The sequence below is a fragment of the Lutra lutra genome, chromosome 10, assembly GCF_902655055.1.
Source record: "Lutra lutra chromosome 10, mLutLut1.2, whole genome shotgun sequence".
NCBI classification, from domain to species: domain Eukaryota; kingdom Metazoa; phylum Chordata; class Mammalia; order Carnivora; family Mustelidae; genus Lutra; species Lutra lutra.
The window spans coordinates 40,857,929-40,930,017 of record NC_062287.1 but is presented as its reverse complement, the minus strand read 5'-3'; the positions used below and the strand labels follow the sequence as shown (position 1 = coordinate 40,930,017).

The window sequence follows — 72,089 nt, the reverse complement described above, 5'->3', positions numbered from 1 at the left end:
TGAAATAAATGAGCTTATCCAGGAGGATCGAGATGGCCCAATTCAACCTGTTCAAAGACCTTGAAAGCAGAACTGGAGTTCTAAAGAAAAAGGAATTCTGCCTGGGGGTTGCAACTTTGGCTCCTGCCAGGCATTTCAGACTTTCTAAATTAATTCCCTGCAATAAATCTCTTGATTTATTCTCTGTTTCTCTAGAAGATAAGATCATTGACCTAGACCAACTCACTCCTTTTACAGAGGAGGGCATTATAGGCACAGACAGAGATCCTCAAGATCACCCAGAAGTTTAGAAGCAGACGTAAGACCCAAACTGAAGTCTTTCTCCTGTAAATCCTGTAAATCTGTAAATTCATCTCATTCTCTATTATACTGCCTAATTTAGACATTTCTGTTAGGAGCCGTCATGTTCTTCATAATAATTTCAAGTTTCAGAGACCATCCAGCAGCAAAGTCTAGACTTAAGCAAAAATAGATACAACTATCTTTTATTTAATTTAATTAATTAATTTATTTGACAGAGAGAGAGAGCGCACAAGCAGGGGGAGCAGTAGGGAGAAGCAAAGGGAGACGCACACTCCCTGCTGAGCAGGAAACTGAATCCTAGCATCCTGGGATCATGACCCAAGCCAAAGGCAGACCCTTAACCAACTGAGTCACCCAGGCACTCCCACCACTTTCTTTTAAATAATTGTTCTATATTACATAGGGAAAACCAGTGAGATCCTTGATACAATTCTTTAGATTGTATCCATTGCCTTTTACACTGAATCAAAAGTTCCATGAGACATTAAAAACACAAGGTTAGCTTCCTCAACTATAAAGTATGGCCCTCGATTTGGCTGTGATCCTGATGCTGAAATACTTTAATAACTTCTGCACATTTTATTTTCTTTCTACCAGATTTCACCAATGAGGACAAAAATATAAATTTAACAAGGAATGTTCTATCTTTAAAGTATACTGCAAATACAAATTTATGTTCTTATCCTGACTGTGAAGTCTTTTAATATATATTTGGCTAAATCTATCTAGAAAATTGCTGCTTGAAAATTCAGGCTCTACGGAGAGCAATTAAACTTTTTCAGGTAACTGGGATATGGCAAGTTTCACTTAAGATGAATTTATTAGTGAATATTCAAGAGGCCAGTTCATTTGCATAGTCTGAGAAAAGACAAAGGGAATGAAAAAGTGAGAAATAGAAAAAACTACTCTTGATCTCCAATAACATCATAATACACTCCCCCCCAACACATGTATGTATAATTATCCTCTGACACATATTTTAGAAACCCACTCCTACACTGTGTAGGGCACAGGGTATTCATGCATTAAATAGAAAAATAAAATGGCTTCTCTTATATCAGATACCGTCAATTTATTGAGCAAAATATAAGCAAATAAGATCACTGTACTTTAGCACAGTGTAGGGCCCTCAAGCGTGAAGGCATCATTGGATTTAAAAAGACCTGGTTTTGAGTGTCCCCATCACTTACTAAAGGTATGACTTTCAACAGGCTTCGGTTTAGACACTTCTACAATCAGCACAGCCACACCTACTTCAAAACAGTTGCCATGAGAACAGTTGCATGGGCCGCAACTGTAACATCAGTGGTAATGTTCTAGAAAATAGGAAGTGCTTGCCCAGGGCCCTGTGAAGGTCCCCACAATGGGATACCTGACTGTCTGCTTCCAGGAGGAGTTTCACTCTCTCCTTTTCTGCCACACTCACTGAGCTAAGACTCCCGTTCAGTTCCTCAGAAACATCCCGAAAAACCTCTGTCCTCATAGACTGCTACCTTCTTTCTCATTTTTAGAAAACTCTTCTCTCACTTGTAACCTGTTTGTTCCTTCTCATACCTCGCAATGGGGCTTACATGGCTCTTTCTCAGAAAGGCCCTTTCTGACCAACTCCTCAAAATACACTACCCTGTTTTTCTTGAATATTAGTATTTATGTATTTTCCTACTGGAACTCTCAAAACCTTTACATTACGTATGTACTTATTTATTGTATACTGTCTCACAGGATTTTAAATTGAGACCAGAGACTTTTTGAATTCACTAGACTGTATGTTTGACTCAGATGTGTACATAGTAAACCTTTAAAGTTTTGGGGTTTTGTTGTTGTTGTTATTGCTGTTGTTGTTGTTTTGTTTTTTACCAAATCAGTGAGTGAACAAGTAAATGAACTGAATGGATGCTCACATGGTTTTGTCTTTTAATAAACTTAGACCACAGTTGCAGAGTTAGCAAAAGCATTCAGATAGGAAACAAGAAAATCAGTTTCCGGTCATGGTTGTGCCAGATATTGGCATGTAATTTTGTTGATATAAACACCTCCATATTCTCATAGATGAAATATACAGTTTGGATTGGATTATCTCACTAAGGTACATGTGAAAGAAGTTCTTAACCTTGGTTGGGACAGGTACCCTTTTAAGAATATGTATATATGTGTATAAATGTTTGCAAAATATTGATACAATTTCAATTGGATTCTAAAAAGCATTAAAGCTCATCCCAGAGACCATGAGGGATCCACGGACCTCAGGTTAGGAACATCCTTCCTTCAGAGCACAAATATTCCATTAAATTATAACATTCTGTAAGATTAGGCAAGTTTTCAATCCACTTTGAATTCAGCCAGAAAATTAAATTGACTCCAGCATTCAGAAGGTTAAGTGTGGAAGTGGTACCTTTAATTTTCATTAAGAATCATTTTCTCACAATAAGTTCTCATACTGTTCTAGTATGTCTTTAGTTTATTAAGAAAGACTCAAATTAACCACTTATTTTCTTTTTTCATCTCATTGTTTTCTAAAAACAGCAGGTAACACTCATAACACATTATCAGGTGTTCAGTCTCTTGTTTCGATCAACGATGGACACAAATGTATAATAGAAGCACTTCAATTATTGTATCTTGTACAATACTGTATCACATGTATCTTTAGGAGAGAAGGAAATTTGAGTAATAGAATGTAATAATATAACATGTGCATAAAAGATCAAGCATCTATAGAATGAATAGATTTAAGATAACAAAGAATAACATATTAAATCTCATGATGAAACAGGTCGAAAGAAATTTTATCAAATTAAGAAAATCTGAACCTTTCCCAAAACAAAACAGAAGCATACTAAAACAATAAGTAAAACTTCCAAAAATGGGCATTTGGAAAACTTTCAAAAAGATAAAAAGGATTAACCTTATTATGATACCATTCCAGATGGAATAAAATGAGTAAAATCCAGCAGGTTGTTTTAAAGTAATATTACAGAAACAACAAGAAAGAAAAATGGAGTATAAATACTTAGTAATTGATGCTGGTTTGTGGATAACTCTTTTAATAACTGGAGCTTTCTTCCACATACACTCAAACAATTATGACTTAGGAGAAAAATAGCTTTCCAGACATTTATATATTCAATAAATATATAGAGTACTGAGATGGTTTGGGCATTGGTTTGGAAAGGGAGATGAAAACTATGATAACTAAAGATGGACATGATCTCAGTCAATTTCAGGGCTTGGTATTCTCATCTGCCACTTGAGATTCACCTGACCTCATTTAGTCATGCTCATTCTATTGTGCAGAAGTTCATCCTCACAAATTTTATCACTGCTGACTTGCTAGCCAGTCTCCGGTTGGTTTAAGCCAATGCAAGTATAATAGATGGGAGAGCTGAGGTTGGGACAGTAAACATAGAATACTTTTCCTATGAGTATGTTTGTGGGGCTTCAAGTTAGCAATGGCTGCATTCACTATATGATGCCACACTGTTTATTGGGTAGCTCTTTGCCTCCGTTAAAACTACAAACACAGCGGCGCCTGGGTGGCTCAGTGGGTTAAAGCCTCTGCCTTCGACTCAGGTCCTGATCTCAGGGTCTTGGGATCGAGTCCCACATGAGGCTCTCTGTTCAGCAGGGAGCCTGCTTCCCTCCTGCCTCTCTGCCTACCTGTGATCTCTATCTGTCAAATAAATAAATAAATAAAAATCTTAAAAAAAAAAAAAAACAAAAACTACAAACCCAGCAATCCTATCCTCCCTTGCCACTTGAAGTCTAGGGAAGGAAAAGGCTCTCACCGTAACGAGGTCCAGATAATTTACCTACCTAAAACTTATTAACTCACCTTTGAATCTACTTTGTGTCAGACTGGGATTCTAGGACATCACACAGCCTTTCCCTGTGATGAGATGAAATGTGACTGTGCATCTATGTGTGTACAAATAAGCAATATTTCACCTAATTGTCCTGTGCTTACCAACTCTCACATAACTCAGGTTCCATACTTAAAACCAGACTCTGAGATGAACGATCTTAGAAATTTTAACAAAGACAGAGTTGATTTTAGTACACTGAATTAAATGCACTTCTTTCTGCTTGTGAAAATTTTATAAAGGAAAAATGTGACATTTTAGTCCCACTTTTGTGTGATGCAAGTTGTACTAAATGCCATTTGGAGTTAAATACTAAATGCCATTAGGAGTTAAATACTTTAGAGACATTTATGTGCTTTGTGTGTGTGTGTAGAGATAAAGAGATATATACCAAAAATAGGCATATCTAAAAAAAAATCACTTTAAGAACCTTTCATAGAACCTTAAATTTTCTGTAAAATTTAATTTCCTGCATAGTTCTATAGTATATCTGGAAAAATGTAAAAGTGGGTGAAGGAAAATGTGAAGATTTCATTCCTTGTTGGTGGTTTTTTTAAGATCATTTTTTTTAATTTAAATTTTATTTTTTTATAACATATATTTTTATCCCCAGGGGTACAGGTCTGGGAATCTCCAGGTTTACACACTTCACAGCACTCACCATAGCACATACCCTCCCCAATATCCATAACCCCACCCACCCTCTCCCAACCCCCCTCCCCCCATCAACCCTCAGTTTGTTTTGTGAGATTAAGAGTCACTTATGGTTTGTCTCCCTCCCAATCCCATCTTGTTACATTTATTCTTCTCCTACCCCCTCAACCCCCCATGTTGCATCTCCTCTCCCTCATATCAGGGAGATCATATGATAATTGTCTTTCTCTGATTTACTTATTTCGCTAAGCATGATACCCTCTAGTTCCATCCACGTCGTCGCAAATGGCAAGATTTCATTTCTTTTGATGGCTGCATAGTATTCCATTGTGTATATATACCACATCTTCTTTATCCATTCATCTGTTGATGGACATCTAGGTTCTTTCCATAGTTTGGCTATTGTAGACATTGCTGCTATAAACATTCGGGTGCATGTGCCCCTTTGGATCACTATGTTTGTATCTTTAGGGTAAATACCCAGCAGTGCAATTGCAGGGTCATAAGGTAGTTCTATTTTCAACATTTTGAGGAACCTCCATGCTGTTTTCCAGAGTGGTTGCACCAGCTTGCATTCCCACCAACAGTGTAGGAGGGTTCCCCTTCCTCCGCATCCTCGCCAGCATCTGTCATTTCCTGACTTGTTAATTTTAGCCATTCTGACTGGTGTGAGGTGATATCTCATGGTGGTTTTGATTTGTATTTCCCTGATGCCGAGTGATATGGAGCACTTCTTCATGTGTCTGTTGGCCATCTGAATGTCTTCTTTGCAGAAATGTCTGTTCATGTCCTCTGCCCATTTCTTGATTGGATTATTTGTTCTTTGAGTGTTGAGTTTGCTAAGTTCTTTATAGATTTTGGACACTAGCCCTTTATCTGATATGTCATTTGCAAATATCTTCTCCCATTCTGTCAGTTGTCTTTTGGTTTTGTTCACTGTTTCCTTTGCTGTGCAAAAGATTTTGATCTTGATAAAATCCCAAAAGTTCATTTTTGCCCTTGCTTCCCTTGCCTTTGGTGATGTTCCTAGGCAGATGTTGCTGCGGCTGAGGTCGAAGAGGTTGCTGCCTGTGTTCTCCTCAAGGATTTTGATGGATTCCTTTCTCACATTGAGATCCTTCATCCATTTTGAGTCTATTTTCGTGTGTGGTGTAAGGAAATGATCCAATTTCATTATTCTGCATGTGGCTGTCCAATTTTCCCAACACCATTTATTGAAGAGGCTGTCTTTTTTCCATTGGACATTCTTTCCTGCTTTGTCAAAGATGAGTTGACCATAGAGTTGAGGGTCTATTTCTGGGCTCTCTATTCTGTTCCATTGATCTATGTGTCTGTTTTTGTGCCAGTACCATGCTGTCTTGATGATGACAGCTTTGTAATAGAGCTTGAAGTCCGGAATTGTGAGGCCACCAACTTTGGCTTTCTTTTTCAATATTCCTTTGGCTATTTGAGGTCTTTTCTGGTTCCATATGAATTTTAGGATTATTTGTTCCATTTCTTTGAAAAAAATGGATGGTACTTTGATAGGAATTGCATTAAATGTGTAGATTGCTTTAGGTAGCATAGACATTTTCACAATATTTATTCTTCCAATCCAGGAGCATGGAACATTTTTCCATTTCTTTGTGTCTTCCTCAATTTCTTTCATGAGTACTTTATAGTTTTCTGTGTATAGATTCTTAGTCTCTTTGGTTAGGTTTATTCCTAGGTATCTTATAGTTTTGGGTGCAATTGTAAATCCTTGTTGGTGGTTTTTTCTTTTTTTTTTTTTTTTTTTATTCCTCAAATATTCTTTCTGGTATGTTAAAAAAATGGTATCAAAATCCTTCAAAAGAGTTCATGAATTATCATATAGCTTAAAATTTTTATTGTATGTGTTATTTCCAAATTTGAGATAATCTACAACTTGTTCTAAGACCATTCCTGATTGTCCCATGACAATTAAGTATTACAAACTGCTAGCCTTCAGATGTGTACAGGGGTTCTAGCTGATTAGGCAAGACAGATTAGAATGGAGAATACACAAGTCATTGAGACTCCAAGGTCTACAAACCTCATTCTACTACTGGAGCAAGAGATTTTGCTCAAACACAATTTAGTTTTTCCTACCCCATTTTTCAATGCAAATAAAAGACACATTTATCCTGACACACTTAGAAAACTTCTAAAATATTTCTAATTTTGTCCAATTTCACTCTTAGGTCATCAGAGTACATGAGGAGCTAGCTGGAATGCTCCATAAAACATTTTGACATTGGATGGCTCAAAATTTGATCATTCCAGTTTCTGGATTTGGAGAAGAGTAATGAATAAATATGGGACTTTCCAATATTACAGTTATTATATTGACTTTTCACACAAGCTTACATTTTTTTGGTCTCTAAATTTTTATTCATACTCAGGTCTTAGTAGGCAGTGCCAACTTATGGAAGCAGTTCAGACAATGTAAATTAAATTTTAGTCAACCAAATTTTTCTTTTATTGCATCCTAGACAAGATTTTATTTCACAGCAAGTTGATAGCTGCAACATTTCATTTATTTAGTAAATATTTATTTGGAAGGCAATATAGTAGATAATGCAAAGGACTAGTGGGAGAAGTACGACCAAATTGCACTCTGACCTCTTGGAAAAGGGAGAAGCAACCAACTGATCTTACATTGCATTACCTTAAAAATCCCAGGGAATGCTGTTTTCTAAGAAAATGCACGTGATACTTTATGCGTATTTGAAAACAGGTCCTTATCTCTCTGAGCTACTTATTCAGATTGTGATCAGTGGATTTCAGTCTAGAGAACCAAGTTTGTTCTAGACTTCTGGGACAGACCTGGATACTCCTCAGATCATTTTTTAAAAATCAGGACTCAGGAAAAAAGCCATTTGTCATTCAAGGAGCATATAGCACTTTTGATCTTTTTGAGTGACCTTTTGTCACTTGTTTTTCTCCAGTAAGGTCTGAGCCTTTTGGAGCAACCAGAGCTTCCTTTGTGTGTGCCTGGTCACCTCTGTCTATAATATCCAACTTTACCCTATGTCCATTCCTAACTTCTATCTCTCCCTCCCTTTCCCACACCATTTTATCTCCTACCTCATACAGAAATTGGAATTCTGAACTAGATTCTTTGCCCTTTACTAACCCTCTCATACCCACAGCTCTGTGCAAATACTCATTCTTGCTTTCTTCCTTCGAGTCCTATGAATAAGGGACCTCTATTCCTTTTTAAGACCCGTGATAGGGAATTGCTGAACTAATCTCAACCTAATATTCTCAGGCATATGACACATTTTAAATTATTCCCTTCCTTATGGGATTTCTCTTCTTGTTTTCTCAACATTATTGTCATAGTTCTCTGATTGTTCTTTTTAATGAGAAAAGGGGGATTTTTATAGACATGCCCTCCTCCATTCACTTAAATATTGTTTAACCAAAGTGTTCTCTACTAGATTCTTTCCTTGTACTAACATCTCAGCCTTGACAGTGTGTTAATATCCAGGTTTTCAAATACCTCCCTCCTAAATGCAGTATCTCTCAAGTCTCCAATTTCTTGCAGTCCTTTTTGTTTTGAAAATTGTATATTCACCTTACAAACTTGGAAGTCAGCCCCCATATCCAAAGACTTAATGGTTATCTAATCTATATTTCCAATTTCTACATTTCTTTTAAATTCTTCTCTCTTTCTTTATCTTCAGCTCCCCAACATTCATTCATAGGGCAGTTTATATTCGATGATTATATGCAAGGCACAGTATTAGTTTTTTCTGCTGCCTTACCCCAGGTTATCATTATGTCTCATTACTTCTTGCGTTATATGTCATAATCACTATAAAAAAGTCATTCCCTACTTGACCTCTGGTGAATCTTTGTGCCTCCAAGTTCAAGTTTTAGCTTAAGTGCAAGATCCTTCTTGATTTGGCTCCTCTCTATCCTACAGAATCCTCACTAGGATTTCTTCAGATGTGCTCTGTTCTCTCAGGTCTGTCTAGCTGCCCATTCTGCTTCCTCTCTTTATAATTATTCCGTCCCTCTTTTATACCTAATTAAATCCTTTAACACTTTCAAGATTTAGTCACTTCTCCCTCAGTCTTGGAAGAACTTTCCAAATATGTCCTCCAACAACACAGTAGATATTTGGCTTGTATTGCAATATTTAGCATATGATCTTGTATTACTTAGTTTATCTTTCTTACTGGGCTATAAATTCCCTCAAAAGAGAGAACATGTCTTTCATCCCTGTATCTCCAATATCTAAGGGTTCCTCCACACATGATGCTCAGTATGTTCTCAAACACAGAAACGAGAAAACGTTGACTCAAAGTATTTCTTATAGGAAAACTATGTGACTTGAAACCACTTTAATTTCCCTACTTAGAATGTATATTTTGATTTAATAATTTTGAGGGGGGGTTTCTACTGATTTAATCTATCCATGACTACTCTCGCCTTTAGAGAAAATACTGTGGTGGGGAAGGATTTTTCCTTGGCAGAGCACTGAGTACCACCTAACTTGGTAAACATGTGCATCAAAGCCAACATTCAGTTGCAGCATTAGTAATCAAAAAAATAAATACATAAATAAATAAAACAAAACATATATCTGGTGATTTAGCCACAATATTATATAGGATATTCTTAAAACTAACATCACTAAGATTAGTTCACTAATATCACTAAGGTGTATATATATATATATATATATATATATATATATAGTAGCTAAGATATAATTTGGGAAACAAAAAAGTATACTGAAATTGAAAAAATAATTATGTGTTGATCATCACAAAGTTTAGTAAATCCTAATGAGAAATAAGAACTCAACTGTGGAAGCTAGCAGAAATCTCTTTTTTCCCCTAAATAGCATTATTTTTGGTCTTTTCTTCCATAAATGGCTTTGGTGGTGAAGAGGGGTTGATATTATGTTATTTTCTCAAAATAAAGACAATATCAGAAAATAAGTGATTTTAAAGGGGGTTTCACAAGCTGAAGGAATTGAAGGAAAAAGTCTCTAATTAGATCTTATATATTCAATAATGTGCTATCTAGTTTCTATGGGGCCACTAGCTTTAAGATAATGTGATTACTTCCATTCAAGTGTATTTGTTTATAACCTTATTTAGGCTGTCATCTCCTATTAGCCACAATAAAATTAAAAACACTCCAAGAAGTCATGTTTAAATTATTTTAACTAGTGTGTATTTATTGAGGATGTATTATGCACTAGACTGTTTTAGTTTCTGAGAGCTAAAAAATATGTAATAAAAGTCAGTGGTCAAGGTTCTCCTGGAGGCAAGCTAGCCTGGGGAAAGGGAGTGTTTGGCAAAGAACCAGTAAGTAGAGTACAGTGAGATCTGTGTCATTATGGAACTAGCATGGAATTTTATTGGACCCATGATGGGAGAGCAGCTGAGGTAAAGAAAAGAGATACAATTACCAAGGTAATTTTGGCTCTGAATCACACTTAGTTCAATTATAATGAACTGAAGCACCCCATAATTTGTTCATTCTCTATTGTATGCTGCATACACAGCCTTAATCTTAAAGCATCATTATCTTTTCTTTTGGAGGCAAGCTATGAGTGGCAACTGTAAGCCTGAGACCTCCCCATCTCCTTAGCCCCCTGCTTGTGTGGCAGCCCAGCATGTCCTCTGATTGAGGACCATGAGACACTGCCCATTGCCAGAACACACAAACGGGCGGCAGCAGTGGTGTTCTTTTCCTTAGCCCAGCTATTATGTAAGGCACATCAGGAAAGTATGTACAAAATTGGCATCCAGGTGTTAAGAAAAAAAGAAAAAAAAGTACACTGAATGTGCCAGGCCCAACTGAACTCATTGTACTGTCTAGAAACCACTCTTGCTCCTGCTGTCCTTCTGACTGTCTGGAAGAATCACAACAGAGCTGGGGCAAAGTACAAAGGAAGGTTAAAAGAATGCTTTTTAAAAAGAAAGGTTTTTAAAAAGCTGTCTCTCTTAGCTAACTTGGAAATAAAGGGATTATAGAGGGCCTTTTCATTTACTGATTACTATAAAGAGACAATAACATTTCATAACACTATAAAGGTGGTAATAACACACACCTGTAGTATAATTTTTAAAAAGATTGTAATTTTTGCCCACCATTGTTGCTGCATTATACCAATTGTATAATTTCTGGATTGGGTATTTTTTCCTATAGTATTTGCTTGCTTCCCTTTCTTTCCTCTCTCTTTCCTTCTTTTCTTCCTCAAACAGTCCCTCCTTCCTCCCACTCTCACCTCTTTCCTATCCTCCCATTGTTCTGTCTTCTCTCTATTCTCCCCCTCTATCTTCTTCCTGGCTTGGTCTTAAGCCTACAATGATCTGATATGCCTGGAAGTAATAGTTGTAATCATAGTATAAATACTATACATACTATCATTAAAGCTACTTAACCTCTGCATCCTCAATTTCCTCATCTGCAAAATGGGTAAAACACAGCTTGCTTCCCAGCTAGCAATTTCATAAGATCATACTCTTAATACAGTTGTTGACATATAATAGACCTTAGTAATTTAAGCAACTGTCATTATATTGCTCTCAAGCTTGAATTTTGCTTAGAATTTTTCCTTGAGATAAATTATTATAATAAAGGTTATAAAACTGTTTATTTTTAATATTGCCAAGTTGTATTATAAAAAGATGTATGCAAATTTGATATAACATTTTGATCAAACAAGAATAGAAAAAACAGCTATTTCATCCCTTACACTAATAATGCTAAACTACATTATTTAAACATAGCAAATGAAATCAAAATGTCTTATAAGAAAACAAAAGCAGTAAATTTGCATAGTCTTTTGTATAAAAGAATCTTCTAAAAACACAGAAGTAGAGAAACAAAGCTTGTGATTTCACTGATTTTGCTGCAAGTAAAATAACAGCAACACGAAAAGAGAAATCACAAAACAAAAAAATAACAAATTTGGAATAACATTAGCAAATATTTTATTGGAAAAGAAAATTCTTTTCCTACTATAGAGTTCTTACAAATCAACAATTATGGATAGAAAAGGGGACACGAAAAAGACATTCATGAAAGCAAGTACCATTGCTAATAATCATTTTGAAGCATGCTTAACCTTACTTAGCTATAAAATAATTACAACTTAAAATGTTGTATCATATTCTATATCAAATAGCAATTATATGAATTCTATGTATCCTTAACATGCAATAGTATAAAGTCATTAAATTGATGGGGCAGAATAATATTTAAAATATATTTTTTAAAGATTTTTATTTATTTATTTATTTGACAGAGAGAGAGATCACAAGTAGGCAGAGAGGCAGGCAGGGAGAGAGAGGAGGAAGCAGGCTCCCTGCTGAGCAGAGACCCTGATGTGGGACTAGATCCCAGGATCCTGAGATCATGACCTGAGCTGAAGGCAGAGAGGCTCAACCCACTAAGCCACACAGTGCCCCAGAATAATATTTAATGACAAAGACAAAATACATGATAACATTGTTAAATACAAAAAAAATCAGGTAAAGAATGTCCAATATAACATTTAAATATATAATCTGCATAAATGTGTATATATATATACCTTATCATTTATATAGGTATATGCTGTTTATGTATATAAATACATGCATCTATGTATAAATGAGTATATATATATACACACTACATATAAGTGTATATATATCATACATATATTTCTTTATGTATAAATATAGGTATTTACAAACAAACATGCATGTTTTGTGGGGAGTATCAGAAAGGATATTTACCCCTCAAATTAATTGAGAATATTTGGATATTTGCAGTATGAATTAGATTTTCTGTTAGTTTTTGGCTTATATGTATATTCAAGATTGTCATCAATAGACATACATTTTATATTAAGAAAACTAATAAATTATCATTAAAATAAATTTTTCATTGGGGCATCTGGGTGGCTGTCATTACGCATCTGCCTTTGGCTCAGGTCATGATCCCGGAATCCTAGGATCAAGTTCCACATTGGGCTCCTTGTTCAGTGGGAAGCTTGCTTCTCCCTCTCCCACTCCCCCTGCTTGTGTTCTCTCTGTCAAATAAATAAATAAAATCTCAAAAAAAAATTTTATTGAAATTAGCAATGAATTAATGTTTTATTGTGGTTGCATAAATACCATGTGCATATTAAACAAGTTTTTCCCTCATAATTGGTAAAATTAAATAAAAGAAACTATAATGCATTTATTTGATTATTAATATGGTAGAACTTTTTCAAATTTGATTAATAGCATTTCTTTTCTGTAACTTGAGTTTTAAAACTTTTTCACTTACAGGTACTTTTTTTAAAAGATTTTATTTATTTATTTGACACACAACGAGAGAGGGAACACAAACAAGGGGAGTGGGAGAGGGAGAAGCAGGCTTCTCACAGAGCATGGAGCCAGATGTGAGGCTTGATACCAGGATTCTGGGATCACGACCTGAGCCAAAGGCAGATGCCCAATCACTGAACCACCCAGGCACCCCTTACAGATACTGTATATTTAAAAATGTGACATGTATATAATAGTTACTCATCTTTATCCTATTTGTTACTAGCATTTTCCTAGTTTTTTTGAATGTTTTTAACTTTCTAATTTTTAAAAATTATGTATTTTGTTAGTTGCAATATCATCAAATCTGAAATTATTTTTAGCTATTTTAAGACTTGACTTTAACTACTCAAGATAATATTATTTATAAAGCATATGTTTCATAGCACAGTAACTTTGATACTTTTGTGGTGATTTTATTTAGCAAACTATCAATTTGTCTAGGATCAACAAGAAAGCAAAGAGGGCTAGGATTCTATTGAAATGTAGCCTTTCATACAAGGTGGTCCATGGATTGAGTTATGTATGCAGCACATTTGTTTACTGTTCCTGCATTTAGAAGATGTCATTTCATTTTTTTTTCACTTTATTCCAGAATCTCAAATTGTGTCTAGTAAAATCATTATGATATTAAAATGACTACAAGGTCTAAAACTCCATTTGGATTATGTAACAACATGCTGACAAGTTGAAAATTGAGCCAAGTAATTATATACATGCAAATGCCAAGAACTAAGCTTAGTTTTCATCCCTTCATTACTTTGGCCTGTTATTTGACTTTAAAAAAAAAAATCGAGTTGTGTTCTATACACATCTCAATTTGTAGAAGAGAATAATGAGAAGTTGTTTTGTTGCTAGAATGAAAGAAGGGGTGGCAAGTGGTCAAGGTAAAGTGGTAAAATTAAGTGGGGTGTCATAGCAGTTAAAGAAGTTGCACCTTTATCCTAGAAGTAACCTGTGCTATTCAAGAGTTTTAGAAAAAGGTGTTACAAAGTAAGTCTATTCTAAAATGATTCAGATTTTGTGGTCACAGTTGGACTTAAAGAGGTCTCTGAAACCAAACACCCCTGCACAAGTGTCAATAATAGAGAACTCTCTGGGGCGCCTGGGTGGCTCAGTGGGTTAAGCCACTGCCTTCAGCTCAGGTCATGATCTCAGGGTCCTGGGATCGAGTCCCGCATCGGGCTCTCTGCTCAGCAGGGAGCCTGCTCCCTCCTCTCTCTCCGCCTGCCTCTCTCTCTACTTGTGATCTCTCTCTGTCAAATAAATAAATAAAATCTTTAAAAAAAATAATAATAATAATAGAGAACTCTGGTTTATGGAACAAAGAGCTGGTGTATTTCAAATGGTTACACTGTGATAATTCTAATGACAAAGGACTGGAAACTGCTCTTCTAAAATATATAATATTTTACATTTGACCTACAGGGTCACAATTTACAAAGTTTACATATATTTATGTCAGTTGGACCTTACAATACCCTTTGGAGTATGTTAGACAAATGTTAACACTGTTTTATAAATTCCTGCACTAAAACTAGTAATTAGCACAATTCGGTGTAGAGAAGCAATGTAGCCATGTGCAACACCTACAATGGTGGACTCTGGAGTGCAATAGACCCAAATTTCAATTCTGACAATATTAATGGCTGTGTGAGTACTGACTACCTGTAAGTTGAACACAATTCAGTGTCTTCATCAGTACAATGAGAATAACCATATCTATCTTACATGGTTGTTTTGAATATAAATGAGACAAGCTGCATAAAACCTTTTCTTGCCTGGAAACCAGGTACAGAGTAAGCATTCATCACACATCAAACAATTTTATTATGTAAGTTTACCTTGATATTAAATGGCAGAATCAGAATCTTTTGTTATCTACCTACTCTATTATTTTAATTTTACATTATACCATTGTGGTATGTAGGCTGAAAAATATTCCCCAAAGATATCAGCTCCTAACCCTTAAAACCTATAAATACTGTAGAGTTTGGAAATACTGTCTTTGTGGAGGTGTTTAAGGATCTTGTGATGAGGAGATGATAGTGGATTATCTGTATGGGCTTTCAATGTTATCACCAGTGTCCTTTTAAGAGGTAGGTGGGGGATATTTGACAGTCACACAGAAAACAAGGTAATGTGAAAAGAGAGAGTGATCAGGGTAATGCAGCCAGAAGCCAAAAAGAAACTGACAGCCAATAGAAAACTAATATAAATAATATACATTAATTAAAACAGTAATACTTGCTATATATTTTCTTATGTAAAGTATTGATAGCTAAGAGTAGTAGAAGAAAAGTACATTTTTGAGTACTTTTTTGTAGTATAGGCTAGACATTGTGATAAATATTTTTGATGCATCATTTCATTTTGCAATAATCTCAACTGGCATTTTTTTCTTCCTAATGAGATCCTTGGGTACAGAGAACAGCAGAATTCTACCTTAGCTGATACCACTCTATTCTATAGAATCAGAGTTCTCTTTAAGGACACAAATGGACTAGGCACACTTTGGCTCCAGGACATAAAGATTAATCACTTATTCTTATTCTGTTCTGAATTCACCTATACTCATATTTTCTTATTATCAAAATCAATAAAAGATCTGTAGGGAAAAAAATTAAAAAGTTATACTGTATGGAAACTTTGGGAGAGGAGGTAGTTCATCTGCAAGATTACTAGGCTTACATTATCCTGGGTAGAGTTTTTTTTTGCTCTTCTGGGGAGTATTCTGGAGTGTAAGAGTCTGTGAGATTGTCTAAATACTTTTTCTCCTTGCTTATTCATTGGACAGGTAAGACAGAGATTTTAGACACAGCCTTGGGGCATGCCAGAACCCCTAGACAAAGGCAGTCTGACGTCTCAGTTACCACTCAGGAGACCAAATGCCTAACAACTTCATGGACTGTGATATGAGAGAGAATGGAGCCTCTATTGTGTTAAACCCTTAATAATTTAGGATTGTATCTTATAATTGCTCATGTTAGTTATCTTCTTCACATATAGAAATCTATTTATATAATTCCTTTTGTCTAATTTACTCTTTCCTTATGGATCCCTGAGATTGAGTTTCAATTTCTACCCTTGACAAAGTAATCAAGCTGAACCTCCTTTCTTCAATATACCCATCTAATCTGAAATTTTCAACATAACCTTTACTTTGTACTGTATCTGGATGTCTATAAACCTCACTCTTTATGTGAGGAAAAATGGCTCAATTTTGGTATTCAGCTTAATAGATTTTTGTTCTAACCCATAGCCAGACATACTCCAACTGCCCTGAATTTTATTAAATGGTAAGAATCACCACTGTGAGTGATTAAAGCCATTAACATCTAGAGAAGGACAGATCAACTCTGATGGTCATAAAGCTCTTTCATTTCATAGCTCTGTACTTGAGAAAAAATATCCCAACTTCTCAGGAATTTGAATTATCTATGACTGTTGATATTCTCACAACTCATAAATTTCCATATCTGGGATTGTGAGTTCATCACTTGTTTTGAGGGGTTACTTTTGTGGCACTTTCCAAGTAGAAAAAACCTTCTTACTTTTTTATACTATAGCATAGTGCAAGTTAAGGACATCAACTTTGGGGCCATACACACCTGAATTTTAATCCCATCATGTACTTAATTATATGTGAGAAAGCTCCCCAGCTATGACCTTGTTTTTTTCTTCTTTAGGGAGATCACTGCTGGGAAAATTTCTTAAATAAACATAACGTACTACTGATTCTGACCAGCAAGTTCTTCTGAACCCTCACCCTGACCTCAGGTACTCCTGACTGCATTCTAAATATGAACTGAAGAGCTGTGACAGCATAGGAAATCTATAAAAACTCAGATATACCTGTCTCCACAGAAAACTATCTTAGACTCACACTGTAAACTCTGATTTACTTGAAACATTCAGATATAACTTGTAATATTCTTCAAAGAGACACTCAGGTGAATCTGAGATGCTTTCAGTAGACTCTGTATTTTTTGCCTCAGTTACCATATTCTGGTTGAATAACAGTCTCTTCTAAAGAGCTGACATATAACCCACAAGTCAATTTTGAAAGGACTTGATCTCTTGTTTCATTGCAAGCCCACCATGGACTATCACTCACAACTCTGATTTAATGTAGATATTTGGATATGATCTGGATGGCTGAATTAGAAAAGGACAATCATCAACAGATTACAGTTGGGTAGATATCAAATGTCTGCCTTCTGTTCAGAAGTGGGTAATGTGATAGGTGTGATAGATGCAGCCATTTTGAATAAGATGCAGAAAATGATGTTTATGTGGAGAGAGGAAATAGAAGATTATTGTTAAATTGAATTGATGCTCTATAGGAGAAACATGATAATCAATGTTGATAATGGGTAAATAAGAACTAGAGAGCTTCTGAAGCAACATATAAAGAAGACTTCATCAGCTATAGTGGAAGGATGCAGGCAACTGAATGGCAGATTAAAAACTTAATTGCTAGGAGTCATAGAGCTGCAAAAACATTTGAATGCTCAGTCAAGGCAGGTTTATTATGCAAAGATGAGGGCATTGGTAGGAAAAGCTATGATCCTGAAAATTCAGAAAAGTTTATATGGATGGATGCTCCTAGGGATGTTGATGTTACAACCACGTATCTTCACCAAGACCCCCTATGCTTGTGCTGGTAGCCAACACTTCCCTTGGAAGAGTCAATTTTTTGAAATGGAATAGACTGCAGAATTCTCTCCCCTAGGAGGTGGTATGTGGCCTATTTAGGTCCATGCCCCATCACCTTTCCAAGCTGCCAGACCAAAAATTAGTGTTAAATCCTAGGATAACTCAATTCTGCATATACTGGTTCTGATAATTGAGGAAAGAGGCCACATATGTAAAGAATTTCAAGAACTAGTTGCATTACACCTAAAGGAAGCAGAAAAAGAAGAAGAAACCCCAAAGTTAGAAGGAAGGAAGGAAATAGAGCTTAGAAGGAAAATAAGTGAATTGGAGATGAAAAATAATCATAGAAAAGACTAAGAGCTGATGCTCTGAAAATATAAAATTGACAAACTTTTCACCAGATTCATTAATTAAAAAAAAAAAAGAGGGGGCTCAAAATCTGAAATGAAAGAGAAATTACAACCAACACCATAAAAATATAAAGACTACTTTGAAAAATTAAATGCCAATAAACTGGGCAACCTAGAAGAAATTGATAGATTTCTAGAAACATACAATCTCCCAAAACTGAATCAAGAAGAAATAGAAAACCTGAACATATTACTTGCAGTGAAATTAAATTGGCAATCATAAACTCACAACAAAGCCCAGGACTAGACGGCATCACAGGAGAATTCTACTAAACATTTAAAGAACAGTTAATAGCTATCCTTCTCAAACTATTCCTAAAAACATAAGAGAAAGAAATCTTCCAAAGTCATTCTACAAGGTTATCATTAGTTTGATACCTAATCCAAAGATACTATGAAAAAAGAAAACTAAAGAACAATATCTCTGATGAATATAAATGCAAAAATCCTCAAAAAGTATTAGCAAACCATATTCAACAATATGGTTTTTAAAAGCCTAATAATTTACCATGATCAGTGAGATTTATTTTAGGAATGCAAGGATGGTCCAATATCCACAAATCAATCAATGTGATATACTACATTGACAAAATGAAGGATAAAAATCCTGTGATCATATAAATAGATGCAGAGAAAGCATTTGACAAAGTTTAACCTCCATTCATGATAAAACTTCCCAACAAGTATAAAGTAAACATACCTGAACATAATAAAGATCATATATGAAAAACCCACTGTTAACATCATACTCAATGGTGAATACCTCAAAGTTTTTTCTCTAAGATATGGCACAAGACACAGATTTCTACTCATGACACTTTTATTCACCATCATACTGGAAGTTCCAGCCACAGTAATCAGACAAGCAAAAGGAATAAAAGGCACCCAAACTGGTAAGGAAGAAATAAAATGTTCAGTACTTGTGGATGACATTATACTATATACAGAAAATCCCAAAGATCCCACCAAAAAACTATGAGAATTTATAAACTCAATAAAGTTGCAGGATACAAAATAGGTAGAAATCTATTGTATTTCTATGTACTAATAACAAACTACCAAAAAGAAAAAAATTAAGAAAACGATCCCATTTACAATTACTCAAAAGGAAAAAAAAAAAATACATAGGAATAAATTTAACCAAAGGGGTAAAGGACCTGTACTCTGAAAAACATTAAGGCACCAGTGGAAGAAAGTGAAGACATAACAAATAAATGGAAATACCTAGCATGCATGTGGATTAGAAGAGTAATGAAAAATGCCCCTACTATCCAAAGCAATCTACAGATTCAATGCAATCTCTACAAAACTGCCAGTATTAATTTCCACAGAACTAAAATAATTCTAATATTTCTGTGGAACCACAAGATACCCCAAATAACTAAGGCATGCTTGAGAAGGAAGAACAAAGCTGGAGGTAGCACAATCTCCAATTTTAAACTATATTTCAAAGCTATAGTAATCAAAACAGTATGGTACTGGCATAAAAACAGACACCTAGATCAATGGAACACAAGAGAGGGCCCAGAAATGAACCCACACTTATGTGATCAATTAATATATGACAATGCAGGCAATAATATAAAAAATGATAAAAGGGGCGCCTGGGTGGCTCAGTGGGTTAAGCCGCTGCCTTCGGCTCAGGTCATGATCTCAGGGTCCTGGGATCGAGTCCCGCATCGGGCTCTCTGCTTGACAGGGAGCCTGCTTCCCTCTCTCTCTCTCTCCACCTGCCTGCCTCTCTGTCTACTTGTGATCTCTCTCTGTCAAATAAATAATAAATAAAATCTTTTAAAAAAATGATAAAAGGATAGGCTTTTCAATTAATGATAATGAAAAAACTGGACAGCTACCTGCAAAAGAATGAAACTGGACCACTTTCTTATACTATACCCGAAAAAGAACTGAAAATGAATTAAAGGCTTGAATGTAAGACGGGAAACCATACAATTCTTACAACACAGGCAGTATACTCTTGGACATCAGCCTTAGCAATATTTTCCCAGAACTGCCTCCCCAGCTATGTGAAACAAAGGGGAAAATAAACAATTGGGAATACAATTAAATTAAAAAGCTTTGGCATAGTGAAGGAAACTATTGGCAAAATGAAAAGGCAACCTACTGAATGAGAGAAGACATTTCCAAATGATATATCTGAAAAGGGGTTAATATGGTAAATATCTAAAATATATAAAGAACTCTTACAACTCAGCATCAAAATATAATAATTGAATTAAAAATGTTAAGAAAATCTGAATAGACATTTATCCAAAGAAGGTATCCAAATGGCTGACACATGAGAAGATGCTCCAAATCATGAATCATCAGGGAAATGCAAATCAAGACCACAATAAAATATCCCCTCACAATAGTCAAAATGGCTATTATCTCTCTGTATTTATGAGAAAAAACTAATGGTTACCAGAGGGGAGGTTGGTAGAGGGACAGTAAAATAAACTAAGGGGATTAAGAGGTACAAACTTAGAGTGATAAATAAGTCATGGGGATGAGAAGTACAGTCAGGAAATATAATAAATAATACTGAAATATCCTTGTAACAAGATGGCAACTATACTTATCATGGGTAGTGCTGTGTAATGTTTGCTTGTTTTTTAAAGCAGGTTTACAAGTATCAGCTAGACCTAGGAAGAATATTTGTAGGATTGGACTTTCAGGATTCTTGATCAATGGGGTAAAAGTATAAGACCAGGTAATAAAAACTTTAAACATAAAGTGAGTGATACTTTCTTGGGATATAGGATTTAACACACTGGCCATGAGCTGAGATGATAGGGCAAATTCACTGTGTATATAGTTCTTATAAGCCTGGGGGATAAAAACCACAGCCAGTACTCCATGTAGTAGAAATACCTAAGTTTTGTTCTGATATATGGCAGAGGAAGAAATAAAGAAGCTAAGGAAAATGAACATGTTGCAAGATATACATGATGTAAAGCTAGAAGATCTGGTGAGTTGTCTTTCATAAGGCAGCTCAAGATACTTATCACTGACCAAGAATATCATGAAAGCACTGGAGAAAGTAATGCCAGGATCAAAAGAAGTTCTCTGATGATTCTCCTCTGTAAGTCAGGGCCAGCTGTAGAATGATGTCACATAGTCTTCTCATTAACATACATGGAGATGATAAGTTCCTAAAATAGGAGGGGCCACTTGGTCCTGTTTAACCACTAGAACCAGGAATCTTCAATTATCATAACAACTAACAAGGTCAAGAGAGCAGGTAATGGCATTTGACCTCTGGGGAGTTGAGATCGTTAATGTAATACAGTGTCCATAAAGGTAAGATAGAGAACAAAGATGTTATTTAATATCTGTTATATTTTAAAAAATCAAGAACAAAGAGAGAGACTACAAGAAAGCACTCATTTCAGGGGGATAAAAAGTTTATGATCCCTTGTGTAATTCTAAGACCTGAACTGATTTTCAGACCCAGGGAAATCTAGGGAGAAAAACCCTATAGTACCAAAGGGAATATACACTCTGAAGATGCTCCAGTCTTTCCTCATAGATACCTATAGCCAGTCACTCAAGTGACTGTACCTGTGGAAGTGGGAAATGAGAAGATATACTGAGGACTACTGAATATTGAAGCTGAATTGGAACCCACAGCTGGAGACCCACAGGGTCATGATGACCCCATTGTAATTGGAGCCTATGAGAGTCTTACAATAAATTTTAAAATGGAAACTTATTTAAAGTCTAGTTACAGTGAGTGCACTTTGTTCAAGAACCCATCCTGGGAGTGCGTGTGCGTGCGTGTGTGTGTGTGTGTTTCCTGAGTCTCTGAGTGCCCTGTTGAAATACATTGACTTGGCAGGTGGAGTAACTCTAATTTTAGATCTTCAGATACCAGGTTTATGGAGTAAGATCTATTATTATAAGGAATGTCAAAATAAGACTTCTAAATGCCCTTACTCAACATGCACAGACATCAACATAGGCCAGAATGACAGAGACTAATGGTACCATAAGAAGACCTAAAGCAATCATAGTTGGTGGAGCCTAGAATTTATCCATTTTATGTGCCATCCTGGCCCTCACAGAAACCAGATGGATCCTGGAGAATGGACACAGACTACCACTGATGTAATCAGGTAGAAGCTCTGATCACAACTGTTCTACTGCATGTACTGTAATTGTTAGACCGGGTACAGCAGCCCATGGTATGTGGCTATTAATTTAGCAAATGTATTTCCCACTACAATCAAAATGGCATCAGAAACAGTTTGCATTCACATGGAATGGAAAATATTCACTTATACTTTTGTCTCAGGGCTGTATATACTTCCATCTTGTATTAAATAATCTGAAGAGATCTAGATCTTCTCAATCAACTGTGTGTGGGATCAGAGAAATCACACTTATGTGTACACTGAAAATAGCATGCAGATTGAAAAGAGAAGCAAGGTGACTAGTACAATGGAAGACTTTGTAAGACAAAGTGGGAGAGAAAACCCGTGAAGATTCATAGACTGGCCATCAACGACAACTGTTATCAATTCTTATGGGTGCAGTGGTCAGGATACCCTCATCAAAGTAAAAGATAAATGACTACATCTTGCATGCCCCACCCGGAAGAAAACAGCATTGTGCCTGGTAGCTTTCTTTGCATTCAGGAGGCAATGTATTCCAGGAATATTGGCACAGAAGGCTTTCAGCTTAAGCGGAGCCAAGAGAAAGACACTATAGTAGGTATGGCCACAATCCAATCAGCCCTTCTTCTTGGGACATAGGATTCACAGAACCTAGAACTTCAGAAGTGTTGGTGGTAGAGAGAGATGCAGTCTAGAACTCAGAGAAATTTCTGGAGGGCATAGTCACAATGCAGGACCCTGGGACTTCAGATAAGGCCATGCCCTCTGTAGCAAGATGTTTTACAACCTTCCATAAACAGATCTTCTTGTGTTACCAGACCACAGTAGAGAAAGAACACTTGACCATGGGATACCAAGTGAGTAGGCATTTAAAACTATTAAGAGCTCCGTTTTGTCATACTTGTCAAGTTATAAAATCAGATGGTCTGAGCAGTAGTACACAATAAAATAGAGATGGTACAGATTTCAAGCAGGACCAGAAGGCTCAAGTAAGCTCTGTGTGCAGGAGCCAAGATACCTAAATTCACTCTCTGTTAAGTTTTGATGTTGAGAGTTGCTGGATTTGTATCATTTGCTTCCCAGTGTAAATTAAAAATATTGATAACCTCAATATGTTAAGACATTTTTCATAAATCAACAATCATATTGTTTTTATTTCAATAATTTCCCTTTCATCCTTTTGACCCAGACTTCTTCTATTAGTAACCCATTCTTTTATTTGCAAATTATGTATTAAAGAATAAAAATTCATAACAATGAATATAAATTCCCATGACATTCTGTGTAAAATCATCATGGATAGTTTTATAAACTAAAGATCAATTGTTCAACCAAGTTTTAAAGAATTCAAGTAATGTCTACATTAGGATTAAAAAATACTAGAAATTAGGTGAATAATATACAGTGTGCTTGTGTAATTAAGTTTAGGGTGAAAGCAAAATTTTAAAGTAAAGGACTTACAAACCAAATTCCATTTTATTTCATTTTCTGATATAGGACTAGGAAACTCCATTGGCTGAACCTTATGTCTTGATTAAATCACTGGAATCTTTAAGTGTGTTATACAATATCGCTAATGTGGCTCAATTAAATAATAAAACTCAGAAACGCAGCAGCACAATATGTGCCACATGGATGGAAGACACATTATGACAAATGCATTTTCTGAGCATTAAAGTTCAACACCTCTCATCCCTCATGGTCTGCATCTTGTTTTTGCTAAAAAAGTAAAAATAAACCCTGAAATATGAAACTTCTTTCATCTGTGGACTTTCATAACTTCTATAGGCCACTGAGAACTATCTCAGATTTTAGAGCCTATCTCTTCTGGTCCAGACACTCAGTGTATTTCAATAGTATTCTCTGCTGTCTTGTCAGGTTTATAGAGAAAATGTTAGAAGCAGACAGTAACATGGTTCTATGATAAACCTTTGATGAAAATGAAGGTTCTGATTTAGCTAAGTCAGTAAAGGCAACATAAAAGGCTTGATTCTGAGGATGTAGCTTGGCTCTACAGAATCTAATTAGTAGGAAACCTTCAGGACGTTTGAACAAAAGTATAGGACCATTTTTCCTGGTGTACATTAATGGGATATATTAGATATACTCAGTAGTCCAATTCTATGCCAAGTGGTTGCCATAATGGTATGTTATTAGTAGTCAGCCTTGGTTCATCTTTCTGTCAACAACTGGAAAAAAAAAAGAAAGAAAGGAAGGAAGGAAGGAAGGAAGGAAGGAAAAAAGGAAAGAAAGAAAGAAAGAAAGAAAGAAAGAAAGAAAGAAAGAAAGAAAGAAAGAAAGAAAGGAAGGAAGAAAGAAAGAAAGAAAGGAAGAAAGACCGGGATCACTGGGAAAAATTTACCAAAGTATCAAAATTGCAGTGTTTTTCATTGGCACAATAGTCCTCTATGGTCTGCTGGATAATCAATTCACATTCAAATTTGGTGAGGCTGTGCTAAGGCTTGTAGCCACTGATGTTGCATGGACAATACCTCTTTTTTTTTTTTAATTTTTTTATTTCTTTTCAGCATAACAGTATTCATTGTTTTTGCACCACACCCAGTGCTCCATGCAATCCATGCCCTCTCTAATACCCACCACCTGGTTCCCCTAACCTCCCACCCCCCCACCCCTTCAAAACCCTCAGATTGTTTTTCAGAGTCCATAGTCTCTCATGGTTCACCTCCCCTTCCAATTTCCCTCAACTCCCTTCTCCTCTCCATCTCCCCTTGTCCTCCATGCTATTTGTTATGCTCCACAAATAAGTGAAACCATATGATAATTGACTCTCTCTGCTTGACTTATTTCACTCAGCATAATCTCTTCTAGTCCCGTCCATGTTGATACAAAGTTGGGTATTCATCCTTTCTTTTTTTTTTTTTTAAAGATTTTATTTATTTATTTGACAGAGAGAGATCACAAGTAGTTGGAGAGGCAGGCAGAGAGAGAGAGAGAGAGAGAGAGAGAGAAGCAGGCTCCCTGCTGAGCAGAGAGCCCGATGCGGGACTCGATCCCAGGACCCCGAGATCATGACCTGAGCCGAAGGCAGCGCCTAACCCACTGAGCCACCCAGGTGCCCCTCAAATAATTGATAGGATCAGATTATTTTCTCTGCCACAATACTACTAAACTACAAATCCATAACAAAAACATAGCTAGAAATACCTGATACTGTTATAATATATAATTCATGAAATAATTATCTAATATAATATATTAGATAATATAATTACATAATATAATTATATAATATATAATTCATGAAAAACTCTAACTCAAGGTTCGAATATGCAACCAAATGGAAATCATAAAAAAAGTTTGAAAATAATGAGAGTTTTAGTCAGACAACAGTATTATATACAAAAATTTTAAAAAAACCCAAAACATGGCTAGACACATGATGCATAATTCTCCTAGATATAATGTTGAGTGAAATAAGCTTGGTTAAAAAATACTTATTACTTCATTTATATGAATTTCAAAATTAGTCAAAACTAATCTATAAAGATAGAAATTAGTACTGGGATCACCTTTGACGGGTATCAATTCTGAAGGGGACAGAGAAAATCCACTGGCTCACTACATTTGTTTTTTCTTTTAATTTCAGAAAAAGCATTTGCTTTTTATCTTGATCTAGGTAGTAATTAAATGGATATGTACATAAACAAAAATTCATCATGTACACCTTATGTGTATATGTGTACACCTTATGTGTAAAGCACTTTCTTTACTTTATAATATATATAACTTAAACTTTTAAGAAAATATTTATATCAACAAATTTGAAAATGTACAAATTCCTAGAGATACAACTTACCAATCTGATTCCAAAAGAAATTTGGAACCTGAGTTATCTTGTAGCCACTGAATATTGGGATGTCAAACACACCTACCCTCTGCCATGTGTGAACACACACGGGGGCGTGTGTGCACACGCACACACACACACAGAACCACAATACTGACGCAAATGATACTAGATACGTTCTATCCAGTATCCACAGTAAGGTAACTTGTAAAGAGCTAAATGGTGAGAAAACGGACATGGGGGAGCTGGCAAAATTGAAACAGGTTGAAAAATGAAGGACCATTAAAAATTTGGTGTTAAATGGTCAAGTGATAGAATAAGAATTTGTCCTAATAATAATTGTTATATATTTTCTCCACAATCCTCAGTAATGCAGACCGGTTTATGAATTTTTGTATATTATGCCATAAGGATATACATGAAATATTAAAGGAGATAAATTTAACACCTAGTGTCAGTACCCACAACTCCTGAAGCACAACCCAGGAAGTCAACAGTTTAAGTCCCACAGAAATTTTCAGAGGGCCTTTCAAAGTTCTTGTTTACTGCCATGTATTCTTCTGTGTATGAGAGGATTCATTTACTTAACATCTATGGGGGCTAAGAACAATCGGATGACATCTCAGTGACACTACAATGATAGGCATTCTTTCACCTTCGTAATGTAAATGCTGGTCTTGTAATAAGCGCATGCAAAGGAGAGGTGAGGGTCCATCGCAGATGGGAAAATAGACTAAAGAATTATATTATTACCTCCTTTTTAGGTATTATAAGCAAGTCTACCAGGCTAGGAGTTTCACATGGGCAGGGAATGTGTTGGTCACATTTGCATATGTTCATCCTTAGGGATGTATTAGAATACAAACATTACATTTTTGCACTGCATTTGGATGAGTCCATAGAAATTAGAAATCTCCATTGAAACACATTTATGTTGTTTTCATGACTAAAAAATGTGCATGAAATTCAATGTGATACACTTGAAGTTATGTTAAACTTATTTTTATATATTTTGAATTCAGAATAGGTAATGCTTCATTCTGAAACTATATTTCCAGACATTTTCTTGGGTACTTTTAAGCCACTAAAGTCCTCATCTCCCCTATGGGGTCCTAGGAATCCTCTAGGGTTCTGACTCAGATTTAGATTGTAAAGATATTAACCATATTTCAACAATTTTTGTTGTATTGATTGCATAAAACTATATTGTGTTTGAATGGCTCTTCTGAAGGGAAAGTTTTGGAATTATCTGTCACTAATTCTATGACTCTTCCATGTGATTGAGATCTGGAGATTGTTATAGGTGAAGCTATTAGACACCAAAGCTATGTAGCTGGGTTTTCTTTAAATCAATGCATTTTAAGTATGAGGCATATAATCTCTAATTCTAAAACAGCCAATACAGTTGCAGAGTTTTTAATCAAACTGGATGAGAGAGGGAGAGCTGTTGATTAAGGCATAATTCAATTCTAGTGACTCTGGGATATTGATTGTTTTTATGAGCTCTGCTTTTATAAGTTAAATGCTAAATAGTGATGCTGAACTAGATATGTGTTATTTGTATTCCTATCACCTAGACCTTTGGCTTCACATTTTAATTTTTCTTCCTTTTCAATTATAACTTCCCATTTTATTTTGCCTTGGCTATGAGTTCCAAGGTGCACTTTTCTCAATATATTTGAGTAAACTCCAACCCTCCTCTGTTTTCATTTCATCACAGAACTTTTCATGTATCATTCCAGAGATCTACTCAGTGCATTATTGAGGAATTTGGTGTGTGGGGGGGGAGGGGAGGTGGGCACGCTGATTATTTATTTTAGAAAGCTATGAGAGAAATGACTTCCTGCTGCCCTAAGGTTACAACCTCTTCATGGGATACATCAGAATTCCTAAGGCATAATTAATTGAGAGAGGAATTTTCATGTTTTCCTCTGAATTACCCATCTCCCCTCTCCGTTCCACCAAATTTTCAGGAAAGAAAGGGGAGAAGTATACTAAAGACTAGTTTATGTGGCTGTATCCTGGGTTGGGACCAGGGCATTCTGTCCTCAAAGGAAACAAGATCATTACTGGTAACACTTTCTTTTCACAATTCTCTGGAGCCAGAAAAGAAGGGCTCTTTTTGCTCAAGTTCTCTTTCTCTCTAACTCAATTTTTCCTTCCATTGACTGTAAACTTTCTGTGTAAGACTTAAGCAGAAAAATAGGTACCCTTAAATAGGTATTAAAAGACTGCCTAATTTGACACTTCTCTTAGATCACTAAGTGGAGAAAACTCCATTTAGAACACTAAAATGCACTTTCTCAAATCAATAGCTTAGCTTTTATTCCAAATTTTATTTTTGAATGTCAACAGATAAATACTGCTTTTCTCTCTCTTCATGACTTCTGTAACAAAATTTAATCCACACTCCAGGAAGAGGCACTATAGGTCAACTGAAACAAAGGTCATGTGTTCAGAAGGATAAAAATAGAAGTGCATATTATTAGCTTATTTAAAATTTGTCTCCATTTCACTAAGACTGGGAAGGAAACAGTCTGTGAAGCTTATCTATTTCATAATCCACCAATATGTTCACAAAATAGTGTAGGCCAAATATGCATATCTTCTGAAATGTGCTGAATTTGTCCAATAGAAAAATACAGCCTAAGAAAGGTATCTTGAGACTCTTCTTCTTTATTGCATATTCATGGATAGAAAACTTAAATATGGATCCAATAAGAAGCTGTACTTCACAGGCAGTCATACTCAGTAACTACTTATATAGCTCCTGACTTATATAGCTCCAGACTTCATAGTTAAAACAAACATCTCAAATCTCTCCCTGAAATAACAGTGGCTTAGATTCAAATTTTTCAAGACTTTCCCTGATGTTTTCATTGTATACTTGTCAATAAAGGTCATTTGCTATTGGATATATAAAATTACTTAATGTATATAAATTAGCAAAGACTTTTCTATAAAAAGACAAAATAGAAAAATATTTGGTATTTCCTGATTTAGGACTCAATAAAACAGATCTGGAAACTTACTCATGTTTCTTCTTAATGGTCAATCTATTCTAAATGACTTTAAATTCCTGTCTCTATTTGTATGTTTTTATAACCTACCCTGAATGTTATACAAATATGTAATTATTCAGATAAAACAGTATGTGCTAATTATGTGCCTACATATGCATACATATATACATATAACTTATGCATGTTTTATATATACTATATATATTATATACATGTTATATATATAATCCACAGTGAGGAGGGTAGAAGGTAATGAAGCAAAAGTATTGAGAACAGAAAAAAAGTAAAGTGTATCAACTTATTTTTGTTATATGTAGGTGAATATTTTGGGAATCCAAAAAAATGTCTTATACATTATAGGAAACTTATGAAATCTATGTAGGAGGCAAAGAGGAAGCAAAAGAGGGAAGAAAAAGTAAAAGGATGTGCTTATACATTAAAAAAAAAGAAAAAAGAAAGAAAAGGGATACAGGAAACATTAGAAGAAGATTGTACTCCTTTTGAGCACTGGCCTATATGGAAATTGAATCTATGCCTTGGGCTTAATTAGCTTAAGCAATTCAGCGAGTGTGCACTTATACTGTATGAATTAAACAGAAGGTGTACTTAATGTGAGGCACTCTAGATGCCAAGCTTGAGTTGTTGAACAGTATGTATATAAATATTCATATCTAAAATATTTTTCTTGATTAAAAAGTATTCTGTGAATTTCTGAAAGTTTTTTAAATAAAATTCATTCAGTTTCAGAAGTCATGAAAAGAAAAGGAATTGATAAAATTTTTAAAACAGTAATATGTCAAGCAAGATAGCTGAGTAGGTTGTCTTCCAACATATCCTTCACTTGACAATGACAATTAATTTGGGATCCTTCCATGGACAGAAGTGCCTTCATGGGATCTGTGGGATCCAACACCACAGGACTTGGGACTTAGATTCTTGCCCACCCACGCACTGAACAATAGGCGGACAGATCTTGGTACCAGCTACAGCTACAGTACCAGCCTGTGGACCAGCTCCAGACTCTCTTAGCTGCAGTCTGGAAGCCCCTGGAGAACACTGACTTAGACAACCACCATACAACATACAAGAGAACCTTTGTGGAAACCCAGCATCCAGTGAAGTTCCAGTACCCCCAGTGAAGGAAAAAAAAAAAAATTGAGACTGGGTACATTTGAGAGGGTAAGAGGAACAGTTTGACATTAACTATGTCACTCCTCCCAAAAGGCAGTGCAGGGGCCGTCAGGAGTGAAGGAACATGAAGGTGTATAAGGGAGCGCTAGTTTTTCCTAGATGTTGGGCCTGCCGCCAAAAAGGCCAATTTTTCTCTCCCCCACTCCCCCCATTCAGAGTACTGAACTAAAAGCTACATGAAGGTGGTGGAGTTTGAGGAGTGGGATGAGAGTGGCTGGGAGAAGAGCAGCCATGACTCAGAAATGTGTCAAAGGCATGCAGATCTTACTAATAAGTGTGTCATGAACTCCATTAGGAAACTTACACACAAGCCATTGGGATGCCCCTGACTCCCTAAACTGGCCCATCCAGTGCGTGAGATGCCTAATTCACAACTCTTCTAACCCATAGCAGACTCCCTGCACACACTCCCGACTGCAATGAGAGGGAGGTTTGGTAGACAGTTGGACAGCACGTTCAGAAACCTGGCCTGAACCTGTGGGCCAAGAAGACCCACAAACTTTAGCATAGCCCTTGGGAAAGGAAAAGGGAAGCTGTTAGTAAACAGGTCTGGAAGCACAACATATCAAAACCTATGGGATGTTGACCAAGCAGTTTTAAGAAGAAAGTGTATAGTAATAAAAGCCTGCATTAAGAAAAAACAAAAATCTTAAATAAATCATTAACTTTATACCTCAAGGAACTTTATAGAAAAACAAAGCCCAATGCTAGCAGAAGGAAGAAAAAAACATGGACTGGAATGGAATTAAATGAAACAGACAAAAAAGACAAAAGATCAATGGAACTAAGTTGGTGTGTTTTTTTTTTAATTTTATTTTTTATAAACATATATTTTTATCCCCAGGGGTACAGGTCTGGGAATCGCCAGGTTTACACACTTCACAGCACTCACCATAGCACATACCCTCCCCAATATCCATAACCCCACCCACCCTCTCCCAACCCCCCTCCCCCCATCAACCCTCAGTTTGTTTTGTGAGATTAAGAGTCACTTATGGTTTGTCTCCCTCCCAATCCCATCTTGTTACATTTATTCTTCTCCTACCCCCTTAACCCCCCATGTTGCATCTCCTCTCCCTCATATCAGGGAGATCATATGATAGTTGTCTTTCTCCGATTGACTTATTTCGCTAAGCATGATACCCTCTAGTTCCATCCATGTTGTCGCAAATGGCAAGATTTCATTTCTTTTGATGGCTGCATAGTATTCCATTGTGTATATATACCAATCTTCTTTATCCATTCGTCTGTTGATGGACATCTAGGTTCTTTCCATAGTTTGGCTATTGTAGACATTGCTGCTATAAACATCCGGTGCACGTGCCCCTTTGGATGACTACGTTTGTATCTTTAGGGTAAATACCCAGCAATGCAATTGCAGGGTCATAGGGTAGTTCTATTTTCAACATTTTGAGGAACCTCCATGCTGTTTTCCAGAGTGGTTGCACCAGCTTGCATTCCCACCAACAGTGTAGGAGGGTTCCCCTTTCTCCGCATCCTCGCCAGCATCTGTCATTTCCTGACTTGTTAATTTTAGCCATTCTGACTGGTGTGAGGTGATATCTCATGGTGGTTTTGATTTGTATTTCCCTGATGCCGAGTGATGTGGAGCACTTCTTCATGTGTCTGTTGGCCATCTGGATGTCTTCTTTGCAGAAATGTCTCATGTCCTCTGCCCATTTCTGATTGGATTATTTGTTCTTTGGGTGTTGAGTTTGCTAAGTTCTTTCTGGATTTTGGACACTAGCCCTTTATCTGATATGTCGTTTGCAAATATCTTCTCCCATTCTGTCAGTTGTCTTTTGGTTTTGTTAACTGTTTCCTTTGCTGTGCAAAAGATTTTGATCTTGATAAAATCCCAAAAGTTCATTTTTGCCCTTGCTTCCCTTGCCTTTGGTGATGTTCCTAGGAAGATGTTGCTGCGGCTGAGGTCGAAGAGGTTGCTGCCTGTGTTCTTCTCAAGGATTTTGATGGATTCCTTTCTCACATTGAGATCCTTCATCCATTTTGAGTCTATTTTCGTGTGTGGTGTAAGGAAATGATCCAATTTCATTATTCTGCATGTGGCTGTCCAATTTTCCCAACACCATTTATTGAAGAGGCTGTCTTTTTTCCATTGGACATTCTTTCCTGCTTTGTCAAAGATGAGTTGACCATAGAGTTGAGGGTCTATTTCTGGGCTCTCTATTCTGTTCCATTGATCTATGTGTCTGTTTTTGTGCCAGTACCATGCTGTCTTGATGATGACAGCTTTGTAATAGAGCTTGAAGTCCGGAATTGTGATGCCACCAACTTTGGCTTTCTTTTTCAATATTCCTTTGGCTATTTGAGGTCTTTTCTGGTTCCATATGAATTTTAGGATTATTTGTTCCATTTCTTTGAAAAAAATGGATGGTACTTTGATAGGAATTGCATTAAATGTGTAGATTGCTTTAGGTAGCATAGACATTTTCACAATATTTATTCTTCCAATCCAGGAGCATGGAACATTTTTTCCATTTCTTTGTGTCTTCCTCAATTTCTTTCATGAGGTCTTTATAGTTTTCTGTGTATAGATTCTTAGTCTCTTTGGTTAGGTTTATTCCTAGGTATCTTATAGTTTTGGGTGCAATTGTAAATGGGATGGGCTCCTTAATTTCTCTTTCTTCTGTCTTGTTGTTGGTGTAGAGAAATGCAACTGATTTCTGTGCATTGATTTTATATCCTGACACTTTACTGAATTCCTGTACAAGTTCTAGCAGTTTTGGAGTGGAGTCTTGTGGGTTTTCCACATATAGTATCATATCATCTGCAAAGAGTGATAGTTTGACTTCTTCTTTGCCGATTTGGATGCCTTTAATTTCCTTTTGTTGTCTGATTGCTGAGGCTAGGACTTCTAGTACTATGTTGAATAGCAGTGGTGATAATGGACATCCCTGCCGTGTTCCTGACCTTTGTGGAAAAGCTTTCAGTTTTTCTCCATTGAGAATGATATTTGCGGTGGGTTTTTCATAGATGGCTTTGATAATATTGAGGTATGTGCCATCTATCCCTACACTTTGAAGAGTTTTGATCAGGAAGGGAATCTGTACTTTGTCAAATGCTTTTTCAGCATCTATGGAGAGTATCATATGGTTCTTGTTCTTTCTTTTATTAATGTGTTGCATCACATTGATTGATTTGCGGATGTTGAACCAACCTTGCAGCCCTGGAATAAATCCCACTTGGTCGTAGTGAATAATCCTTTTAATGTACTGTTGAATCCTATTGGCTTGTATTTTGGCGAGAATTTTTGCATCTGTGTTCATCAAGGATATTGGTCTGTAGTTCTCTGTTTTGATGGGATCCTTGTCTGGTTTTGGGATCAAGGTGATGCTGGCCTCATAAAATGAGTTTGGAAGTTTTCCTTCTATTTCTATTTTTTGGAACAGTTTCAGGAGAATAGGAATTAGTTCTTCTTTAAATGTTTGGTAGAATTCCCCCGGGAAGCCATCTGGCCCTGGGCTTTTGTTTGTTTGGAGATTTTTGATGACTGTTTCAATCTCCTTACTGGTTATGGGTCTGTTCATGCTTTCCATTTCTTCTTGGTTCAGCTGTGGTAGTTTATATGTCTCTAGGAATGCATCCATTTCTTCCAGATTGTCAAATTTGTTGGCGAAGTGTTGCTCATAGTATGTTCTTATAATTGTCTGTATTTCTTTGGTGTTCGTTGTGATCTCTCCTCTTTCATTCATGATTTTATTTATTTGGGTCCTTTCTCTTTTCTTTTTGATAAGTCTGGCCAGGGGTTTATCAATCTTATTAATTCTTTCAAAGAACCAGCTCCTAGGTTCGTTGATTTGTTCTATTGTTTTTTTGGTTTCTATTTCATTGATTTCTGCTCTGATCTTTATGATTTCTCTTCTCCTGCTGGGTTTAGGGTTTCTTTCTTGTTCTTTCTCCAGCTCCTTTAGGTGTAGGGTTAGGTTGTGTACCTGAGACCTTTCTTGTTTCTTGAGAAAGGCTTGTACCGCTATATATTTTCCTCTCAGGAATGCCTTTGTTGTGTCCCACAGATTCTGAACCGTTGTGTTTTCATTATCCTTTGTTTCCATAAATTTTTTTCAATTCTTCTTTAGTTTCCTGGTTGACCCATTCATTCTTTAGAAGGATGCTGTTTAGTGTCCATGTATTTGGGTTCTTTCCAAATTTCCTCTTGTGATTGAGTTCTAGCTTCAGAGCAATGTGATCTGAAAATATGCAGGGGAATGATCCCAATCTTTTGTACCGGTTGAGACTTGATTTAGGACCAAGAATCTGATCTATTCTGGAGAATGTTCCATGTGCACTAGAGAAGAATGTGTATTCTGTTGCTTTGGGATGAAATGTTCTGAATATATCTGTGATGTCCATCTGGTCCAGTGTGTCATTTAAGGCCTTGATTTCCTTGTTGATCTTTTGCTTGGATGATCTGTCCATTTCAGTGTGGGGAGTGTTAAAGTCCCCTACTATTATTGTATGATTGTCGATGTGTTTCTTTGATTTTGTTATTAATTGGTTTATATAGTTGGCTGCTCCCACGTTAGGGGCATAGATATTTAAAATTGTTAGATCTTCTTGTTGGACAGTTCCTTTGAGTATGATATAGTGTCCTTCCTCATCTCTTATTATAGTCTTTGGCTTAAAATCTAATTGATCTGATATAAGGATTGCCACTTTGCTTTCTTCTGATGTCCATTAGCATGGTAAATTCTTTTCCACCCCCTCACTTTAAACCTGGAGGTGTCTTCGGGTTTAAGATGAGTTTCTTGTAGGCAACATATAGATGGGTTTTGTTTTTTTATCCATTCTGATACCCTGTGTCTTTTGATTGGGGCATTTAGCCCATTAACATTCAGGGTAAGTATTGAGAGATATGAATTTAGTGCCATTGTATTGCCTGTAAGGTGACTGTTACTGTATATTGTCTCTGTTTCTTTCTGATCTACTACTTTTAGGGTCTCTCTTTGCTTAGAGGACCCCTTTCATTATTTCCTGTAGAGCTGGTTTGGTATTTGCAAATTCTTTCAGTTTTTGTTTGTCCTGGAAGCTTTTAATCTCTCCTTCTATTTTCAATGATAGCCTAGCTGGATATAGTATTCTTGGCTGCATGTTTTTCTCATTTAGTACTCTGAATATATCATGCCAGCTTTTTCTGGCCTGCCAGGTCTCTGTGGATAAGTCTGCTGCCAATCTAATATTTTTACCCTTGTACGTTACAGACTTCTTTTCCCGGGCTGGTTTCAGGATCTTCTCTTTGTCACTAAGACTTGTAAATTTTAGTATTAGGTGATGGGGGTGTGGACCTATTCTTATTGATTTTGAGGGGGGTTCTCTGAATCCTGGATTTTGATGCTTGTTCCCTTTGCCATATTGGGGAAATTCTCTCCAATAATTCTCTCCAACATACCTTCTGCTCCCCTCTCTGTTTCCTCTTCTTCTGGAATCCCAATTATTCTAATGTTGTTTCATCTTATGGTGTCACTTATCTCTTGAATTCTCCCCTCATGGTCCAGTAGCTGTTTGTCCCTCTTTTGCTCAGCTTCTTTATTCTCTGTCATTTCATCTTCTATATCGCTAATTCTTTCTTCTGCCTCATTTATCCTAGCAGTGAGAGCCTCCATTTTTGATTGCACCTCATTAATAGCTTTTTTGATTTCAACTTGGTTAGATTTTAGTTCTTTTATTTCTCCAGAAAGGGCTTTTATATCTCCCGAGAGGGTTGATTTAATATCTTCCAACCCTTTTTCAAGCCCGGCTAGAACCTTGAGAATCATCATTCTGAACTCTATATCTGAAATATTACCAATGTCTGTATTGATTAGGTCCCTAGCCTTTGGTACTGCTTCTTGTTCTTTTTTTTTTTCTTGTGAATTTTGTCCAGATAAGAGTATATGAAGGAGCAAGAAAAATACTAAAAGGGTGGCAACAACCCCAGGAAAATATGCTTTAGCCAAATCAGAAGAGATCCCAAATCGTGAGGGGGGAGAAAGGGGATAAAAAGGGGTTCAGAAAGAAAAAAAAAAGAAACTATTAAAAAAAGAAAGCCGATAAAAAATATAAAAATGAAAAAAATATATATATTAGATAAACTATTTAAAAAACGTTAAAAAAGAAAACGGTAAAAGTTAAAAAAAAATTAGCAGAAGAAAAGAAAAAAAATTGAAAAAGAAAAAAAAATTAAATTAACTGCATGGCTAAAGAATCATGGGGAGAAAGCCATGAGTTCCATGCTTTGCTTTCTTCTCCTCTGGAATTCCGCCACTCTCCTTGGTATTGAAACTGCACTCTTTGGTAGGTGAACTTGGTCCTGGCTAGGTTTCTCGTTGATCTTCTGGCGGAGGGGCCTGTTGTAGTGATTCTCAAGTGTCTTTGCCCCAGGCGGAGTTGCACCGCCCTTACCCGGGGCTGGGCTGAGTAATCCACTCGGGTTTGCTGGGTTTGCTTTCAGGAGCTTTTGTTCCCTGAGCGCTTTCCGTAGAGTTCTGGAAGACCAGAATGAAGATGGAGGCCTCCCGGTCTCTGGCCCGGAGGAGCCGAGAGCCCGGGGCCCCACTCCTCAGCCCGCCCTCAGAGAACAGCGCCCAATTACTCCCGTCACCCTGGCCTCCGGCCGCGCTCTGAGCTGACCGAGCCTGCAACCGGTTCAAGGTAACCCCGAGTTTAGAGCTTACTCCTCGGTTCTGTCTCTGTAGCCGGCTTCCCTGTTCTAATACCGGTAAGCTCTGTGACACTCAGACACCCCCGATCCTTCTGTGACCCTGTGGGACCTGAGGCTGCGCTGACCCTGCCTGGGCTTCACCCCAGTTAAGCCTCTGGAGCGATGTCCCTCAGCGGAACAGACTTTTAAAAGTCCCGATTTTGTGCTCCGTTGCTCCGCTGCTCGCCGGGAGCTGGCCCCTCCCCCCGCAGTCTATCTTCCAGTTGATTTGGATTCACTTCTCTGCCAGTCCTACCTTTCAGATAGTGGTTGATTTTCTGTTTCTAGAATTGCTGTTCTTCTTCTCTTCAATCTCCCGTTGGATTTGTAGGTGTTTGCAATCTTTAGATAAGCTATTTATCTGATCTCCTGCTACCTGAAGTTGTCTCAGTTGCTACTTCTCCGCCATCTTGACTCCTCCCCTGTTTTGTTTTTTTTTAAAGCTGACAAATCTCCAGTAACACTAAGAAAAAAAAACTCAAATCGGAAATCAAAGGGGATACATTACAACTGATGTCACAAAAATCAAATATCATAAAATATCATAATATAATATAATATGGTCATATTATATTATATTATATCATATTATAATAAAATATCATAAGACTACTATGAACAATTAAGTACCAGCCAATCAAGAAATAAACTGCTAGAAATATATACCTTACCAAGACTGAATCATGTAGAAAATCTGAATTGTACAGTAATGAGTATGAGATTGAATCAGTAGTCAAAAACCTTCCAACAAATAAAAGCCTAGGATCAGATGGTTTCATGGGTGAATTCTACCAAACATTTAAAGAAAAAGTAATGCCAATTCTTTTAACTCTTCCAAAAAACTGGAGAGGAGGGAATACATTCATGCTTATTTTGTAAGGCCAACATTACCTTTATACCAAAACAAGATAAGGACACTACAAAAAACAACAGGTCAGTATTTTTGATGAGTATTTCTGAGGACTGCTCTTGAAGACATTATGCTAAATGAAATAAGTCAGAAAGAAAAAGACAAATACTGTTAGATCTCTCTTATATGTGGAATCTAAAAGAGCTGAACCCTAGAAACAGAGAGTAGATTGAAGGTAGCCAGAGGCTAGAGTGTGGGGGAAATGGGAAGGTGCTGGTCAAAGGGTACAAATTTACCATTAGAAGATGAAAAATTTCTGGGCATCTAATCCACAGCATAGTGACTATAGTTAACAGTATTGAACTATATATTTGAAAGATGCTAAGTAAGATCTCAAATATTCTCACCACACACACAATGACCTTTATAGGAGATGATGGACCTGCTAATTTTACAACATATAAGTGTATCAAATTAGCACATCGGACACCTTATATTTACACAATGTTATGTATCCTTTTATCTCAATAATGCAGTGGAGGGCAGCAATATACTTAAAGTATCAAACAGTAAGGGAAGGGAATTACCTTTCACATGTATAAGATAATACATAAAACATCCTTGAAGTAATTTGGCCAAGTTCTTAAAAGAAAATTTTTGTCAAGGAATATGTTTTTAAAACATGATTGAAAATTGAAAATATGACTTCCTCCTTAGTTCACTGAGAAAGACTGCTCTCCACTAATACTTTAAAAGTCAGTCCAGATTTTAGACAGCAATTTTGACATCATTTGCTCTATAAAAACTATCTACTGTAGTCTTTAAATGATTTAGTCAGTGAGCTGGATTTTTAGTTTTGCTTGTATTTATGGCAGAAGTCACAGTCAGCAGCGTGGAAAGCAAATTATGATTTAAAGACTGTTAAGTACTCTTAACTCTAATAAAATGGACAAAAAATGTTTCTGAAACAAAAAAGGAAGTGCTCTGGAGAGACACTGAGGCTTTAGAGGAGATGAAGATTTATCTGTTACACTATTCTATCAGTTTGTATCCACAGTCAAATGTAGTGGAAAGAGAGCTTATTATCCCCTCCGAGTATAATAATTCAGGTAAGAGCAAAGCTGCCAGCCTTAGGCAGATCAAACAAGTGGTCCTGGTTTGTCTCCCTTGTTCCTCTCCACTTTGTTCAGCAGACCCCTCATCCATCAGGGCTCTCCCATTTCATGATTGATTCTCTCCCTCTCAACCCCCTTTACTTCATTCTCTATGATCTACTAGATGAAGAAATCGTAAAACCAGCACATATTTGTTTTATCTGGATAGCCCAGGGTTACCTAAAATTTTAGAACTAACTTCAGTGCACCATTTTGTTCCTTCCTAAAAGCTCTGGAAGTTGATTCTTCTACCCCTTCCCCCTTAACTTGACATTTTTCTACTTCCAACAGTTTCTCTATATTCTCAAGATTGGTTCTCAAGATTGTATTCTCAAGCTTCTCAACCAATCTGTATTCTCAAGATTGGTTATAGGTGTGAATAGAAAATCGAAATATTCCAGAAGTTTTTTCAAAAATTTTTTATACTTCTATCTATCTTATATAATGAAATGCATTTTAAATAGAATTCCAGGTATTACAGTAACTCAAATATATATATGTATTTGTAAATACATATGTGTAAATGTATGTATGTGTAAATACGTAATTTGTATTTTTAAAAAATCCCTGATCTTAATTAGTTGCTGGTCTGCTTAGCTCCGTATAGAGAACAAGTTCTAAAAATGGAAAAATTGAGTCTGCCGGAATTCCACTAATTGCAACTCATCTACTGAAAACACATATAGAAGCTGAGATTGTAAAGATCTGTTTGAAGGCACTGGAAAACTAACAAGGCAATGAAAGGACACATAGAAGTGAATGCCACATAGAAATGACACACAATGAAGGACACATAGAAACGTTGCTTTTGGGACATATGGGACCATATTGTCCCTAAGGTATTGGTGCATTCCAGGAAAGCATCTGTGAACCAAGGAAGGGGAAGAATGCTTAGTCTTGAATGTTTAAGGACAAAAAGTAGAGTTGAAGGTTATTCATTGGGAGAATGTCATGGGAAATCACAAGCACTCTGGACAGAAACACCAAATGGATACATTATAGGATTAACAAAGAGATACAAATAGAACTACCTTTAAGGACTGAAAGCAAAAATTTACATTACCTTATTCCCTGAGATTATATTTATGTGATCCAAATGGCTAGTGCCTCTAGCCATCTGCCAGAAGCAAATGTAAATTTTCTCTGAAGGAAGATAACATTATACTTAGCCTCTAGTCTCCCTCCCCCCACTATATCTAAGAAAACGCAATGTTCATGACTCAAACAAAAATAATCAGGCACTTAAGGATAGGAGATGAGGCCAAAATCCAAGCAAACAGAAAAGACAAATCATTAAGGTCTTGAAATAAAGGATTATTACACAGAGATTTTAAAATAACTATTTTGAATGCATTAACAGAAATAAAAGTGTCAAAAATCTGTTAGAGAATGGGAAACATTTTTTGAAAAGGAAATTTCTAGAACAGGAAGGTACAACAATAAAAAGTGAGAATTTTCAGGGTTTAACAGTTGTTAGACACAGATGAGGAAGGCACTGCAAGATGGGACATGCAAAAATACTGGGGATGAAGCATAGAAACACAAAATGCTATGTATATTAAAGGAGAGCTACTGGGGATGCTGATTTTAAAGAGTCAGTGATATGTGTAACTGAATTTCTAGGATATGACCTTGTATATGAAGGACAGAGAAGAGGGAGAGAAAGGAAGAGAAGGAAGAGAAGGGAAAAGGATAAAGAATAAAGAATAAAGCAGAAGCAATACTTCCTATAATAAGGACTGAAGCTTTTTGTTTTGTTTTGTTTTGTTTTGTTTTTCAGGAGGAAGAAAGAGTGAGCTGTAGATGCAAGAAGTTTTATGAATCTGAAGTGTGTTACAGGGGCATCTGGGTGGCTCAGTGGGTTAAGCCTCCGCCTTCGGCTCAGGTCACAGTCTCGGGGTCCTAGGATTGAGCCCCAAATCGGCTCTCTGCTCAGCAGGGAGCCTGCTTCTCCCTCTCTTTCTCTTCCTGCCTCTCTGCCTACTTGTGGTCTCTCTGTCAAATAACATTATTCATAGACTAAGGATGACTCAGAAAGAGTCTGGGCAAAATAGCCATGTAATAAATTTCAAGAGACTTACTGTATTATTGTATTAGCTCATCTAACTCAACAACAGTATAGACACTATATTATTTTTTCTTCTAATTTACAAATGGGAAATTAGGATTGAGTAATGTGGATTTTTTTCCCCCAAGTTCACACAGAGACTAAGAAGTGCCTCTAGAACTGCAATGTTTGTTTGATATAACAACCCAAACTCTAAACCATTCTATTCTACAATACTTCAATCATGTTGACATATAAATTTTAGTTCAAAAATTATGACTTTCAAGGTCCATCATTTCATAAATACTATTATATATCCACATAAGTGCTGTAGTTCTTTCTATTCACCCACAAATCCATTAACACACATATATTTATTTATGCCTTCAAAGAAGTATACACTTTTATAGGTGTTTGGGTTACATTAGTGCCAACTGTGAAGAGTCTGAGATTTTTTCCCTACTTGGAAGCTAATCAGTTAACCTGTCATGATTTCATAGATGTGGACAAGGAAGAACTCCTGGACCAAAGACAAAGGAATTTATTATTTCTAGAATAGCAGGCAATATAAATGTGTGTTGGCACCAACTCCCTTAGTCCTAAAGACATACAGAGAGGCAGGGAATGGCTTCAGAGCAATCCGTGCACACAGTGGGTTTGCATTACTCCTGTGAAAGCCCAAATTCAGTCAACTCCAATCTTTTATAACAGGATGCCAGCAAACATGCCCAACTTTGACCTGCTGGGAGATACTATATTTATTATACTGGGAAACAAATAAACAAAAACTTGCCCTCCATTTTCAAGGAAGATGCTATCTATCTATGATTTCTTCCAGGACTGTTTGCTATACAGGCATCCCTGAAAAAAATATTCCAGATCAAAAGGCTATAGTACCTCTGCTTATAAGAAGTATAGAAATGAAAATGACCTGGGGCACCTGGGTGGCTCTTTTGGTTGGGTGGCCAACTCTTGATTTTGGCTCAGGTCATAATCTCAGGGTGGAGCCTGCTTAATAGGTGTCTCTCCCTTCTCCCTGTGCCCCTTCTCCCACTCGCTCTCTCAACAAAACAAAACAGCAAAGAAAAAACTGAAAATGGGCCATGCAGACCTCTCTCAATAATTAATGGACAGACAAAAGTTCTTTCTGGTGAAGCTTATACTCTAAGACAAAAACAGTAAATATAATAAATAAGTTTTTAGATTAAATACAATCAGTGTTAGGTGGGGAAAAGAGTAGGTAAAGGAGGCTGGGAGATTAGGCGAGTGCAATATAAATTTTGGTTGATCAGACTAAGTCTAGATGAGAATGTAAGATGAGCAAAGAATCAAGCTATTGAAGGAAAAATTTTTCCTTAGTATTGCATTCTCACTTGCTTTTATATTAATTTTGTTGTTCTTGGGAAGAATGAATACACCTAAAAGAAAACAAGCTCATAATTGTTGTTGATTGTAAATGAAGTCTTCACAAGAGGGTTGTTAAGAATATAGAGGAGGAAACCTCTCTTAACCAGCATTTTTGTATATGGAGTTTATTAGACATAGGAGCATATACATAGATTTGGGGTTTGATTAACAGCTATATTCAAGTCCCCAAAACTTTGAGCTTGGTAAAGCAATTCTGAATTCCCAAAGTACATTGGCCTATTTTATAACCCTTTTGGTACCCATTCTCTTATAAATGAGAAACCAATTTTCTCAAGAGAAGCAAACAAACAAAACCTCCTTTTGAGTCCCCAGAGATTCAAGCTGACTTTGCAAGCCAAGCCCAGGAGGTGAAAGTGTTTCTAATCTTGGCAATGTACATTTTCCTTGCTTGTGAGATCTTTTCTGGTCATTACCCATGATGCTCTCTCAACTCACAGTTAATTCATCCAAACTGGCTTGCATCCTCTGGGACCCAACAGGGAAGTTTGGGCCTACTTATGGCTGCAGGAAATGCTATTCTGTGTATTTTCAGTGAACAAGAAAATGATGGCTTGGATACTGTAAAATCCTGCAGTCCCTTGAGGACAATATACTTCACATAAGGCAGGATGATAAAAAGATACAACAGATTTTTACACTGATCCACCAAAGTGAATTCTGAGGCATAATATCATTATGGGAAATTTACACCACCATGTAATAGTATATATATATATATACACATATATATATATATATATATGGCTTATATACATACCCGAATTAGGTTTAAGGATTTGGTGAAAATTAATGTGCTTCGTATAACTTACTAAAATAAATGTCCTGCTGACTCAGCACCAGGAAGATTACTTGCTTGACAGAGAGTGTAAGAAATATAGTTCTGGGTACAGAAATATCTTTTTATCACTTATTTTTCAAAATAAAGTTATATTTATAGCCAGAAGTTTTACAAACTCTATAGATTCTGTAGCTGCTAACTCCTAAAACGATTGCCTAAGGGTGCAATATTTCTGAAGTGTAAATTAGGCTTTCGGTTTCTGTCAAAAGTTGCATCAGTATTTTCTTACACATATGAACACATTGATTTGCATTCTCAGAAAAAGGCAGCCACCACTTATCACAGAGAAAAATGGAAGCCTAGTTTTCATCTGCAAATCATAAGAAGGACATAATGGTGGATGTTGTTGTGTAAAGGACTGTAAAATTAATTGTGTTCCAATTTATCTAAGTATTTTACATTTTGTGGAACTGACTCTTAGCATTTTCATCATATTCTACTGCACTAGAATTTTGGCATTGAGGAATTAGTCTTGTAAAATCAAATAAATCTACTATCTAAAGAACATGATTTTCAAATTTTTGTATATTTTTATAATATTACATCATGTCTCAACACACTCTGAGATAATCCACTGGACTATAGTTAGCATTCATAAACATGAGAAACTGGAAGAGGATAGCATATTAGAGAGGCTATGTTTAGGATGCCGGAAGACAGCTCTACTTTAAGAATGTAATTTCTTAAAAGTTTGCCTATCTCCTGAATTGGGACCCTGAAATTTTTCAGACATCATAATGTGAGGAAAATGTAAGGATAAGGAATGCACCAGGAATTATACAGGGAAGCCCAAGAATGCAGTCCCTGAGAGAATGGGAACTCTTGAGGTAAGCCTTATGATCATCCTTGTTTCTGTCTCCACAGTATTTCTAAATGTCTACAGCAAGATGGAGTCCAAGTAGGACAGTAGTTCTGCTGTGAAGAATGAGAAATCAGACTTTGTAGCTACTGATGGGACTTTTTTTTTTTTTTTTGAATTTTGTAGAAGCCTTTATTTCAGTGATCAAAAGAATGCAGTAAATGGAGTCTACACTGATTAACATTAGGCATGCTTCTCTACTTGAAACTGCTGTTAGTTTCTGACTGGCCTAAATCTTTATCACCTATTTAGGCACATCTTTGAAATTTTTGGACTCTGATTACAGGGTAAGTAAGCTTCTTCCTTGTGGCAGTTTAGTAATGAGAATTATGCTCACTTGCTAGATTCCTTTATAACTAAAGGTCTCTAGACACTCAGGCTACCTGTACTACCTTGAGACCATACCTTATACATTAAAGTAAGTCACAGGGGTGCCTGGGTGGCTCAGTGGGTTAAAGTAAGTCACAGCATAAGGGAAGGAGAGAATCTAGAAGGCTCAGTGTATTGTTTGAATATCCCATAGATTTTTTTTCCAGCACTGATAGTCAAAATACTAGATAAGGAGGCCTACAGTTAAGTACCAAATTACTCTTCTCCCACTGTTGCCCTTTCTGAGACAAAAGGTGTATATCCAATCTCCCCAGAAATCTGAAATGAATCCACACAAATGACAGATTTTACCTTATGTGGTCCCACAATCAAATTATAGAAAGCAGTTCCACTATCAAAATTATAGGGAGCAATTAATGGGACTTTGAGAAAGCATAGTCCCACATACAGTAATATGCATCTATTAGAGTTTTCCATTCATTTTCACAAGATTAGCATTAAAAAACACAACCAAGTACACATATGACCCTCAAAACCCCCCCAACGCCCCCCCCCCCCATGCACACACACACAGCGTGTGCGTGTGTGGAGTGCAGCAAAGAACTGGACAGGAGGGTCCCTCTACCCCCATAGCTGAAGTCTAGGTTTGCATACACAGAGTGAGACTATGCAAGGCTTAGTAGAAAGCAGTTGCATTATAGGACAGAATTTGTAAGAGCAGAGACTTGCCCCCATCAGGACAGAAAGAATCCCTTAACACTAGGAAAAAACTGAGACACAAGAAAGGCTTACCTTTAGGAATAAGGATGTCTCAGGAGTACAAGCTACTCTAAACATCGCCCCCTCCCCAACAAGTTCTCAAGGCAAACTCAGATGATCTAAGGAAAGACCAAGTCTGGAGTTTGAATCTGATTACAGTGACTTGGACTTGCTGCAAATTTATCCTGACAAAGGATAAAACCAACATTACACAATGTAAGCTTATCAGCAATTATTGAACTGCCTAATACAACAAAACTCAGAAACTTTCAGAGGAAAACAATGGACACAGTACCTTTAAATTATGTCATAATTAATGTCTGGTACACATGAAATAAGACATGGAAAGAAACAGAAAAAATGCAATCCATAATCAAAAGAAGTCCAAAAACAGGGAAAAAAAACCCCAACCCCATAAAATGTACAAATGTTTTGAACTCCTATATCAAAAAGGAAATATATTTATGATGTATGTTCAATAAGCATATGCAAATATCACACTATCATTAGTAACAGAAGAAATACAAATTAAGACCACAATTAATCACTACTTTACACTAAAATAAAAGTACAATAATGCCAAGTATTGGCAAAGATGTACTGCAACTGGGAATCCTCACACGTTGGTGGGGATTGTGTAAAGTACTCTAATGAGGTGGAAACTAGTTTGGTAGTTTCTTATACATTCACCATATTATTCACCAATTCTACTCACTCACAGATTATTCTAAAGGAATGAGAAGTTATATCCACAAAGAAGGCTGTGATCAGAAGGAGCAATCAGCGATCAGAGAACAGATCTTCAAAATTTGGAGGAGAGACCTTTTTGCCTACTCTTGCTCCTAAAAGCTATGTTCAAGCTGTTCCAGGAACACGTGCACAGCTGTCTATGTGGGGGCTGGGGTAGGTAGCTGCTACAGAGCTAAGAGCTGAAATTGCGGGACATCAGCCACGATTTGCCTCCAAGTCTTTTTCTGCTAAGTCATAAGCTTCAATAGACTCCAGACTGCCAAAATTGTTACAACATACAGATTCTGCCAGTGCAATCGTTGTAGAGGTTGGAAGACGGTTTCCTGGTACCTCACACTCCGCCATCTTTCAAGAATCCTGTTCCTCACACTAACTGGTTAATGAAGGTTTAAAAAAAAATTTTTTTTTTCTCAGGAATTAACAACGTGGCTGGGATATATTATCTTTTTAATGTATTTCTTGAATTTGATTTGCTGGCGCTTTATTTAGAATTCACGGAATAGTTTTCCTTTCTTGTAATATCTTTATAAGTTTTATGAAAGGTTTATGAAAGGAGCTTTGAGGTCTTTTTTTCCGTTTTCTAAAGTACTCTGATAAAACTGATGTTAGTCTATAAAAGCTTAAGGAATTTACTGATGAAGCCATCTAGGCCTGGAGATAATGTTGTGGTAAGTTCTTAGTTATAGATTCCATAAGTAAGCATATATTATAGCATAATATTTATTTAGATTTTCTAATCCTTCTTGATCATTTTTGACAATGTATTTTTCTAGTCATTCAACAACTGCATCCAAATTTAAATTTTGCTATGTTGAAGTTTTACATTAAAGTAATACACTCCCATTATCTTTTTTTCTTCCATTATCTTTTTAATGATTTTAGAATCAGTATTCAAGTCATCATTTTCTTCCAACTATGGTCTTCCACTTTTTTCTGTTGGGTTACAGGTTTAGTCAAATAACTTTTGTATTTGTTGATATTCTTAATTACATGTTTGTTTTTTGTATCATGGTTTCTTAATTCCCTTTTCTCAAAAAGTTGTCCAGCTTCTTCGGATCATAGATTTTCAGTCTATAACCCTTTTTTATACCTACAAATTTCTCTCTAAACCTGACTTTATTTGAAACCCACAAATTTTTTGATATTTCATATCAAAATAGATTTCCATTAGAATTGTTCTTTGATTCATATAGTATCTAGATATATATTGTTCAATTTCCAAACATTTGGGGATTTCCTTATTATCTTTTATTATTTATTGTAACTTTTACTCTATTCAGAAAACAATCTATATAATTTAACTCATTTAAAAACTGTTGTGACTATTTTATGACCTGACTTGTTATCAATTTGATAATCCCTCCAACTTCATTTAAAAATATTCTGTAACATGGGATGCCCGGGTAGCTCAGTCAGTTAAACCTCTGACTCTTGGTTTTGGCTCAAAGCCATGATCTCATGAGTCATGAGATAGAGGCCCGCATTGGGCTCCATGCTCAATGCACAGTCTGCCTGGGATTTGCTCTCCCCTTCCCCCTCTGCCCCTTCCCCAGTACATACCTTCTCTCTCTAAAATAAGCAAAATCTTTTAAAAACTGTTCTGAAACTCTTCTGTAGAGTGTTTTCTTCTCTGTAGCGCTTTCTATAATGAAATGTATTAATTGTCTTAAAATTTTCTATAGGTTTTTGACTTTCCATCTGCTTAAACTATCCATAATTAAAATGGATATGTTGGCCACACTAACCCAAAAGAAAAGAGAGAAAGCCCAAATTAATAAAATTATGAATGAAAAGGGAGAGATCACAACTAACACCAAGGAAGTAGAAACAATCATCAGAAGTTATTATCAACAGTTATATGCCAATAAGCTAAGCAACCTAGATGAAATGGATGCATTCCTGGAAAACTATAAACTCCCAAAATTGAACCAGGAAGAAATTGACAACCTAAATAGACTGATATCTAATAACGAGATTGAAGCAGTGATCAAAAAACCTCCCAAAAAACAAGAGCCCAGGACCTGACTGATTCCCTGGGGAATTCTACCAAACTTTCAAAGAAGAAATAACACCTATTCTCCTGAAGCTGTTTCAAAAAAATTGAAGCAGAAGGAAAACTTCCAGACTCTTTCTATGAAACCAGCATTACCTTGATCCCCAAACCAGGAAAAGACTTCACCAAAAAGGAGAATTTCAGACCAATATCACTGATGAATATGGATGCTAAGATTCTCAACAAGATCCTAGCAAACAGGATCCAACAGCACATTAAAAAGATTACCCACTATGACCAGGTGGGATTCATTCCTGGGCTACAAGGATGGTTCAACATTCACAAATCAATCAATGATAGAACAAATCAATAAGAGAAGAGAGAAGAACCACATGGACCTCTCAATTGATGCAGAAAAAGCATTTGACAAAATCCAGCATCCGTTCCTGGAAACGCTTCAAAGTATAGGGATAGAGGGAACATTCCTGAACTTCATCAAATCTATCTATGAAAAACCCACAGCAAATATCATCCTCAATGGGAAAAAGCTTTCAGTCTTCCCGTTGAGATCAGGAACACGACAAGGATGCCCACTCTCACCAATCTTGTTCAACATAGTATTAGAAGTCCTAGCAACAGCAATCAGACAACAAAGAGAAATAAAAGGTATCCAAATTGGCAATGAAGAAGTCAAACTCTCTCTATTTGCAGATGACATGATTCTTTATATGGAAAACCCAAAAGACTCCACCCCCAAACTACTAGAACTCATACAGCAATTCAGTAATGTGGCAGGATACAAAGTCAATGTACAGAAATCAGTGGCTTTCTTATACACTAACAATGAAAATACAGAAAGGGAAATTAGAGAATCGATTCCATTTACTATAGCACCAAGAACCATAAGATACCTGGGAATAAACCGAACCAGAGGTAAAGGATCTGTACTCAAGGAACTACAGAACACTCATGAAAGAAGTTGAAGAAGACACAAAAAGATGGAAGACCATTCCATGCTTTTGGATTGGAAGAATAAACATTGTTAAAATGTCTATACTGCCTAGAGCAATCTATACTTTTAATGCCATCCCAATCAAAATTCCACTGGTATTCTTCAAAGAGCTGGAGCAAATAATCCAAAAATTTGTATGGAACCAGAAGAGACCCCGAATCGCTAAGGAAATACTGAAAAACAAAAATAAAACTGGGGGCATCACGTTACCTGATTTCAATCTTTACTACAAAGCTGTGATCACCAAGACAGCATGGTACTGGCATAAAAACAGACACATAGACCAGTGGACCAGTGTAGAGAGCCCAGATATGGACCCTCAACTCTATGGTCAGTTAATCTTCGACAAAACAGGAAAAAATATACAATGGAAAAAAGACAGTCTCTTCAATAAATGGTGCTGGGAAAACTGGGCAGCTATATGTAGAAGAATGAAACTCGACCATTCTCTTACACCATACACAAAGATAAACTCAAAATGGATAAAAGACCTCAACATGAGACAGGAATCCATCAGAATCCTAGAGGAGAACATAGGCAGTAATCTCTTCGATATCAGCCACAGCAACTTCAAGATATGTCTCCAAAGGCAAAGGAAACAAAAGCGAAAATAAACTTTTGGGACTTCATCAAAATCAAAAGCTTCTGCACAGCAAAGGAAACAGTCAAGAAAACAAAGAGGCAACCCACAGAATGGGAGAAGATATTTGCAAATGACAATACAGACAAAAGATTGATATCCAAGATCTTTAAAGAACTCCTCAAACTCAACACACACACACCAGATAATCTTATCAAAAAATGGGCAGAAGATATGAACAGACACTTCTCCAATGAAGACATACAAACGGCTATCAGACACATGAAAAAATGTTCATCATCACTAGCCATCAGGGAGATTCAAATTAAAACCACATTGAGATACCACCTTACACCACTTAGAATGGCCAAAATTAGCAAGACAGGAAACAACATGTGTTGGAGGGGATGTGGAGAAAGGGGAACCCTCTTACACTGTTGGTGGGAATGCAAGTTGGTGCAGCCTCTTTGGAGAACAGTGTGGAGATTCCTCAAGAAATTAAAAATAGAGCTTCCCTATGACCCTGCAATTGCACTACTGGGTGTTTACCCCAAAGATACAGATGTAGTGAAAAGAAGGGCCATCTGTACCCCAATGTTTATAGCAGCAATGGCCACGGTTGCCAAACTGTGGAAAGAACCAAGATGCCCTTCAATGGATGAATGGATAAGGAAGATGTGGTCCATATACACTATGGAGTATTATGCCTCCATCAGAAAGGATGAATACCCAACTTTTGTAGCAACATGGACGGGACTAGAAGAGATTATGCTGAGTGAAATAAGTCAAGCAGAGAGAGTGAATTATCATATGGTTTCACTTATTTGTGGAGCATAACAAATAGCATGGAGGACATGGGGAGTTAGGAGAAGGGAATTGGGGGAAACTGGAAGGGGAGGTGAACAATGAGAGACTATGGACTCTGAAAAACAATCTGAAGGGTTTGAAGAGGTTGGGGGGGTGGGAGGTTAGGGGAACCAGGTGGTGGGTATTAGAGAGGGCACGGATTGCATGGAGCACTGGGTGTGGTACAAAAACAATGAATACTGTTATGCTGAAAATAAATTAAAAAATGATTATAAAAAAAGGAAAATTTGTATACAAAAAATAAAATAAATAAAATGGATATGTTAAGATCTTCCACTATGTAAATTTTTCTAATTTTTATTAGTGTTTTATATATTTAAGAGTTATGTTATATAGGCATATATGCATAGATGGATAGAGAGATATTTAGAAGTTTTTTTAAGCCTCCCATTGCATTGGTTGTGCAATATACACATATTATATATACATATACAATATACAATAATATACATATATTGGTTGTGACATATACCCTGCCTTATCGTCAGTGCTTATTGACTTAAAACATATTTTCACTTGTAGTACTATTGCCATAAAGGTTTTTGGGTTAATGTTAGTGAGACTTTTTTTTGCCATAATTTTGCTTTCTATCCTTATATATCCTTATATTTAAAGTATACAATATATAATTTTTTTTACAATATATAGTTTAAATGCATATCCATGCAATATATAGTTTAGGTTGTCATCCAACCTAACCATTTTATTCTGTCAAATGAATATAGTCCAAGTAATATTAACATGCAATTGATGTGTTAGAAAACAAATAGAAGAGGGATTAAAACCTATCTGCTTCTCCTGCATTTTACTTCTCTTTATTCCTTTTTCTCTGAAAAAGTATTTTTATTATAATTTTTATTATTCTTATTCTGCTATATAAGCTTAGATAAATTTATCTTGAAAGTTATACATTCGTTAATAATCTTTAAGATTTTATTAATTTGAGAGAGAGAGCACAAGAGAGAGCAGAGAGCACAAGTAGGGAGGCTGGGGTTGAGGCAGAGGCAGGGAGAAGCAGAATCCCCAATGATTAGAGAACTGAGGTAGGACTCAGTCCCTGGACCCTGAGATCATGACCTGAGCTACAGGTAGACATTTAATCGACTGAGCCACCCAGGTCACTCCCATTCTTTAATATTCTTATAGTCATTACCCTAAGGTGCCAGTTACTTAGCCACTGTCTCCTAATTCCAAAATTACTCACTTTTACTCAGTTCTCTCATGCTGGAGCTGGGCTGCTATAGGTTGCACTTCTGTTTTCAGAGAACTATCAGGGTTTTGCCTTACAGTGTGACTGAGAGGTAGAAGTAGGGGAGGACAGCATTTTCTCTACTATTTTTCTTGCTGTTACTGTGGGCATTTCTCCAGAAATGGCAGCAGCCATCGGTTCCAGTACATAATTTTTAAAAATATTACCAGATCCAGCTTCAGCATGATGCTCACACATACCACTGCCAGACAAAGCCCAGACCTTAGAAATCAGAGTTCCTGTTAAGTGAGGCCTCCGTGTACTCATCCTCGAGTACATTCATCACAGTCTTAACTCATAGGTTTAAAGAATAAATAATTTAAAGCATATCTAACACTTGGAATGGTACTATAAAACATTATAAGTATTATATAATATTAATCTATTTATATCAATATCTAACATATATATGTACATGATTATATATGTATACATATCCATCCCTTGACCTTGAAAGATATACTCTATAAAAAGTGATTACACAATCCTATTTATTATGAATTTCCTCGGTTATATTTTTGACATTTGAAGAAGTAATTGATGTTCCAGAATCATCATCACCGAAGCCAGATCTCATTGTTATATGGAGTATAGGTTGAACCAAAAGAGAGAGATTGGACAGAGTAGGGACTATCTCAGACATCACCTAAAAGTTGATTTTGTTTGTTTTAAAAATTTTTTTTAAAGATTTTATTTATTTATTTGAGAGAGAGACAGTGAGAGAGAGCATGAGTGAGGAGAAGGTCAGAGAGAGAAGCAGACTCCCCGTGGAGCTGGGAGCCCGATGCGGGACTCGATCCCAGGACTCCAGGATTATGACCTGAGCCGAAGGCAGTCGTCCAACCAACTGACCCACCCAGGCGTCCCGATTTTGTTTGTTTTAATGTGTCCTAAAGACAAAGTACTGAAAAACAGTTCCTTTTGAGTTTCTAGCTAATTAAATCCAAATGAGTTTAGTCAATAATAGTCACTAAGTTGTTATTATTGTTTTTTGATCGATGGACAGAGTTCTTCTTTTGTCAATTGAGCTATCATTAACTTACTGAAATTTACCCCAATCTTCCCAGACCCACCATCCCCCACCCCAGTCTGAAGTAGAAGAGTATTGTAATAATTCAGCAAGGATATTTGAAATGAGAATATGAAGTTTTAGGTTCTAATTTCATAGGTGCCATTTCTTAGGTCTGGTGCTTCTGGTGGATCAGAAGCCATTGACATAATCTGGGAGCTTGTTAGAAATGCAGAGATGCAATTTTCAAAACAGGAAGATTTGGATTTTTTGAAATTACCAAAATTCACTGGAATTGTGAATATGGTGAGTGATGGAGAAATGGATTTCCTTGTACATGACTTGAACTAAGAAAATATGACTCTTAAAAAAGTGATTACTTTTTTAAAAAAGGCTAAATAAATTTAAAGTAAATAATCATATCTCATCCTTAGAGATAGTATAAGCAGAACTTATCACTTTTGGAATCCTCAGAAAATTGTGACTATTAGAGGAGTTGTGAAATTATACATAAGAAATATACTACATATCTTTATAGGTTCATGCGTTAATAGGTAAAATAAATAAAGATTTTTCACTTAAAATTCATTAATCAGAGTAAAAACATGGGCAAGTTTGACTACTACATGTGATTTTCAAATGAATATTTAAAACAATGCCAAGCAGCAATCACTCATATTGAGTCTTGACTTCAAAGGCCAATTTGTATTCAAAGAAAATGTTATTCATAGCAAGAATTTTAAATTATAGTGTGAAAAAAATTTTGCTTCAGTTATAAAACAAACTATACAAGTTGTTGAGAGAATGGCAGAGATTTCAAGGAACATAATGTATAGAATTAGATAAATTATTTAAGGTTAGTTCCTAATTAGGTTTAACAACATCAATAATTAACAATTCCCCAAACTCAACAAAAGTGCTTTATTCTTTTCAAAGAGCTTTTTATTTCCTTATTAGATGCTCACATCAAATCCCCAAGGTTACTTGGGAAAATGTTACCCTCATTTATAGGGTAAGAAAACTGAATGGTGGAGACATCTGCAGACAACTTGTTTTTGAGTACTATCATCTGTCATCACAGGATTACAATGGAATTAATGTTACAATTAATTAATTGTTATCTCAGTGCCTACCTCATAATCTGTGAGATATCCCGACATTTCACTGCATGCACCTCACTTTTGTCTGGATTCACACACCTTATAATAGTCTATGAAATCAAGTTTACAAATCTACCACAATTAAACAGAAGAAACAAGAAAAAATCAACAAAAACCTAACTATCATGACTAGATGGTAAGGAGTCACCACAAAGGAGAAAATCTGTCAGTCATTTTAGGATAAACAAAAGGAAAGCATGCTCTGAACTAAAACAATAAGCATCTCACTGGCCCGCAGAGAGGGAGAGGGAGCGTGAAGGAAAGAAAACACAGACACCCCCAGGAAGGAAGAGAAAATGAAAGCACTTTCCAGTGAAAAAAATTAATATGCATCGCTCCCTTTGAAATCAGATACACACCACAGGAAGGCATTGGGCAGCCAGGCGACTAGCCACTGCCAACATTTTAAAGATTAAAAAAATACTGGGGCGCCTGGGTAGCTCAGTTGCTAAGCGTCTGCCTTCGGCTCAGGTCATGATCCCAGGATCCTGGGATTGAGCCCCACATCTGGCTCCCTGCTCAGCGGGAAGCCTGCTTCTCCCTCTCTCACTCCCACTGCTTCTGTTCCCTCTCTTATAAAAGAAAAAAAAAATTTAAAAAAATACCAACAACCTTAATATGGGCAGAAAAATATCTGGAGGGACAAGCACAGAGGCAGTCTTAGCAGAAAAATACTGCTTTCTTTCATCATCACAATCTTCATCAGTATTGTTAATATTTTGAATGTACTAGGTTTTATGTCAAGAGCTTTAAAAACATTGTCTACTTTGTTCTACAATGCAGTTTCATGAGGTAATCTATTGTTTTGTGTTCTATAGATAAGAAAACTGAAGAGCTGAGAAATTGAGTAATTTGCCTAAGATTAAGTAATCAAATGGATTACAGTCTGTGTCTCCTCTAGCAAAAATTTCACGCTTCTACCTTCAAAACAAATTTCCTTTCGTAACATTCATAAATATGATGGCGCACTTAACAGCAACTGCAGTTTATCCCAGGAAAGCAGATCACTTTTATAGGAGACCTCCTGTGACTCACATTGGAATTGCCCTCAGAACAATGGCTTCCCAGTGTGAGAGGAAGACTGCATGTAAATGCTACCTTAAACTTATGGAAGTCAATACTTGAATCATACGTCTTGACTCTTACTATGGACTGCATGTTATGTCCCCCCAAAATTTATACCTTGAAATCCTAATCCCCAATGTGATAGTTTTAGAATGTGGGACCTTCTTGGAGGTGATTAGGTCATAAATGTGGAGTCTCCATTAATGAATTAGTACTTTTATAAAAGAGGCCTCAGAGAGCTTTTTCAACCATTTCTGCCATCTGAGTGCCCAGTAAGCAGATGGCTGTCCATGGACCGAGAAGTAATTCTCACCTGACACCAATCTACCAGTTGTCTTGATCTTGGACTTCCCAGCCTCTGGAACCACAAGAAATTAATACGGGCTGTTTATATGTGGCAGTCTCTATGATATTGTATTATGGCACACTGAATGGAGTAAGACAACCCTCTACCATATTAAGTGAGGATTTAGAACTTTTCCTTGTTCACGAATTCAGAATCTTTAATTAAGGAACTTAGAAACTGTCAACACTCATTATTACCAAATCATTCTTACATTCTATATTATTCTTGACTTTTTATTAAATCTTAGCCTTATTAAGAGTAAATACCTAGGATTAACCCTGCGTTTTGCTATTATTACTGATAATTCTACATACTGTTTTTCCTATATTGATTATGTATCTCTCAGAGGAAAATTCAAACCGTATTTAAAATATTCAAACAGTATTTAAAATATTTCAGTATTTTAAGATTTTTAGTTTACCTATATATAATTTTATATACAGCTAATATATACTTGAGCTTTCTAACTATTTGAGACGATTTTTAATTCTGCTAAAATGTTTCCATATCTTACCTTTTTTCATCTTTGGCTATTATCTTCACATCTAAGTCTATGCACTATGATTATATGACCTTATTTCAGAGAAGCCATACTTTTTCCTATCCTAATCAGGATGGCAAGTCATTTTATAATATCTTTTTTAATATAACCTTTGAACACTTCATGTGCCAGGACCCACGTAGGTGCTAGTGATGGAAGGGGTAATAAGACTTAAATCCTACTCTCAGGGAATAAGCAGTAAACAAAAGTGGGAGACTCAGACCAGTCACACTGATGGCCCTTCTGTTGTTTTTATTTTATACTATCCCTTCACAGCTACTTGTGATGGTGAATTTTATGCATCAAATTTGACTTGGGCCACCAGGTGTCCAAATATTTGGCCAAATATTCTAATGTTAGCATAGAATATATTTATGAGTGTGTCCTTGGATGAAATTAACATTTAAGTTAGTAAGCTGAGCAAAGCAGAATGCTCAGTGCTGGCTGATGCCCTGTATGTGCACAGCTGGAATGGCCAGCCTCATCTGCACATGGCAGTAGGGGTCACCTTGTAGGGACCTAGGCTGGCGGTTTGTACCTGAGCACCTGCACAGGCGCCTGGGCTAGGACCTGGGCTCTTGTGAGAAAAAAGAGAGAGAGGGAATGGACGGATTTGGGTGGCTGGTTCCCACAAATGTGAATGCCCTTGGGACAAAAATTGTTGAAGTCTGTAGGGGGTCCAAGGCATTTACTAGCCATTAAAGTGGCAAAATCTGCAGGGCTGGCTGCAGAGCAAATCCATGAACCTCCATAGCTCCCACTATGTCACCGCTATTGGTAGCCCCTGCTTTTCATTTTATTCCTAGATCTCTCCATAGTTCTCAGCTTTGCTGGAATGAAACTGAGGTGAGACCTTCATGTGGTGCCCTGAAAGTCTGAGGAAACTGCCACCCAACCCATTCTTCTGTTTCTAATCAAGGGAGCTCTTTTTAGCTGAGAAGTTCCCTCTTAGCACAGTGCAGTGCTGCCTTGGAGACAGGATGACTGCAGGCAAGTGAAATGGTCTTCCTTCTAGTAGGATTGCCTTCTTAGCAGTCATTCTCAGGTCTTTTGTTGTTGTTGTTGCAGTGTTTTGCTAAAAGTTTCCTAAGAGCTGCTTTTGGTCTGGGATAGCTGTCAGGCTTTGGGGGAAGATGGAGGCAGGTTTTCATTTGGGCGACAGGACTCAATGAATCCTTTCTCTCTCTGTCACACACACACACACGCACCCCTGGTTTTGTATTAATGATGAACCCTAATACAGGCTATGTTTTTATTTTTCTTTTTCCTTTTATACATTAAGTAAAGAAATCTGTCCAGCTTTTCTGATTGTGCACAGATTAATTGTGGCTTGTCATTAGCAGCTCTCATTACCCACTTTGGTGTGTCAGATCAAATACAATTCCTGGTCATATAAACCTGAATTTTATATGGTACTTGTGATAATTACGTCTTATGGAAAGAGAAGTTGACATTCAGAATATGACTTGACAGCTTATATAAGTCTACCTAGGGTGAAAAAAAAATGGGCTGATTATGAGGGGTGCAAATGTTGTTGTTCCTATGGCATTTCCATTTCTCAGTGAATTAATCATTCACCACTCTGAATTTATAAGTGTCTTAGGAGCTTGCTTAAAGTGTTTCTACCTCTGAGATATTAATGTACTCCTGGTATGCTGATAAAATCAATGTGCTGAGCCAGCAAAGGGCCGTATCTGAAGCTTAATAAATTCATCAAGATAATGAATTTAATCCCTACAGGCTTCTTGGCACCATTCTTGTGTGCACTTTCCAGCCAGAGAGGTAGAGGAACCCACAATTCTCTAAATAAGGGGACTAATCACTTAGTTTTCTTTTGAAATTTCTACCAATGGATGTAGAATGCAGAAAAAGAGAGAAAAATCAAAGAAAATAGGTATTCCAACAGTATGAATAATTTAATGTCTAATTTGTTTAATTAAAAAAATAGAAGGTAAATAATCCCTAAAGACTGACCTATGTAATTATACAGTGAATAATAGCATAATTAGCACTAGAATACAAAATCATCAAGGGTGGTAGTGGTAATTAATTCAATTCTGTATTCCTAGAGCCAAGCATGATATCCAGCACATAGCAGATGCTTAATAAATATTGTGGAAGGGACAAATATTTTAACAATAGTGAACTATTAAAAGAGGACTGATAAACACATTGCCTGATTAAATATTTTTATTCATTACCTATGTTGGGCACACTCTCCCAGTATTTTTCCCTTTTCCCCTAGAATAAAATATCTAGATTTTAGTTGGTTACATGGTCATCAAGAATAAAGTTTCCATTTCATATTTTCTAAGTAGAGTCTCTAGGTAACAGTGTGCTAACCAATAAGACAGAAGTGTTCTGTAACAAATTCAAGAAATTATTTATAATCTTTTTTTTTTAACCCTTCTTTGCTTACATCCTTGAAATACAGACATGATGGTAGGAACTGTAGCTCCCGTTTTGGCCTATGTGGATGAGTGCAACATCTGGGGGTTGCAGAGAAATGAACTGTAAAGAGATGGAGTCTCTGAGACCATAATGTTACAGGGTCACCAGAGAAGAACCAAACTGCTTACCTCTTAACTTTTATATGTGAAAGAAATAAACTTAAAGAGTCGCTCTCATTTTATTGCATTTAATGCTCACAGCTGCACATAACTTTACAGAGCTGAACAAACACACCTAATAGAAAACAGCAAGGGGAATTTCTGCTTTATTGTGTTATATCTACTAAAACCTGACAGCAGGGCTAGTGAGAAAGGACACCACAGAAATGCCTTCAGAAGTTAGAATTCAGCTGTGGCTCGAGTGTATTTGTGCACAGAAACAGAAGCAGAGCAGGCCACAGATGGTTTGATGAAAAACATCAGCATGATGGAACAAGAAAAGAAGAAGAAGAGCCAAGAAGGACAGGAGATACACATGCTTAGTTGTTCTCTATTGTTTTCAATTACATAAGCCCCTTCTTAGAAAATAAAGCATGAGTGAGGGATGGAGAGGAGAGCTAGTAGCATTATTTTGCATAAGTCTTAAGTCCCATTTTAGAAATCTGAGAATAAGAACAGAGTGATTCTCCAACATTTATAAGCTTAGGTAAAATAATGTGGTGCCATTTTCCATTGATATGTGAATGATTTTGTTTTTCTGGGTTCTCTCCCCAGTTGATCTTTTGAGTTTTCCTTCCCTGAAATTTGATCCAACAATAATTATTTGAACCAAAGTAGACACCTGACCCAAATGATCACTTCCCAGAAATGTGGAATCATGTAATGTAAGATAGAAGATGAATCAGACTTCACGAGGGCTAGATGGTAAATTCTGTACTCCAAGAGCTATGGAATGGCCAATTAAAGCTATGTTGACCATGAAGAAGTTTTCATTAGTTGCAGGGAGAGAACAATAGAGAAGATTCATGCTCTAAGCTGAAATGAAAAATGAATAATGGGGAAATGGCTTTCAAATTCTTAGGTCTATTCCATTCCTGAGGACCAACTCGTCCCTACCTTTGCATCCAAGAATGTGTGATATTCATCTCGAAAGTCCCATTTGTGCTCAAGCTATTACTTTAGCCACCAAATTATAACTTCTGAAAGGGGATAACTCTTACTTTAGACTGTACTATATTTATATATTTCAACCCATAACTTATTATATTCTTGATTTAAGTCACACAATTCCAGTTAAAGAATCTATAGTATTAATACCAAGTGAAGATTGCTTGTTCCTGCCTTAACACTGAACAAATCTGTATGGTGTTATATCAATTTAGATGTGTTTGACTGCTAGTAAGTAACCCCAAAATAATTGCTTGAACTCTGTTATTTTATGGAATAAAAAGCCCAGGTCACAGTAACTCAAGGATGCTATTAGTGACCAAAGTTTTTTTGATGTTTTAGTTCTGTCATAACAGTGTCAGTCTGTTTTTATGTTTGTTGCCTCTGGATTTCAAGAGAGCTAACCAACTTCCAGCCTCCTCTCCACACCCAAACAGGAAGAAAAGGGAGAAAGAAAAGGGAGCAGAGCCTCTAAAAGGAAATAAAAATCTCTTCTAGAAGTTCTCAGAGAAACTCTGCTTAATATCATTAGGCAGAACTATGATACACAGCCACACCTAGATGTAAGAGAGTCTTGGGAAGTAAATATTTTTATCCAGGCACATTAGTGCCACCACAAAATGAGCCTTTGATATTAAGAAAGGAGAGAATGGATACTAGGATCCTATTGCAGATAACACTAGGAAGGTTACAATATTAACATAGCAAACGAAGTTTAAATACAAAAACTAAAACTAACAAGAGAGGTTGGCATTTAAATCAACTAGATTGTTTATAAGAATAAAAATGCAGAGTCAGGGCATCTGGGTGGCTCAGAGGGTTAAGCCTCTGCCTTTGGCTCAGGTCATGATCTTAGGGTCCTGGGATCGAGCCCCGCATTGGGCTCTCTGCTCAGTGGAGAGCCGGCTTCCTCCTCTCTCTCTCTCTCTCTCTGCCTGCTTCTCTGCCTATTTGTGATCTCTGTCAAATAAATAAATAAAATCTTTAAAAAAAATGCATAGTCATTTTTTAGTGAAATTCTTGATGTGGTTGAGGGGATTACATCATAAGTAATTTAAATAAAAATCATATCAAAATCCTGTAATTAGTCATTAATTTTAATTGAAACATTTCAAATAAAATACAGGAATGGTAACTCTTGGTGAATGTATTGACCTTTTTGGTCATATTCATTGTTTTCCTTTAGCACAGTGTCTGGCATACACCTGAGGCTCAGTAAATATAAATGAATTATTGATGTTGCTAATATCTCCTCTACATTTTCTATATTTACTATAGATTTTATTAAAAAAAAAAAAACTATGAATTTGGGAGCACCTGGGTGGCTCAGTGGGTTAAAGCCTCTGCCTTCAGCTCAGGTCATGATCCCAGGGTCCTGGGATCAAGCCCCACATTGGGCTATCTGCTCAGCAGGGAGCCTGCTTTCCTCTCTCTCTGCCGCCTCTCTGCCTACTTGTGATCTGTCTGTCAAATAAATAAATTAAATCTTTAAAAAAAACTATGAATTTGTCTTTTAAACATAGAACAATTAACAATATTTAAAAAATTATTAGCAGAAAGAAAATGCTAAGAAAGCCCAAGAGAGAAATCCTGGAGGGTTCTAGGGAGGACTCTTAGACAATACCAAATGATTCCACAGACAGAAGACAGAATAGGGCATTCCATTCTGAGTAGCATGAGTGAGACAGAAGTGTGAGGTATGATTAACACAGCTATTAAAAAGTTTGTATGTATTCACGGGGATAACTACAGGAGTAGAGTGTTCTAAATGGCCTTTGATCATGTTTTGTTTTATAAACACACATGCCCCCCCCCCCCCCCCCCCAGAACACTCCCTGGCATATAGTTAATGTGTTTGTTGCTTCCTACTGAAAAAAAAAAAAAAGATGGAATATTGTCTATTGTCTATCAAGTAAGATATTCTAGTACCCTAGGAAGCATCTAAATTTTCATATATATTGCAGCATTCTAAGTATGTAAGGCCTACAAGCATCCTGTAGAAAAATCTCTCCATCCAACATTATGCTACCTTACCCAATGTTTCAACTAACAAAAAAGGGAAAGAGAATCTACCCTCCCTCAAGGGAAGTGATAGATTCATGCTTAGATATGTGCCTTAGCAGGGAGTACTCCAAATCCTCACATTTTCATAGAATTAGCTTCCACTCCATGGAAAGGAGTATACTGAAGGAGTTTGGGCTCTACCCCCTTTCTTTTTCGTCCCCAAGGAGAAGTGATTTATCTGATTGTTGGAAACAGTTCATTCTCAGTGTTGACACATTTTCTCCTTTTTTTCCCCTCTTTTCTCTAGCCTACCCTGAAATCCTCAGTCTTTAAAAAAAATTCAGGTAAGTTTATTCATTTTAATGAGAAATATTAGGAAGTTCAACTCTGATGTTATGTCGAGCTTCAATCTTCGATTCAGGTTTATTAACAATATTTTGATCTCTAACTCTGACTCATTCTGCCCAGAACGCAAATGAAGAATGGTCAAATCAATTACTACTCAAGCCTAACAGGTCTGCTCATCATTTTGCCATAGGGAAAATAATTTCTTTTTTAATATATTTTTTTCAGTGTTCCAAAATTCATTGTTTATACACCATACCCAGTGCTCCATGAATACGTGCTCTCCTTAATACCCACCACCAGGCTCACCCAACCCCTACCCACCCCAAAACTCTCAGTTTTCTTCTCAGAGTCCACAGTCTCTCATGGTTCATCTCCCCCTCGGATTTCCCCTACTCACTTCTCTTTTCCATCTCCCAACGTCCTCCATGTTATTCCTTATGCTCCACAACTAAGTGAAACCATATGATACTTAACTCTCTCTGCTTGACTTATTTCAATCAGCATAATCTCTTCCAGTCCCGTCCATGTTGATACAAAAGTTAGGCATTCATCCTTTCTGATGGGGGCATAATACTCCCCAGTATATGGACCATACCTTCTTTATCCATTCATCCATTGAAGGACATTTTGGTTCTTTCCACAGTTTGGCAACTGTGGCCATTGTTGCTATGAACAATGGGGTACAGATGGCCCTTCTTTTCATTACAACTATATCTTTGGGGTAAATCTTCAGTAGTGCAATTGCAGAATCATAGGGCAGCTCTGTTTTTAAAACAGAGGGCAAAGCAGCCCTCTCCAAACTCTGCCCTTAAGTTACCTCAAGATAGCCTCCCCTGCATCCAGTAACAGACCTTCACAAAGTCCCTCCCCTGATGCTACTCACCCAACAGGAGTTGGTCAAGTACTACTAGTGTACTTGGGATTTAAAAAAAAACCCTATGGGCGCCTGGGTGGCTCAGTGGGTTAAGCCGCTGCCTTCGGCTCAGGTCATGATCTCAGGGTCCTGGGATCGAGTCCCGCATCGGTCTCTCTGCTCAGCAGGGAGCCTGCTTCCCTCTCTCTCTCTCTCTCTCTCTCTCTCTCTGCCTGCCTCTCTGTCTACTTGTGATCTCTCTCTGTCAAATAAATAAATAAAATCTTAAAAAAAAAAAAAACCCTAAAACTTTCATGGATGATATTTGAATGTTTCAAAATATTACTTTATATAAAGAAAAATAAGCAAGAGTAAAATGCCTGGACTGATTTTAATGATCTCCTGAAACTTGCATGTCATACTTTATTAAAAACAAAACAAAACAATGATCTCAAATGAGGACTCCCATTGATTTTGACTACAGATGAGAAAAAATGGTGATTTTTTAAACACCATTTTGATTTAAAGTATTACTTTAGCCCATAAGTTAAATCTAAGTTAAAAATTGTTTGTGTATAAAACACTTTTTTTTGTTGTTGTTGTTTCCTGGATAGTTTTTACTTTTGTCTTCCAAATAAAAGTGTCCAAATCAATTCTATACTTGTTCTAAAGAAAGCCTTATGTTTTCAGCCAGATACTCTAATTGTCTGCTGTTCCAGGAGATTATAATTTCAGAAAATATAAGACCAATGATCAATTTTTCAATTAAGTGGATTATGCTTGCTCAAATCACTTTCAAGAATTCTGAAATGACTTTAAAAATAGTATTGTATTTATGAATTATTCATGGTTGACAACCACTGCAAACCAAAGTAAAAAAACTTTTGTGAGAATAAGTTCTATGCTATTTCATCACATTTTTAAAAATCTATGATTCTAAATGTTTAGAGATTTTAAAAAAATATATCATGCAACAGATGATTTCCTAGCAAAATATAAATAACCAAAATTGATACAAGAAGAAAAGCTAGAATACACAAATAACTTTAGAAGGTATGTAAAGGTAATGTTTTTTGCCTTAAAAAATTACTATAAAAGAAGGCAGCAGGACAAGATAGTTTCACAGAGCAGTATATTGAATCTAGGAAATATATTTGCTGTTAGAGCTCTTGATTCTGTCATTCAAAACTTTGTTTTTAATACTCAGATTTTCATCATTCTATATTTCTACCATTTTGTGTTTTAGTATAATACTTTCAATTTCCCCCAAGCCACTATTTCAGAATAGTCATTTATATTTACATTTTCTTATGTCTTTAAAAGAAACTCTCTCTATATAAACATATATATATATATATATATATATATTTTGTGTGTGTGTGTATATATATATGTATATATATATATATATATATATATATATATATATATGATTTTCTTCATGAGTTCATTCTTTAGTTGCAATATTATTTTAGCAGGGACCATCTGATGTGGACAGAGTAACAGAAATCTTATAAATTTGCAAGCCTTATGTCTGAAAATGGATACTCTGAATATATAAACTTTTTCAAAATTCTATAATAAACTAATTTTTAAAATGGACAATTTGAATTGATACCTCACCAAATGCTATATATTTGTTGGACAAAGAAAACTAAATTAAAACCACAATGAGATACCACCACTGCATTATCTATGGGAATATCTAAAAGCATTGGTCATAACACCAAGTACTGACAATAATGTGGAAGAATTGACACTTTTTTGCATATCTGGTAGAAATGTAAAATGGTAGAGCCTCTTTGAAAAACAGTTTGGAAGATTAAAAGAAATTTAAACATAAACAGCATATGAATAAGCCATTCTGTTTCTAGGTATTTAAAGAGAAATAAAAGCTTTATTCCTACAAAAACATATATTAATATTCATAGCAGTTTTATTTTCAATAACTAAAAACTAGAAACAAACCAAATGTCCATCAACAGGTTAAAGTGTGAACTGAGTATATTCATAAAATTAAATACTACTTAATAATAAAAAAATAAATGAAGTATTGATTTAGGCTTTTTGAAAACCACTGGTAAAATAAGTAACATAGGCGAGTCTTAAAATTGTAAGTAAAAGAAACTGCACCAGTAAATTAATCACTTATAAAGCTAGTATTAAGGTTAAAAGACCAAAGTAGTAAAACCAATTAAATCTAGAATAATCAAATGATACACTAAATAAAAAGATCCAAAATACATTAAAAACAAAATATTTGTGTATGTTGGTAAAATTGTAGCACTTTTAGACTGTTCTTATACTTAAATGATCATCAGTTAAAAATAGATTATTATGGGGTACCTGAGTGGCTCAGTTGGTTGAGTGTCTGACTTGTGATTTTGGCTCAGGTCATGATCTCATGGGTCCTGGGACAGAGCCCCACTCCATGCTCTATGTTCAGCAGGTTTCTGCTTGAGAGTCTCTTCTCCTCCCCCTACTCACACACAATCTCTCTCTAAAATAAATAAACCTTGGGGGCACCTGGGTGGCTCAGTGGTTAAGCCTCTGCCTTCGGCTCAGGTCATGATCTCAGGGTCCTGGGATCGAGTCCCACATCGGGCTCTCTGCTCTGCAGGGAGCCTGCTTCCTCCTCTCTCTCTCTCTGCTTGCCTGTCTGCCCACTTGTGATCTCTCTCTGTCAGATAAATAAAATCTTAAAAAAAAAAAAAATAAAAAAAATAAAATAAAATAAATAAACCTTAAAAAAATAGGTTTTATATTAACCTCACAGCAACCAAAAACCTATAATATATATGCAAACGTAAAGAAAATAATTCAGACAGAACACTAAAATTCATTAAATCAAAGAGGAAGAAAGCAAGAGAAAAATAAATATAACTGCAAAACAATCAGAAACAATGAACAAAATGGCAATAAATACACACCCATCAATAATTACTTCAAGTGTAAATGGACTAAATGCTCTATCAAAAGACACAAGGTAACAGAATAGATTAAAAAAAAAATAAAGACCCACATATATGCTGCCTTTAAGAAACTCACTTCAGTTCTAAAGACACATACACACTGAAAATGACTGGGTGGAAAAACAGATTCCATGCAAATGGAAATGAAAATAAAGATGAAGTAACAATATTTTTATCAGACTAAGATTAAAAAAAATAAAGACCCACATATATGCTGCCTTTAAGAAACTCACTTCAGTTCTAAAGACCCATACACACTGAAAATGACTGGGTGGAAAAACAGATTCCATACAAATGGAAATGAAAATAAAGATGAAGTAACAATATTTTTATCAGACTAAGATTAAAAAAAAATAAAGACCCACATATATGCTGCCTTTAAGAAACTCACTTCAGTTCTAAAGACACATACACACTGAAAATGACTGGGTGGAAAAACAGATTCCATGCAAATGGAAATGAAAATAAAGATGAAGTAACAATATTTTTATCAGACTAAATGGACTTTAAAACAAAGTTTGTGACATGAGACAAAAAGGGCATCATATTGTTGGAGAAGATGTGCAGAAAGGGAAACCCTCCCACACTTTGGTGGGAATGCAAGCTGGTGAACTCACTCTGGAAAACAGCATGGAGGTTCCTCAAAAAGTTGAAAATAGAGATATCCTATGACCCAGCAATCACACTACTGGGTATTTACCCTAAAGATAAAAATGTAGTGATCCAAAGGGGCATGTGCACCCGAATGTTTATAACAGCAATGTCCACAATAGCCAAACTATGGAAAGAACCTAGATGTCCATCAACAGATGAATGGATAAAGAAGATGTGATTATATATATATATATATATATATATATATATCATGCTGAGCAAAATAAGTCAATCAGAGAAACACAATTATCATATAATCTCCCTGATATGAGGAATTTGAGAGGCTGAGTGGGGGGTTTGGGGGGTAGGGAAGGAAAAAATGAAACAAGATGGGATCGGGAAGGAGACAAACCATAAGAGACTCTTAATCTCACAAAATAAACTGAGGGTTGTTGGGGGGGTAGGGAGAGGGTGGTTGGGTTATAGACATGGGGGAGGGTATGTGCTATGGTGAGTGCTGTGAAGTGTGTAAGCCTGACAATTCATAGACCTGTACCCCTGGGGCAAATAATACATTATATATTAATAAAAATAATTAATAAATAAAAGAAGGGCATCATATAATGATTAAAGGACAAATCTAATAAGAAGATAAAGCACTTATAAGTATATATTAACTAAACATAAGAGCACCTAAATACATAAAACAAATATTAACACATGCAGAGAGAAATTGACAGCAAAGCAATAATGTGACAGGACTTTAACACCTCACTTACATTGATGGATAGATCATCTAGACAGAAAATCATAAGTGAACGGTGGCTTTGAACAATATATTATATCATATAGACTTAGTGTGTGTGTGTGTGTGTGTGTATAAAACATTCAATACAAAAACAGCAGACTAAACATTATTCTCAAGTACACATGGAACATTCTCCAGAATGGATTACATTAGGCCATAAAACAAGTCTCAGTTAATTTAAAAAGGTTTAAATCATTTCAAGCATATTTTCTAATCACTAAACTAAAAGAAAATTAAAAAAAAAACACAAACATGTAGAGACTAAAGAACATACTACTAAATAACCAAAGGATCAATGAAAAAATCAAAGAGGAAATAAAAAAAAATACCTTAAGGCCAATGAAAACACTCCAAAATTAATGGGACACAGAAAAAGAAAAAGAAACAGTTATAAAAACAAAGCTTATAGTAATACAGATCTAACCCAACAAACAAGAAGAAAATCTAATTTTACACATAAAGGAACCAGAAAAAAAAGAACAAGTCCCAAAGTTAGTAGAAAGAAGAAAATCATAAAATCAGAATGGAAATAAATGAAACAGAACCAAAATAATAAACCTGATAACCCTTTAGTAAGGCTTATCAAGAAACGGAGGACCCAAATAAATGACAAAAAATGAAAAAAAGAGAAGTTGCAACTAATTCCACAGATAAAAGAATCATAAAACACTACTAAGAACAATTAGATGCCAACAGATGTACAACTGAGAAGAAATACCTAGAAACATACAATCTTCCAGTCTCAATCAGGAAGAACTAGAAATTTGAATAGGCCAATTACTAATAATAAAATTTAATCAGTGTTCAAAAACTCCCAACAAACAAAAATCCAGAACCAGACTTCAAAAAATGAATCATACCTAATATTTAAAGAAGAGTAAATACCTATCCTTCTGAAACTATTTCAAAAAATTCAATTCCAAGCTCATTCCTCAAGACCATCTTTACTCAGATACTTAAACCAAAGACATTACATACAAAGGAAACTACAGGCCAATATCCTTGATGGAATTAGATACAAAACCCTTGAATCAGAAGCAAAATTCAACAATACTTTAAAAAGATTTTATAGCATGATCAAGTGGGATTTATTCCAGAGATGCAAGGATAGTTCAATATTTGTAAACCAATCAATGCAATCCAGCACTTTAACAAAATGGGATGAAAATCATATGTTCATCTCAACAGATGCAGAGAAAGCATTTGAAAAATTTAATATCCATTCATGATAAAACTCTTGAGTTTAGAGGGAACAAATTGAGTTTAGAGGGAACATACCTCAACATAATTAAGGCTATATGACATATCCCCAGAAAGCTTTTTCTCTAAGATCAGAAACAAGACACGGATACCCATTCTCCCCAGTATTATTCAACATACTATTGGAAGTCCTAGCTACAGCAATTAGGCAAGGGGGAAAAAAACAAAAACAAAAAAACAAAAACAAAAACAAAAACAAAAACAAAAACAAAACAAAAAACTATTCTAATTGAAAAGGAAAGAGTATTACAATTTGCAGATGGCATACTATATATAGAAAACCCAAAAACCTCTACAAAAAACCATTACAATAAATGAATTCAGTAAAGTCACAAGAGACAAAAATCAATCTACAGAAATATGTTGTATTTCTTTTGTTGTTCTTGTTGTTGTATTTCTACACACTAATAAACTACCAGAAAGAAATTTTTTAAAAAATTTAAATTCAAGTATAATTAAAAGTGTTGTATTAATTTCAGATGTACATTATAATTTAACAATTCTATACATCTCCCAGTGTTCATCAAGATACATGTATTCTTAATCCCCTTTATCTATTTCACTCATCCTCTCACCTGCTTCCCCTCTGGCAACCGCTTGTTTGTTTTCTGTATTTGAGAATCTGGTTTTGGAGCACCTGGGTGGCTCAGTTAAGCCTCCAACTCTTTGATTTCAGCGTAGGTCATGTTCTCAGAGTTGTGGGATTGAGATCAACGTTGAGCTCCACACTCAGAGGGGAGTCTGCTTGAGATTTTCTCTCTCTCCTTTTCCCTAACCTCTCCCCCTGTTTGCATGCACTCTCTCACTCTTAAAACAAATAAATACATATTAAAGAGAGCTTTTTTTGGTTTCTTAATTTCCGCATATGAATGAAATTATATGGTATTTGTCTTTTTCTGACAGACATTTCACTTAGCATGGTACCCTCTAGGTCCATCGATGTTGTCACAAATGGCAGGATTTCATTCTTTCTTTTAGGGCTGAATAATATTCCATTATATATGTATCATATCTTTATCCATTCACCTATGACAAAAGGTAAGAATATACAATGGGAAAAGCCTGTACCATCTACCAGCTAACTACTTATTTAGTTTTAGCTGTTTCAAGTTTTGAACTCTTACTAGAAAGGCTGCTATTTTTAAAAATTCCACTTTTAATGCATCAAAAAGAATAAAATACCTAGGGATACATTTAACCAAGGAGGTGAAATTTATACTTTGGAAACTATAAAACATCACTGAAAGAAATTGAAGATGACACAGACAGATCACTCTCATGGACTGGAAGAATCTTAAAATGAATTGAAAAGAATTAGATGAACTAAAATGAATTAGAAAAAGTTCTTGAAATGGCCACACTATCCAAAGAAATCTACAAATTCAGTGCAATCCCTATCAAAATACCAATAGCATTTTTCATAAAACTAGAACAAATTATCCTAAAATTTGTATGGAAACACAGAAGATCCTGAGTAGCCAAAGCAATCTAAAGAAGAACAAAAAAGCTGGAGGAAGCACACTTGCAGATTTCAAACTATACTACAAAGCAACTGAAATAGAACAGAGAACCTGAATACAAACCCATATTTATATCGTCAGTTAATCTACAGCAAAGAAAGAATATGCAATGGGGAAAACACTATTTCTTCCATAAATGGTGATGGGAGAATTGGACAGTTACATGCAAAATAATGAAACTGGACCACTTTCTTATATACTATATACAAAAATAAACACAAAATAGCCAAAGGACTTAAATGTAACACCTGAAACTTAAAACTCTAGAAGAAAACACAGGCAGTAAGTTCTTTGACAATAGTCTTAGACATATATATTTTGGATATGTATCCTCAGGGAAGGACAGCAAAAGCAAAAATAAAGTGGCATTACATTAAACTAAAAAACCTTTGCACAGTTAAGGAAACCATTAACAAAATGAAAAGGCAACCTATTGAATGGGAGAAGATATTCACAAGTGATATATTTGATAAAGATAACTCTTTATCATCTAAAATGAAGAACTTCAAAACTCTATCAAAAAACCATCTGATTGAAACATAGACAGAAGCTTGAACAGGGATTTTTCCAAAAAAGACCTACAGATGTTGACAGGCACATGAATCAGATGCTCAACATCACTCATCATCAGAGAGAAGCATATTAAAACCACAGTAAAATTATTACCTCCTATCTGTCAGAATGGCTATTATCAAAAAGAAAAATAACAAATTTGGTGAGGGCACAGAGAAAAAGGAAGTTTTGGATACTGTTGGGAATTCCAACTGATGGAGCCACTATTTGAAAACAGTATGGAAGCTCTTCAAAAAATTAAAAGTCATACTATATGATTCAGCATTCCATTTCTAGCTATTCATCTAAGGAAAATGAAAACAGGGACGCCTGGTTGGCTCAGTGGGTTAAGCCTCTGCCTTCAGCTCAGGTCATGATCTCAGGGTTCTCGGATAGAGCCCCACATTGGGCTCTCTGCTCGGCAGGGAGCCTGCTCCCCCCCCTCTCTGCCTGCCTCTCTGCCTACTTGTGATCTCTGTCTGTCAAATAAATAAATAAAATCTTAAAAAAAAAGAAAGAAAATGAAAACAGTAATTCCAAAAACTATAGGCACCCCCTATGTTCACTGAAGCATTATTTAAGATAGCCAAGATATAAAAGCAACCAAAATGTCTATTAATAGATTAATGGATAATGAAGATGTGGAAATACATACAAAATGGATTATTACAGATATGAAAAAGAATGAAGTCTTGCCATTTGTGAGAAAATGGACAGACCTATAGGGTGTCATCCTAAAAAAGGAGAAAGACAAATACTGTAGGACCTCACTTAAATGTGTAATGAGCAAATGAACAAACAAAACAGAAACAGGCTCATAGATAACAGAGAACACACTGATGGTTGCCAGAGAGGACGGGTGTGTGTGTGGGGGCGGGTGGACAAATAAAGTGAAGAAAATTAGGGATATAATTTTCCAATTATAGAATTAAGACCTACATATGTAATGTACATTATGGGAAATATAGTCAATAATGTAACAGCTTTGTGTGATGACAGGTTATCATTTCATAATTTGTGGTGATCAGTTCATAATTTATATAAATACCAAATTACTGTTGTACACAGGAAACTAAAAAATTGGTAACATATTTGCAACCATATTTGTAGAAATATTTTAGAACAGCATAAAATTTTAATTAAAATTGGCATATGAAGTTGAGGTATAATTATGAAAGTTGTTCTTATTAAAACATACTTAATGTTAAAAATATATAATATACTCAAAAAAGAACACAATTTATTCCAGTTATATAAAATTGTGGAAAATGCAAACTATGAATTCAGAAAGCAGATCAGTGTTATTGGGATGGGGAGAAGACAAAGGAGGAAAATGATTAGAAAGGGACATGAGAAAATTAATGAGTGGTATGTTCATTATCTTTCTTTTTTAAAAAATATTTCTTCTTTATTTGAGAGAGAGAGAGAGAGCACAAGCCAGCATGAACAGGAGGTGAGGAGCAGAGAAAGAGGGAGAAGCAAACTCCCTGCTGAGCAGGGAGCCAGCACTGGGCTCTATCCTGAGCCAACCCTGAGCTCATAATCTGAGCTGAAGACAAATGTTTAACTGACTGAGGCACCCAGGCTCGATAAGTTCATTATTTTAATTGTAATGATGTTTTTATGCTGGAAACATATAAAAAACTGTAGCTATTTACTTTTTTAAAATTATCTTATCTGAAGACTCAAAGATACCCTCTTATATTACATTACAGAAGTTATATAATATTAGCC

The 72,089-nt window shown here is 36.0% G+C and overlaps 1 long non-coding RNA gene across 1 annotated transcript; it reads left to right on the top strand.

Annotated features, from left to right (window-relative positions):
* Positions 1-23,063: 23,063 nt before the first annotated feature.
* On the top strand, positions 23,064-56,871 carry LOC125078958 (uncharacterized). Its single transcript, XR_007121021.1, has 3 exons — positions 23,064-23,188; positions 52,949-53,081; positions 56,694-56,871. It is a non-coding gene; the product is annotated as an uncharacterized LOC125078958 (long non-coding RNA).
* The last annotated feature ends 15,218 nt before the right edge of the window (positions 56,872-72,089 follow it).